The following is a 72,089-nucleotide window of genomic DNA, read 5'->3' as shown; positions in this document are numbered from 1 at the left end:
AGAGGGAGCTTTACTCTGTATCTGAACGATGCTGTACTGCCCCAGGAGTGTTTGATGGGACAGTATAGAGGGAGCTTTAATCTGTATATAACCCATGCTGTACGTGCCCCGGGATTGTTTGCTGGGACAGTAGAGGGAACTTTACTCTGTACCTAAACCGTGCTTTACCTGCCCTAGGAATGTTTGAAGGGACAGTGCAGAGGGAGCCTTACTCTGTATCTAACGCCTGCTGTACCTGCCCTGGGAGTGTTTGATGGGACAGTGTAGAGGGAGCTTTACTCTGTATCTAACCCGTGCTGTAGATGCCCCCGGATTGCTGATGGGACAGTGTAGAGGGAACTTTACTCTGTATCTAACACGTGCTGTACCTGCGCTGAGAGTGTTTGATGGGACAGTGTAGAGGGAGCTTAACTCTGTATCTGATCCGTGCTGTACTGCCCTGGGAGTGTTTGATGGGACAGTGCAGAGGGAGCCTAACTCTGTATCTACCCCGTGCTGTACCTACCCTGCAATCATTTGATGGGACATTGTGGAGGGAGCTTGACTCTGTATCCGACCCGTGCTGTACCTACCTGCGAGTGTTTGATGGGACAGTGTGGAGGGAGCTTTACTCTGCATCTAACCTCTGCTGTAGATGCCCGGGATTGCTGATGTGACAGTGTAGAGGGAGCTTTACTCCGTATCTAACCCGTGCTGCACCTGCCCTGGGAGTGTTTGATGGGGCAGTGTAGAGGGAGCTTTACGCTCTATCTAACCCGTGCTGTACCTTCCCTGGGAGTGTGTGATGGGGCAGTGTAGAGGGAGCTTTACTCTGTATCTAACCCGTGCTGTACCGCCCTGGGAGTGTTTGATGGGACAGTGCAGATGAAGCTTTACTCTGTATCCGACCCGTGCTGTACCGCCCTGGGAGTGTTTGATGGGACAGTCTAGAGGGAGCTATACTCTGTATCTAACCTGTGCTGTACCTGCCCTGGGAGTGTTTGATGGGGCAGTGTGGAGGGAGCTTTACTCTGTATCTATCCCGTGCTGTACTTGCCCTGGGAGTGTTTGATGGAACAGCGTAGAGGGAGCTTTACCCTGTATCTAACCCCTGCTGTACCTGCCCCGGGAGTGTTTGATTGGAACCTGTAGAGGAAGCTTAACTTTTTTATCTAACCCGTGTTGTACCTGCCCTGCGAGTGTTTGATGGGACCGTGTAGAGGGAGCTTTGCTCTGTTTCTGACCCATGGTGTATCTGCTCTGGGAGTGTTTGATGGGACAGTGTGTAGGAAGCTTTACTCTGTATCTAACCCGTGATGCACCTGCCCTGGTAGTGTGTGATGGGAAAGTGTAGAGGGAGCTTTACTCTGTATCTAACCCCTGCTGTACCTGACCTGCGAGTGTATGATGGGACCGTGTAGATGGAGCTTTGCTCTGTATCTAACCCACACTGTACATGCCCTGGGAGTGTTTGTTGGGACAGTGTAGAAGGAGCTTTACTCCGTATCTAACCCGTGCTATACCTGCCCCGGGAGTGTTTGATGCGACAGTATACAGGGTGTTTTACCATGTATCTAACCCCTGCGGTAACTGCCCCGGGAGTGTTTGATGGGACAGGATAGAGGGAGCTTTACTATGTATCTATCCTGTACTGTACCTGCCCCGGGAGTGTTTAATGGGACCGTGTAGAGGGAGCTTTACTCTGTATCTGACCCATGGTGTACCTGCTCTGGGACTGTTTGATAGGAAAGTGTAGAGGCAGCTTTAATCTGTATCTAATCCGTGCTGTCCCTGCCCTGGGAGTGTTTGATGGGACAGTGCAGATGGAGCTTTACTCTGTATCTAAGCCGTGCTGTCCCTGCCCTGGGAGTGTTTGATGGGACAGTGCAGATGGCCATTTACTCTGTATCTAACCTGTGCTGTACCTGCCCTGGGAGTGTTTGTTGGGACAGTGTAGATGGAGCTTTACTCCGTATCTAACCAGTGGTGCACCTGCTCTGGGAGTGTTTGATGGGACAATGTAGAGGGAGCTTTACTCTGTATCTAACCCTGCTGTACCTGCCCCGGGAGTGCTGATGGGACAGTATAGAGGGAGCTTTGCTCAGTATCGAAGCTGTGCTGTACCTGCCCCGGGATTGTTTGATGGGACCGTATAGAGGAAGCATTACTTTTGTATCTAACCCGTGCTGTACCTGACCTGCGAGTGTTTGATGGGACAGTGTGGAGGAAGCTTTACTCTGTATCTAACCCGTGCTGCACCTGCCCTGGTAGTGTTTGATGGGACAGTATAGTGGGAGCATTACTCTGTATCTAACCCATGCTGTACCTGCCCCGGGAGTGTTTGATGCATCAGCATAGAGGGAACTTTACTCTGTATCTAACCCGTGGTGTACCTGCCCTGGAAGTGTTTGATTGGACAGTGCAGAGGGAGCTTTACTCTGTATCTAACCCATGCTGTACCTGCCCCGGGAGTGTTTGATGCTTCAGCATAGAGGGAACTTTACTCTGTATCTCACCCGTGCGGTACCTACCCCAGGAGGGTTTGATGGGACAGTGTAGATGGAGCTTTACTCTGTATCTAACCCGTACTGTACCTGCCCTGGGAGTGTTTGATGAGACAGTGTAGAGGGAGCCTTTCTCTGTATCTCACCCGTGCTGTTCCGCCCTGGGAGTGTTTTATGGGCAGTGTAGAGGGAGCTTTACTCTGCATCTAACCCGTAATGTATCAGCCCTGGGAGTGTTTTTTGGGACAGTGTAGAAGGAGCTTTACGCCGTATCTAACCCGTGCTGCACCTGCGCTGAGAGTGTTTGATGGGACCGTGTCGAGGGAGCTTTACTCTGTATCTAACCAGTGCTGTACCTGTCCCGGGAGTGTTTGATGGGACCGTGTAGAAGAAGCTTTACTTTTGTATCTAACCCGTGCTGTACCTGCCCTGCGAGTATTTGATGGGACAGTGTAGAGGGAGCTTTACTCTGTATCTAACCCGTACTGTACCTGCCCTGCAAGTGTATGATGGGACAGTGTAGAGGGAGCTTTACTCTGTACCTAACCTGTACAATACCTGACCTGGGAGTGTTTGATGGGACAGTGTAGAGGGAGCTTTACTCTGTATCTGACCCGTGCTATAACTGCCCCAGGAGTGTTTGATGCGACACTGTAGAGGGAGCTTTACTCTGTATCTAACCCGTGCTGTACCTGCCCTGGGAGTGTGTGATGGGACAGTGTAGATGGAGCTTTACTCTGTATCCAACCCGTACTGTACCTGCCATGGGAGTGTTTGATGGGACACTGTATATGGAGCTTGACTCTGTATCTAACCCGTGCTGTAGCTCCCCTGGAAGTGTTTGATGGGACAGTGTAGATGGAGCTTTACTCTGTATCTAACACGAGCTGTAGATGCCCCGGGATTGCTGATGGGACAGTGTAGAGGGAGCTTTACTCTGTATCCAACCCGTGCTGTACCTGCCCTGGGAGTGTTTGATGGGACAGTGTAGAGGGAACTTTACTCTGTATCTGACCCGTGCTGTACCGCCCTGGGAGTGCTTGATGGGACATTGTAGAGGGAGCTTAACTATGTATCCGACCCGTACTGTACCTGCCATGGGAGTGTTTGATGGGACAGTGTATATGGAGCTTGACTCTGTATTTACCCCGTGCTGTACCTACCCTGCGAGTGTTTGATGGGACAGTGTAGAGGGAAGTTTACTCTGTATCTGACCCGTGCTGTACCGCCCTGGGAGTGTTTGATGGGACAGTGTAGATGGAGCTTTACTCTGTATCTGACCCGTGCTGTACCGCCCTGGGAGTGTTTGATGCGACAGTGTAGAGGGAGCTTAACTCTGTATCTACCCCGTGCTGTACCTACCCTGCAATTGTTTGATGGGACATTGTGGAGGGAGCTTGACTCTGTATCTAACCTGTGCTGTACCTGCCCCGGGAGTGTTTGATGGGACCGTGTAGAGGAAGCTTTACTTTGGTATCTAACCTGTGCTGTACCTGCCCTGCGAGTGCTTGATGGGACAGTGTAGAGGGAGCTTTAGTCTGTATCTGACCCATGGTGTACCTGCCCTGGGAGTGTTTGATGCTTCAGTATAGAGGGAACTTTACTCTGTATCTAACCCGTGCTGTACCTGCCCTGGAAGTGTTTGATGGGACAGTGTAGATGGAGCTTTACTCTGCATCTAATGCGTGCTGTACCTGCCCTGGGAGTGTGTGATGGGACAGTGCAGAGGGAGATTTACTCTCTATCAGACCGATGCTATACCTGCCCAGGAGTGTTTGATGGGACAGTATAGTGGGAGCTTTACTCTGTATCTAACCCGTGCTGTACCTGCCCCGGGAGTGTTTGATGGGACAGTGTAGAAGGAGCTTTACTCCGTATCTAACCCGTGATGTATCAGCCCTGGGAGTGTTTTTTGGGACAGTGTAGAAGGAGCTTTACTCCGTATCTAACCCGTGCTGCACCTGCGCTGAGAGTGTTTGATGGAACAGCGTAGAGGGAGCTTTACTCTGTATCTCACCCGTGCTGTACCTACCCCAGGAGGGTTTGATGGGACAGTGTAGATGGAGCTTTACTCTGTATCTAACCCGTACTGTACCTGCCCTGGGAGTGTTTGATGGGACAGTGTAGAGGGAGCCTTTCTCTGTATCTCACCTGTGCTGTTCTGCCCTGGGAGTGTTTTATGGGCAGTGTAGAGGGAGCTTTACTCTGTTTCCAACACGTGCTGTACCGCCCTGGGAGTGTTTGATGGGACAGTGTAGAGGTAGCTTTACTCTGTATCTAACCCGTAATGTATCAGCCCTGGGAGTGTTTTTTGGGGCAGTGTAGAAGGAGCTTTACTCCGTATCTAACCCATGCTGCACCTGCGCTGAGAGTGTTTGATGGGACCGTGTAGAAGAAGCTTTACTTTTGTATCTAACCCGTGCTGTACCTGCCCTGCGAGTATTTGATGGGACAGTGTAGAGGGAGCTTTACTCTGTATCTAACCCGTACTGTACCTGCCCTGCAAGTGTTTGATGGGACAGTGTAGAGGGAGCTTTACTCTGTACCTAACCTGTACTATACCTGACCTGGGAGTGTTTGATGGGACAGTGTAGAGGGAGCTTTACTCTGTACCTAACCTGTACTATACCTGACCTGGGAGTGTTTGATGGGACAGTGTAGAGGGAGCTTTACTCTGTATCTGACCCGTGCTATAACTGGCCCAGGAGTGCTTGATGCGACAATGTAGAGGGAGCTTTACTCTGTATCTAACCCGTGCTGTACCTGCCCTGGGAGTGTGTGATGGGACAGTGTAGAGGGAGCTTTACTCTGTATCGACCGCATGCTGTACCTACCCTGCGAGTGTTTGATGGGACAGTGTAGAGGGAGCTTTACTCTGTATCCGACCCGTAATGTACCTGCCCTGGGAGTGTTTGTGTGGGACAGTGCAGATAGAGCTTTACTTTGGATCTGACCCGTAGTGTACCTGCCCTGGGACTGTTTGATGGGACAATGCAGAAGTAGCTTTACCAAGTATCTGACCTGTGCTCTACCACCCTGGGAGTATTTGATGGGACAGTGCAGAGGGAGTTTTACTCTGTATCCGACCGGTACTGTACTGCACTGTGAGTGTGTGATGGGACAGTGTAGGTGGAGCTTTACTCTGTATCTAACCCATGCTGTACCTGTCCTGGGAGTGTTTTATGGCACAGTGTAGAGGGAGCTTTACTCTGTATCTAACCTGTGCTGTACCTGCCCTGGGAGTGTGTGATGGGACAGTGTAGAGGGAGCTTTACTCTGTATCGACCGCATGCTGTACCTACCCTGCGAGTGTTTGATGGGACAGTGTAGAGGGAGCTTTACTCTGTATCCGACCCGTAATGTACCTGCCCTGGGAGTGTTTGATGGGACAGTGCAGATAGAGCTTTACTTTGTATCTAACCCGTAGTGTACCTGCCCTGGGACTGTTTGATGGGACAATGCAGAAGTAGCTTTACCAAGTATCTGACCTGTGCTCTACCACCCTGGGAGTATTTGATGTGACAGTGCAGAGGGAGTTTTACTCTGTATCCGACCGGTACTGTACTGCACTGTGAGTGTGTGATGGGACAGTGTAGGTGGAGCTTTACTCTGTATCTAACCCATGCTGTACCTGTCCTGGGAGTGTTTTATGGCGCAGTGTAGAGGGAGCTTTACTCTGTATCTAACCTGTGCTGTACCTGCCCTGAGAGTGTTTGATGGGGCATTGTAGAGGGAGCTATAATCTGTATCTAAAGCGTGCTGTAGATGCCCCGGGGCTGCTGATGGGACAGTGTAGAGGGAGCTTTACTCCGTATCTAACCCGTGCTGTACCTGCCTGGGAGTGTTTGATGGGACAGTGTAGAGGGAAATTCACTCTGTATCTAACCTGTGCTGTACCTGCCCCAGGAGTGTTTGATGGGACAGTATAGAGGGAGCTTTACTCTGTATATAACACAAGCTGTACCTGCCCCGGGAGTGTTGGATGGGACAGTGAAGAGGGAACTTTACTCTGTATCTAACCTGTGCTGTACCTGCCCTGCGAGTGTTTGATGGGACAGGGTAGAGGGAGCTTTACTCTGTACCTAACCTGTACTATACCTGACCAGGGAGTGTTTGATGGGACAGTGTAGAGGGAGCTTTACTCTGTATCTGACCCGTGCTGTAACTGCCCCGGGATTGTTAGCTGGGACAGTATAGAGGGAACTTTACTCTGTATCTAAACCGTGCTTTACCTGCCCTAGGAACGTTTGAAGGGACAGTGTAGAGGGAGCCTTACTCTGTATCTAATGCGTGCTGTACCTGCCCTGGGAGTGTATGATGCGACAGTGTAGAGGGAGCTTTACTCTGCATCTAACCTGTGCTGCACCAGCAATGGGTGTATTCGATGGGACAGTGTAGAGGGAGCTTTACTCTGTATCTAACCCGTGCTGTAGATGCCCCGGGATTGCTGATGGGACAGTGTAGAGGGAGCTTTACTCCGTATCTAACCCATGCTGTACCTGCCCTGGGAGTGTTTGATGGGACAGTGTAGAGGGAACTTTACTCTGTATCCAACCCGTACTGTACCTGCCATGGGAGTGTTTATGGGACAGTGTATATGTAGCTTGACTCTGTATCTAACGCGTGCTGTAACTGCCCTGGAAGTTTTTTATGGGACAGTGTAGATGGAACTATACTCTGTATCTAACACGTGCTGTACCGCCCTGGGAGTGTTTGATGGGACAGTGTTGATGGAGCTACACTCTGTATCCGACCCGTACTGTACCTGCCATGGGAGTGTTTGATGGGACAGTGTATATGGAGCTTGACTCTGTATCTAACCCGTGCTGTAACTGCCCTGGAAGTGTTTGATGGGACAGTGTGGAGGGAGCTTTACTCTGCATCTAACCTGTGCTGTACCAGCAATGGGTGTGTTCGATGGGACAGTGTAGAGGGAGCTTTACTCTGTATCGACCGCATGCTGCACCTACCCTGCGAGTGTTTGATGGGACAGTGTGGAGGGAGCTTTACTCTGTATCTAACCCGTAATGTACCTGCCCTGGGAGTGTTTGATGGGACAGTGTAGAGGGAGCTTTACTCTGTATCTGACCAGTGCTGTACGGCCCTGGGAGTGTTTGATGGGAGAGTGTAGAGGGAGTTTTACTCTGTATCCGACCCGTAATGTACTTGCCCTGGGAGTGTTTGATGGGACAGTGTGGATGGAGCTTTACTCTGTATCTAACCGGTGCTGGACTTGCCCTGGGAGTTTTTGATGGGACAGTGCAGATAGAGCTTTACTTTATATCTAACCCGTACTGTATCTGCCCTGGGACTGTTTGATGGGACAGTGCAGAAGTAGCTTTACCAAGTATCTGACCTGTGCTCGACCACCCTGGGAGTATTTGATGGGACAGTGCAGAGGGAGTTTTACTCTGTATCCGACCGGTACTGTACTGCACTGTGAGTGTGTGATGGGACAGTGTAGGTGGAGCTTTACTCTGTATCTAACCCATGCTGTACCTGCCCCGGGAGTGTTTTATGGGGCAGTGTAGAGGGAGCTTTACTCTGTATCTAACCTGTGCTGTACGTGCCCTGGGAGTGTTTGATGGGGCATTGTAGAGGGAGCATTACTCTGTATCTAAGCTGTGCTGTACCTGCCCTGGGAGTGTTTGACGGGACAGTGTAGAAGGAGCTTTACTCTGTATCTAACCCGTGCTGTACTTGCCCTGGGAGTGTGTGATGGGACAGTGTAGAGGGAGCTTTACTCTGTGTCTAACCCGTGCTATACCTGCCCCGGGAGTGTGTGATGGGACAGTGTAGAGGGAGCTTTACTCTGTATCTAACCCGTGCTGTACTTGCCCTGGGAGTGTGTGATGGGACAGTGTATATGGAGCTTGACTCTGCATCTAACCCGTGCTGTACCTACCCTGCAAGTGTTTGATGGGACAGTGTGGAGGGAGCTTTACTCTGCATCTAACCTGTGCTGCACCAGCAATGGGTGTGTTCGATGGGGCATTGTAGAGGGAGCATTACTCTGTATCTAACCTGTGCTGTACCTGCCCTGGGAGTTTTTGATGGGACAGTGTAGAGAGAGCTTTACTCTGTATCTAACCTGTGCTGTAGATGTCCCGGGATTGCTGATGGGACAGTGTAGAGGGAACTTTACTCTGTATCTGACCCGTGCTGTACCGCCCTAGGAGTGTTTGATGGGACAGTGTAGAGGGAGCTTAACTCTGTATCCGACCCGTACTGTACCTGCCATGGGAGTGTTTGATGGGACAGTGTAGAGGGAGTTTTACTCTGTATCCGACCCGTAATGTACCTGCTCTGGGAGTGTTTGATGGGACAGTGTAGAGGGAGCTTTACTCTGTATCTGACCTGTGCTATACCACCCTGGGAGTATTTGATGGGGCAGTGCAGAGGGAGTTTTACTCTGTATCCGACCGGTACTGTACCTGCCCTGTGAGTGTGTGATGGGACAGTGTAGATGAAGCTTTACTCTGTATCTGACCCGTGCTGTACCGCCCTGGGAGTGTTTGATGGGACAGCGTAGAGGGAGCTTTACTCTCTATCTAACCTGTGCCGTACGTGCCCTGGCAGTGTTTGATGGGGCAGTGTAGAGGGAGCTTTACTCTGTATCTAACCCGTGCTGTACCTGCCCTGGGAGTGTTTGATGGGACAGCGTAGAGGGAGCTTTACTTTGCATCTTACCCGTGCTGTACATGCCCTGGGAGTGATTGATGGGACAGTGTAAAGGGAGCTTTACTCTGTATCTAACCCATGCTGTACCTGCCCTGGGAGTGTTTGATTGGACCATGTAGAGGAAGCTTTACTTTTTTATCTAACCCGTGCTGTACCTGCCCTGTGAGTGTTTGATGGGACCGTGTAGAGGGAGCTTTACAGTGTATCTGACCCATGGAGTACCTGCTCTGGGAGTGTTTGATGGGACAGTGTGTAGGAAGCTTTACTCTGTATCTAACCCGTGCTGCACCTGCCCTGGTAGTGTTTGATAGGACAGTGTAGAGGGAGCTTTACTCGGTATCTAACCCATGCTGTACCTGCTCTGCGAGTGTTTGATGAGACTGTGTAGATGGAGCTTTACTCTGTATCTAACCCGTACTGTAGCTGCCCTGTGAGTGTTTGATGGGACATTGTAGATGGAGCTTTACTCTGTATCTAACCCGTGCTGTACCTGCCCTGGGAGTGTTTGTTGGAACAGCGTAGAGGGAGCTTTACTCTGTATCTAACTCATAGCGTACCTGCCCCGGGAGTGTTTGATGGGACAGTATAGAGGGAGCTTTAATCTGTATCCGACATGTACTGTACCTGCCCTGGGAGCGTTTGATGGGACAGTGCAGAGGGAGCTTTAATCTGTATCCGACATGTACTGTACCTGCCCTGGGAGCGTTTGATGGGACAGTGTAGATGGAGCTTTACTCTGTATCTAACCCGGACTGTCCCTGCCCTGGGAGTGTTTGATGGGACAGTGTAGATGGAGCTTTACTCTGTATCTAAGCCGTACTGTACTTGCCCTGGGAGTGTTTGATGGGACAGTGTAGAGGGAGCTTTACTCTGTATATAACCCGTGCTATACCTGCCCCGGGAGTGTTTGATGGGACAGTGTAGAGGGAGCTTTACTCTGTATCTGAACCGTGCTGTACTGCCTTGGGAGTGTTCGATGGGACACTGTAGAGGGAGCTTTACTCTGTATCCGACCTGTACTGTACCTGCCCTGGGAGTGTTTGATGGGACAGTGTGGAGGAAGCTTTACTCTGTATCTAACCCATGCTGCACCTGCCCTGGTATTGTTTGATGGGACAGTGTAGAGGGAGCTTTACTCTGTATCTAACCTGTGCTGTACCTGCCCCGGGAGTGTTTGATGGGACAGTGTAGAGGGGCCTTTACTCTGTAACTAACCCGTGCTGTACCGGCCCTGTGAGTGTTTGATGAGACAGTGAAGAGGGAGCTTTACTCTGTTTCTAACCCGTGCTGTACCTGCCCTGGGAGTGTATGATGGGACAGTGTAGAGGGAGCTTTACTCTGCATCTAACCTGTGCTGTACCGCCCTGAGAGTATTTGATGGAACAGTGCAGAGGGAGCTTTATGCTGTATCTAACCCGTGCTGTACCTGCCATGGGAGTGTTTGATGGGACAGTGTATATGGAGCTTGACTCTGTATCTATCCCGTGCTGTATCTACCCTGCGAGTGTTTGATGGGACAGCGTGGAGGGAGCTTTACTCTGTATCTGACCCATGCTGTACCTGCCTGGGAGTGTTTGATGGGACAGCGTACAGGGAGCTTTACTCTGTATATAACCCGTGCTGTACTTGCCCTGGGAGTGTTTGATGGGACAGCGTAGAGGGAGCTTTACCCTGTATCTAACCCGTGCTGTACCTGCCCCGGGAATGTCATATGGGACAGTATAGTGGGAGCTTTACTCTGTATGTAACCCATGCTGTACTGCCCCAGGAGTGTTTGATGGGACAGTATAGAGGGAGCTTTAATCTGTATACAACCCATGCTGTACCTGCCCCGGGATTGTTTGCTGGGACAGTAGAGGGAACTTTATTCTGTATCTAAACCGTGCTATACCTGCCCTGGGAGTGTTTGATGCGACAGTGTAGAGGGAGCTTTACTCTGTATCTGACCCGTGCTGCACCTGCCCTGGGAGTGTTTGATGGGACAGTGTAGAGGCAGCTTTACTCTGTATCTAACCCGTGCTGTAGATGCCCCCGGATTGCTGATGGGACAGTGTAGAGGGAACTTTACTCTGTATCTAACACGTGCTGTAACTGCGCTGAGAGTGTTTGATGGGACAGTGTAGAGGGAGCTTTACTCTGTATCCGACCCGTGCTGTGCCGCCCTGGGAGTGTTTGATGGGGCAGTGTAGAGGGAGCTTTAATCTGTATCTATCCCGTGCTGTACTTGCCCTGAGAGTGTTTGATGGAACAGCGTAGAGGGAGCTTTACCCTGTATCTAACCCCTGCTGTACCTGCCCTGGGAGTGTTTGATTGGAACCTGTGGAGGAAGCTTTACTTTTTTATCTAACCCGTGTTGTACCTGCCCTGCGAGTGTTTGATGGGACCGTGTAGAGGGAGCTTTACTCTGTATCTGACCCATGGTGTACCTGCTCTGGGAGTGTTTGATGGGACAGTGTGTAGGAAGCTTTACTCTGTATCTAACCCGTGATGCACCTGCCCTGGTAGTGTGTGATGGGAGAGTGCAGAGGGAGCTTTACTCTGTATCTAACCCCTGCTGTACCTGACGTGCGAGTGTTTGATGGGACCGTGTAGATGGAGCTTTACTCTGTATCTAACCCATACTGTACCTGCCCTGTGAGTGTTTGATGGGACATTGTAGATGGAGCTTTACTCTGTAACTAACCCTTGCTATACCTGCCCCGGGAGTGTTTGATGGGAGTGTATAGAGGGAGCTTTACTCTGTATCTAACCCGTGCTGTACCTGCCCTGTGAGTGTATGATGGGACAGTGTAGAGGGAGCTTTACTCTGCATCTAACCTGTGCTGTACCGCCGTGAGAGTATTTGATGGGACAGTGCAGAGGGAGCTTTATTCTGTATCTAACCCGTACTGTACCTGCCCTGGGAGTGTTTGATGGGACAGTGTAGCTAGAGCTTTGCTCTGTATCTAACCCACACTGTACATGCCCTGGGAGTGTTTGTTGGGACAGTGTAGAAGGAGCTTTACTCCGTATCTAACCCGTGCTATACCTGCCCCGGGAGTGTTTGATGCGACAGTATACAGGGAGTTTTACCATGTATCTAACCCCTGCAGTAACTGCCCCGGGAGTGTTTGATGGGACAGGATAGAGGGAGCTTTACTATGTATCTATCCTGTACTGTACCTGCCCCGGGAGTGTTTGATGGGAACGTGTAGAGGGAGCTTTACTCTGTATCTGACCCATGGTGTACCTGCTCTGGGAGTGTTTGATAGGAAAGTGTGGAGGAAGCTTTATTCTGTATCTAACCCGTACTGCACCTGCCCAGGGAGTGTTTCATGGGACAGTGTAGATGGAGCTTTACTCTGTATCTAACCCGTACTGTACCTGCCCAGGGAGTGTTTGATGTGACAGTGTAGATGGAGCTTTACTCTGTATCTAACCCGTACTGTACCTGCCCTGGGAGTGTTTGATGGGACAGTGTAGAGGGAGCTTTACGCTGTATCTAACCCGTGCTGTACCTTGCCTGGGAGTGTGTGATGGGACAGGGTAGAGGGAGCTTTACTCTGTATCTAACCCGTGCTGTACCTGCCCTGGGGCTGATTGATGGGACAGTGTAGAGGGAGCTTTACCCTGTATCTAACCCGTGCTGTAGCTGCCCCGGGAGTGTTATATGGGACAGTATAGAGGGAGCTTTACTCTGTATCTAACCCATGCTGTACCTGCCCTGGGAGTGTTTGATGGGACAGTGTAGAGGGAGCTTTACTCTGTATCTAACCCATGCTGTACTTGCCCTGGGAGTGTTTGATGAGATAGTGAAGAGGGAGCTTTACTGTGTATCTAACCCGTGCTGTACCTGCCCTAGGACTGTTTGATGGGACAGTATAGTGGGAGCTTTACTCTGTATCTAACCCATGCTGTACCTGCCCCGGGAGTGTTTGATGTTTCAGTATAGAGGGAACTTTACTCTGTATCTAACCCGTGCTTTACCTGCCCCGGGCGTGTTTGATGCGACAGTGTAGAGGGAGCTTTACTCTGTATCTGAACCATGCTGTACTGCCCTGGGAGTGTTTGATGGGACAGTGTAGATGGAGCTTTACGCTGTACCTAACCCGTGCTGTCCCTGCCCTGGGAGTGTTTGATGGGACAGTGTAGATGGAGCTTTACTCTGTAACTGACTCGTACTGTACCTGCTCTGGGAGTGTTTGATGGGACAATGTAGCTGGAGATATACTCTGTATCCAACCCGTACTGTACCTGCCCTGGGAGTGTTTGTTGGGACAGTGTAGATGGAGCTTTACTCCGTATCTAACCAGTGGTGCACCTGCCCTGGGAGTGTTTGATGGGACAGTGTAGAGGGAACTTTACTCTGTATCTGACCCGTGCTGTACCGCCATGGGAGTGTTTGATGGGACAGTGTAGAGGGAGCTTAACTCTGTATCTACCCCGTGCTGTACCTACCCTGCAATTGTTTGATGGGACATTGTGGAGGGAGCTTGACTCTGTATCTAACCCGTGCTGCACCTGCCCTGGTAGTGTTTGATGGGACCGTGTAGAGGAAGCTTTACGCTATATCTAACCTGTGCTGTACCTGCCCCGGGAGTGTTTGATGGGACCGTGTAGAGGAAGCTTTACTTTGGTATTTAACCCGTGCTGTACCTGCCCTGCGAGTGTTTGATGGGACCGTGTAGAGGGAGCTTTAATCTGTATCCGACCTGTACTGTACCTGCCCTGGGAGTGTTTGATGGGACAGTGTAGAGGGAGCTTTACGCTCTATCTATCCCGTGCTGTACCTTGCCTGGGAGTGTGTGATGGGACAGGGTAGAGGGAGCTTTACTCTGTATCTAACCCGTGCTGTACCTGCCCTGGGATTGATTGATGGGACAGTGTAGAGGGAGCTTTACCCTGTATCTAACCCGTCTGTACCTGCCCCGGGAGTGTTTGATGGGACAGTATAGAGGGAGCTTTGCTCAGTATCTAAGCTGTGCTGTACCTGCCCCGGGATTGTTTGATGGGACCGTATAGAGGAAGCATTACTTTTGTATCTAACCCGTGCTGTACCTGACCTGCGAGTGTTTGATGGGACCGTGTAGAGGGAGTTTTACTCTGTATCTGACCCATGGTGTACCTGCTCTGGGAGTGTTTGATGGGACAGTGTGGAGGAAGCTTTACCCTGTATCTAACCCGTGCTGCACCTGCCCTGGTAGTGTTTGATGGGACAGTGTAGAGGGAGCTTTACTCTGTATCTAACCCATGCTGTACCTGCCCCGGGAGTGTTTGATGCTTCAGTATAGAGGGAACTTTACTCTGTATCTCACCCGTGCTGTACCTGCCTGGGAGTGTTTGATGGGACAGTGTAGAGGGAGCTTTTCTCTGTATCTCACCCGTGCTGTTCCGCCCTGGGAGTGTTTTATGGGCAGTGTAGAGGGAGCTTTACTCTGTATCTAACCCGTAATGTATCAGCCCTGGGAGTGTCTTTTGGGACAGTGTAGAAGGAGCTTTACTCCGTATCTAACCCGTGCTGCACCTGCGCTGAGAGTGTTTGATGGGACCGTGTCGAGGGAGCTTTACTCTGTATCTAACCTGTGCTGTACCTACCCCGGGAGTGTTTGATGGGACCGTGTAGAAGAAGCTTTACTTTTGTATCTAACCCGTGCTGTACCTGTCCTGCGAGTATTTGATGGGACCATGTCGAGGAAGCTTTACACTGTATCCAGCCCGTGCTGTACCTGCCCCGGGAGTGTTTGATGGGACAGTATAGAGGGAGTTTTACTCTGTATCTAACCCGTGCTGTACCTGCCCTGGGAGTGTGTGATGGGACAGTGTAGAGGGAGCTTTACTCTGTATCTAACCCGTGCTGTCCTGCCCTGGGAGTGTTTGATGGGACAGTGTAGAGGGAGCTTTAGCCTGCACCTAACCTGTACTATACCTGACCTGGGAGAGTTTGATGGGACAGTGTAGAGGGAGCTTTACTCTGTATCTGACCCGTGCTATAACTGCCCCAGGAGTGTTTGATGGGACAGTATAGAGGGAGCTTTAATCTGTTTTAACCCATGCTGTAACTGCCCCGGGATTGTTTGCTGGGACAGTATAGAGGGAACTTTACTCTGTATCTAACACGTGCTGTACCTGCCCTAGGAATGTTTGAAGGGACAGTGTAGAGGGAACCTTACTCTGTATCTAACCCATACTGTACCTGCCCTGGGAGTGTTTGATGGGACAGTGTAGAGGGAGCTTTACTCTGTATCTAACACGTGCTGTACCTGCCCTGAGAGTGTTTGATGGGACAGTGTAGAGGGAGCTTTACTCTGTATCTAACCCGTGCTGTAGATGCCCCGGGATTGCTGATGGGACAGTGTCGAGGGAGCTTTACTCCGTATCTGACCCGTGCTGTACCTGCCCTGGGAGTGTTTGATGGGACATTGTAGAGTGAGCTTAATTCTGTATCCAACCCGTACTGTACCTGCCATGGGAGTGTTTGATGGGACAGTGTATATGGAGCTTGACTCTGTATCTAACCCGTGCTGTAACTGCCCTGGAAGTGTTTGATGGGACAGTGTAGAGGGAGCTTTACTCTGTATCTAACCCGTGCTATACCTACCCTGCAAGTGTTTGATGTGACAGTGTGGAGGGAGCTTTACTCTGCATCTAACCTGTGCTGCACCAGCAATGGGTGTGTTCGATGGGACAGTGTAGAGGGAGCTTTACTCTGTATCTAACACGTGCTGTACCTGCCCTGAGAGTGTTTGATGGGACAGTGTAGAGGGAGCTTTACTCTGTATCTGACCAGTGCTGTACGGCCCTGGGAGTGTTTAATGGGACAGTGTAGAGGGAGTTTTACTCTGTATCCGACCCGTAATGTACCTGCCCTGGGAGTGTTTGATGGGACAGTGTGGATGGAGCTTTACTCTGTATCTAACCGGTGCTGGACTTGCCCTGGGAGTTTTTGATGGGACAGTGCAGATAGAGCTTTACTTTGTATCTAACCCGTACTGTACCTGCCCTGGGACTGTTTGATGGGACAGTGCAGAAGTAGCTTTACCAAGTATCTGACCTGTGCTCTACCACCCTGGGAGTATTTGATGGGACAGTGCAGAGGCAGTTTTACTCTGTATCCGACCGGTACTGTACTGCACTGTGAGTGTGTGATGGGACAGTGTAGGTGGAGCTTTACTCTGTATCTAACCCATGTTGTACCTGCCCTGGGAGTGTTTTATGGGGCAGTGTAGAGGGAGCTTTACTCTGTATCTAACCCGTGCTGTACTTGCCCTGGGAGTGTGTGATGGGACAGTGTAGAGGGAGCTTTACTCTGTATCTAACCTGTGCTATACCTGCCCCGGGAGTGTATGATGGGACAGTGTCGAGGGAGCTTTACTCTGTATCTAAAGCGTGCTGTAGATGCCCCGGGATTGCTGATGGGACAGTGTAGAGGGAGCTTTACTCCGTATCTAACCTGTGCTGTACCTGCCCTGGGAGTGTTTGATGGGACAGTGTAGAGGGAACTTTACTCTGTATCTGACCTGTGCTGTACCACCCTGGGAGTGTTTGATGGGACAGTGTTGATGGAGCTTTACTCTGTATCTAACCCGTGCCGTACCGCCCTGGGAGTGTTTGATGGGACAGTGTAGAGGGAGCTTATCTCTGTATCCGACCCGTACTGTACCAGCCATGGGAGTGTTTGATGGGACAGTGTATATGGAGCTTGACTCTATATCTAACCCGTGCTATACCTGCCCTGGGAGTGTGTGATGGGACAGTGTAGAGGGAGCTTTACTCTGCATCTAACCTGTGCTGCACCAGCAATGGGTGTGTTCGATGGGGCACTGTAGAGGGAGCATTACTCTGTATCTAACCTGTGCTGTACCTGCCCTGGGAGTTTTTGATGGGACAGTGTAGAGGGAGCTTTACTCTGTATCTAACCCGTGCTGTACCTGCCCTGGGAGTGATTGATGGGACAGTGTAGAGGGAGCTTTACTCTGTATCTAACCCGTGCTGTACCTGCCTTGGGAGTGTTTGATGGGACAGTGTAGGGGGAGCTTAACTCTGTATCCGACCCGTACTGTAAATGCCATGGGAGTGTTTGATGGGACAGTGTAGATGGAGCTTGACTCTGTATCTAACCCGTGCTGTACCTGCCCTGGAAGTGTTTGATGGGACAGTGTAGATGGAGCTTTACTCTGTATCTAACATGTACTGTACCTGCCCTGGAAGTGTTTGATGGGACAGTGTAGACGGAGCTTTACCCTGTATCGAACCCGTGCTGTACCTGCCCTGGGAGTGTTTGATGGGACAGTGTAGAGGGAGCTTTACTCTGTATCCGACCCGTAATGTACCTGCTCTGGGAGTGTTTGATGGGACAGTGTGGATGGAGCTTTTCTCTGTATCTAACCAGTGCTGCACTTGCTCTTGGAGTTTTTGATGGGACAGTGCAGACAGAGCTTTACTTTGTATCTAACCCGTACTGTACCTGCCCTGGGACTGTTTGATGGGACAGTGCAGAAGTAGCTTTACCATGTATCTGACCTGTGCTATACCACCCTGGGAGTATTTGATGGGACAGTGCAGAGGGAGCTTTACTCTGTAACTGACTCGTACTGTACCTGCTCTGGGAGTGTTTGATGGGACAATGTAGCTGGAGATATACTCTGTATCCAACCCGTACTGTACCTGCCCTGGGAGTGTTTGTTGGGACAGTGTAGATGGAGCTTTACTCCGTATCTAACCAGTGGTGCACCTGCCCTGGGAGTGTTTGATGGGACAGTGTAGAGGGAACTTTACTCTGTATCTGACCCGTGCTGTACCGCCATGGGAGTGTTTGATGGGACAGTGTAGAGGGAGCTTAACTCTGTATCTACCCCGTGCTGTACCTACCCTGCAATTGTTTGATGGGACATTGTGGAGGGAGCTTGACTCTGTATCTAACCCGTGCTGCACCTGCCCTGGTAGTGTTTGATGGGACCGTGTAGAGGAAGCTTTACGCTATATCTAACCTGTGCTGTACCTGCCCCGGGAGTGTTTGATGGGACCGTGTAGAGGAAGCTTTACTTTGGTATTTAACCCGTGCTGTACCTGCCCTGCGAGTGTTTGATGGGACCGTGTAGAGGGAGCTTTAATCTGTATCCGACCTGTACTGTACCTGCCCTGGGAGTGATTGATGGGACAGTGTAGAGGGAGCTTTACGCTCTATCTATCCCGTGCTGTACCTTGCCTGGGAGTGTGTGATGGGACAGGGTAGAGGGAGCTTTACTCTGTATCTAACCCGTGCTGTACCTGCCCTGGGATTGATTGATGGGACAGTGTAGAGGGAGCTTTACCCTGTATCTAACCCGTCTGTACCTGCCCCGGGAGTGTTTGATGGGACAGTATAGAGGGAGCTTTGCTCAGTATCTAAGCTGTGCTGTACCTGCCCCGGGATTGTTTGATGGGACCGTATAGAGGAAGCATTACTTTTGTATCTAACCCGTGCTGTACCTGACCTGCGAGTGTTTGATGGGACCGTGTAGAGGGAGTTTTACTCTGTATCTGACCCATGGTGTACCTGCTCTGGGAGTGTTTGATGGGACAGTGTGGAGGAAGCTTTACCCTGTATCTAACCCGTGCTGCACCTGCCCTGGTAGTGTTTGATGGGACAGTGTAGAGGGAGCTTTACTCTGTATCTAACCCATGCTGTACCTGCCCCGGGAGTGTTTGATGCTTCAGTATAGAGGGAACATTACTCTGTATCTCACCCGTGCTGTACCTGCCTGGGAGTGTTTGATGGGACAGTGTAGAGGGAGCTTTTCTCTGTATCTCACCCGTGCTGTTCTGCCCTGGGAGTGTTTTATGGGCAGTGTAGAGGGAGCTTTACTCTGTATCTAACCCGTAATGTATCAGCCCTGGGAGTGTCTTTTGGGACAGTGTAGAAGGAGCTTTACTCCGTATCTAACCCGTGCTGCACCTGCGCTGAGAGTGTTTGATGGGACCGTGTCGAGGGAGCTTTACTCTGTATCTAACCTGTGCTGTACCTACCCCGGGAGTGTTTGATGGGACCGTGTAGAAGAAGCTTTACTTTTGTATCTAACCCGTGCTGTACCTGTCCTGCGAGTATTTGATGGGACCATGTCGAGGAAGCTTTACACTGTATCCAACCCGTGCTGTACCTGCCCCGGGAGTGTTTGATGGGACAGTATAGAGGGAGTTTTACTCTGTATCTAACCCGTGCTGTACCTGCCCTGGGAGTGTGTGATGGGACAGTGTAGAGGGAGCTTTACTCTGTATCTAACCCGTGCTGTCCTGCCCTGGGAGTGTTTGATGGGACAGTGTAGAGGGAGCTTTAGCCTGCACCTAACCTGTACTATACCTGACCTGGGAGAGTTTGATGGGACAGTGTAGAGGGAGCTTTACTCTGTATCTGACCCATGCTATAACTGCCCCAGGAGTGTTTGATGGGACAGTATAGAGGGAGCTTTAATCTGTTTTAACCCATGCTGTAACTGCCCCGGGATTGTTTGCTGGGACAGTATAGAGGGAACTTTACTCTGTATCTAAACCGTGCTTTACCTGCCCTAGGAATGTTTGAAGGGACAGTGTAGAGGGAACCTTACTCTGTATCTAACCCATACTGTACCTGCCCTGGGAGTGTTTGATGGGACAGTGTAGAGGGAGCTTTACTCTGTATCTAACACGTGCTGTACCTGCCCTGAGAGTGTTTGATGGGACAGTGTAGAGGGAGCTTTACTCTGTATCTAACCCGTGCTGTAGATGCCCCGGGATTGCTGATGGGACAGTGTCGAGGGAGCTTTACTCCATATCTGACCCGTGCTGTACCTGCCCTGGGAGTGTTTGATGGGACATTGTAGAGTGAGCTTAATTCTGTATCCAACCCGTACTGTACCTGCCATGGGAGTGTTTGATGGGACAGTGTATATGGAGCTTGACTCTGTATCTAACCCGTGCTGTAACTGCCCTGGAAGTGTTTGATGGGACAGTGTAGAGGGAGCTTTACTCTGTATCTAACCCGTGCTATACCTACCCTGCAAGTGTTTGATGTGACAGTGTGGAGGGAGCTTTACTCTGCATCTAACCTGTGCTGCACCAGCAATGGGTGTGTTCGATGGGACAGTGTAGAGGGAGCTTTACTCTGTATCTAACACGTGCTGTACCTGCCCTGAGAGTGTTTGATGGGACAGTGTAGAGGGAGCTTTACTCTGTATCTGACCAGTGCTGTACGGCCCTGGGAGTGTTTAATGGGAGAGTGTAGAGGGAGTTTTACTCTGTATCCGACCCGTAATGTACCTGCCCTGGGAGTGTTTGATGGGACAGTGTGGATGGAGCTTTACTCTGTATCTAACCGGTGCTGGACTTGCCCTGGGAGTTTTTGATGGGACAGTGCAGATAGAGCTTTACTTTGTATCTAACCCGTACTGTACCTGCCCTGGGACTGTTTGATGGGACAGTGCAGAAGTAGCTTTACCAAGTATCTGACCTGTGCTCTACCACCCTGGGAGTATTTGATGGGACAGTGCAGAGGCAGTTTTACTCTGTATCCGACCGGTACTGTACTGCACTGTGAGTGTGTGATGGGACAGTGTAGGTGGAGCTTTACTCTGTATCTAACCCATGTTGTACCTGCCCTGGGAGTGTTTTATGGGGCAGTGCAGAGGGAGCTTTACTCTGTATCTAACCCGTGCTGTACTTGCCCTGGGAGTGTGTGATGGGACAGTGTAGAGGGAGCTTTACTCTGTATCTAACCTGTGCTATACCTGCCCCGGGAGTGTATGATGGGACAGTGTCGAGGGAGCTTTACTCTGTATCTAAAGCGTGCTGTAGATGCCCCGGGATTGCTGATGGGACAGTGTAGAGGGAGCTTTACTCCGTATCTAACCTGTGCTGTACCTGCCCTGGGAGTGTTTGATGGGACAGTGTAGAGGGAACTTTACTCTGTATCTGACCTGTGCTGTACCACCCTGGGAGTGTTTGATGGGACAGTGTTGATGGAGCTTTACTCTGTATCTAACCCGTGCCGTACCGCCCTGGGAGTGTTTGATGGGACAGTGTAGAGGGAGCTTATCTCTGTATCCGACCCGTACTGTACCAGCCATGGGAGTGTTTGATGGGACAGTGTATATGGAGCTTGACTCTATATCTAACCCGTGCTATACCTGCACTGGGAGTGTGTGATGGGACAGTGTAGAGGGAGCTTTACTCTGCATCTAACCTGTGCTGCACCAGCAATGGGTGTGTTCGATGGGGCACTGTAGAGGGAGCATTACTCTGTATCTAACCTGTGCTGTACCTGCCCTGGGAGTTTTTGATGGGACAGTGTAGAGGGAGCTTTACTCTGTATCTAACCCGTGCTGTACCTGCCCTGGGAGTGATTGATGGGACAGTGTAGAGGGAGCTTTACTCTGTATCTAACCCGTGCTGTACCTGCCCTGGAAGTGTTTGATGGGACAGTGTAGATGGAGCTTTACTCTGTATCTAACATGTACTGTACCTGCCCTGGAAGTGTTTGATGGGACAGTGTAGAGGGAGCTTTACCCTGTATCGAACCCGTGCTGTACCTGCCCTGGGAGTGTTTGATGGGACAGTGTAGAGGGAGCTTTACTCTGTATCCGACCCGTAATGTACCTGCTCTGGGAGTGTTTGATGGGACAGTGTGGATGGAGCTTTTCTCTGTATCTAACCAGTGCTGCACTTGCTCTTGGAGTTTTTGATGGGACAGTGCAGACAGAGCTTTACTTTGTATCTAACCCGTACTGTACCTGCCCTGGGACTGTTTGATGGGACAGTGCAGAAGTAGCTTTACCATGTATCTGACCTGTGCTATACCACCCTGGGAGTATTTGATGGGACAGTGCAGAGGGAGTTTTACTCTGTATCCGACCGGTACTGTACCTGCCCTGGGAGTGTTAGATGGGACAGTGTAGAGGGAGCTTTACTCTGTATCTAACCCGTGCTGTACTTGCCCTGGGACTGTTTGATGGGACAGTGCCGAGGGAGCTTTACTCTGTATCTAACCCGTGCTATAGCTGCCCCGGGAGTGTTCGATGGGACAGTATAGAGGGAGCTTTACTCTGTATCGAACCCGTGCTGTACCTGCCCTGGGAGTGTGTGATGGGACTGTGTAGAGGGAGCTTTATTCTGTATCGACCGCGTGCTGTACCTACCCTGCGAGTGTTTGATGGGACAGTGTGGAGGCAGCTTTACTCTGTATCTAACCCATAATGTACCTGCCCTGGGTGTGTTTGAAGCGACAGTGTAGTTGGAGCTTTACTCTGCATCTGACCCGTGCTGTACCGCCCTGGGAGTGTTTGATGGGACAGTTTGGAGGGAGCTTTACTCTGCACCAAACTGTGCTATACCTGCCCCGGGAGTGTTTGATGGGACAGTATAGAGGGAGCTTTACTCTCTATCTAACCTGTGCTGTACCTGCCCTGGGAGTGTTTAAACGACAGTGTAGATGAAGCTTTAATCTGTACCTGACCCGTGCTGTACCGCCCTGGGAGTGTTTGATGGGACAGTGTATATGGAGCTTGACTCTGTATCTAACCCGTGCTGTAACTGCCCTGGAAGTGTTTGATGGGACAGTCTAGAGTGAGCTTTACTCTGTATCTAACCTGTGCCGTACCTGCCCTGGCAGTGTTTGATGGGGCAGTGTAGAGGGAGCTTTACTCTGTATCTAACCCGTGCTGTACTTGCCCTGGGAGTGTTTGATGGGACAGCGTAGAGGGAGCTTTACTTTGCATCTTACCCGTGCTGTACCTGCCCTGGGAGTGATTGATGGAACAATGTAAAGGGAGCTTTACTCTGTATCTACCCCGTGCTGTACCTACCCTGTGAGTGTTTGATGGGACAGTGTGGAGGGAGCTTTACTCTACATCTAACCTGTGTTGCACCTGCCCCGGGAGTGTTTGATGGGACAGTATAGAGGGAGCTTTACTCTGTATCTAAACTATGCTGTACCTGCCCCGGGAGTGTTTGATTGGACCATGTAGAGGAAGCTTTACTTTTTTACCTAACCCGTGCTGTACCTGCCCTGTGAATGTTTGATGGGACCGTGTAGAGGGAGCTTTACTCTGTATCTGACCCATGGAGTACCTGCTCTGGGAGTGTTTGATGGGACAGTGTGTAGGAAGCTTTACTCTGTATCTAACCCGTGCTGCACCTGCCCTGGTAGTGTTTGATGGGAGAGTGTAGAGGGAGCTTTACTCGGTATCTAACCCGTGCTGTACCTGCTCTGCGAGTGTTTGATGGGACAGTGTAGAGGGAGCTTTACACTGTATCTAACCCGTACTGTACCTGCCCTGGGAGTGTTTGATGGGACAGTGTAGATGGAGCTTTACTCTGTATCTGACCCGTACTGTACCTGCCCTGGGAGTGTTTGATGCAACAGTGTAGATGGAGATTTAGTCTGCATCTAACCCGTGCTGTACCTGCCCTGGGAGTGTGTGATGGGACAGTATAGAGGGAGTTTTACCATGTATCTAACCCCTGCAGTAACTGCCCCGGGAGTATTTGATGGGACAGTATAGAGGGAGCTTTACTATGTATCTAACCTGTGCTGTACCTGCCCTGTGAGTGTTCGATGGGACAGTGCAGAGGGAGCTTTAATCTGTATCCGACATGTACTGTACCTGCCCTGGGAGCGTTTGATGGGACAGTGTAGATGGAGCTTTACTCTGTATCTAACCCGGACTGTCCCTGCCCTGGGAGTGTTTGATGGGACAGTGTAGATGGAGCTTTACTCTGTATCTAAGCCGTACTGTACTTGCCCTGGGAGTGTTTGATGGGACAGTGTAGATGGAGATTTACTCTGTATCTAACCCGTGCTGTACCTTGCCTGGGAGTGTGTGACGGGACAGTGCAGAGGGAGCTTTACTCTCTATCTAACCCGTGCTGTACCTGCCCTGGGAGTGTTTGATGGGACAGTGTAGAGGGAGCTTTACTCTGTATATAACCCGTGCTATACCTGCCCCGGGAGTGTTTGATGGGACAGTATAGAGGGAGTTTTACCATGTATCTAACCCCTGCTGTAACTGCCCCGGGAGTGTTTGATCGGACAGTGTAGATGGAGCTTTACCCTGTATCTAACCTGTACTGTACCTGCCCTGGGAGTGTTTGATGGGACAGTGTAAAGGGAGCTCTACGTTGTATCTAACCCGTGCTGTACCTTGCCTGGGAGTGTGTGACGGGACAGGGTAGAGGGAGCTTTACTCTGTATCTAACCCGTGCTGTACCTGCCCTGGGATTGATTGATGGGACAGTGTAGAGGGAGCTTTACTCTGTATCTAACCCGTGTTGTACCTGCCCCGGGCGTGTTTGATGGGACAGTGTAGAGGGAGCTTTACTCTGTATCTGTACCGTGCTGTACTGCCCTGGGAGTGTTCGATGGGACACTGTAGAGGGAGCTTTACTCTGTATCCGACCTGTACTGTACTTGCCCTGGGAGTGTTTGATGGGACAGTGTGGAGGAAGCTTTACTCTGTATCTAACCCGTGCTGCACCTGCCCTGGTATTGTTTGATGGGACAGTGTAGTGGGAGCTTTACTCTGTATCTAACCTGTGCTGTACCTGCCCTGGGATTGATTGATGGGACAGTGTAGAGGGAGCTTTACCCTGTATCTAACCTGTGCTGTACCTGCCCCGGGAGTGTTATATGGCAGAGTTTTGTGGGAGCTTTACCATGTTTCTAACCCCTGCTGTAACTGCCCCGGGAGTGTTTGATGGGACAGTGTAGAGGGAGCTTTACTCTGTATATAACCCGTGCTATACCTGCGCCGGGAGTGTTTGATGGGATAGTATAGAGGGAGTTTTACCATGTATCTGACCCCTGCTGTAACTGCCCCTGGAGTGTTTGACGGGACAGTGTAGATGGAGCTTTACTCTGCATCTAACCCGTGCTGTACCTGCCCTGGGAGTGTTTGATGGGACAGTGTTGATGGAGCTTTACCCTGTATCTAACCCGGGCTGCACCTGCCCCGGGAGTGTTTGAAGGGAAAATGTAGAAGGAGCTTTACTCTGTATCTAACCTATGCTGTACCTGCCCCGGGAGTGTTTGATGGTTCAGTATCGAGGGAACTTTACTCTGTATCTAACCCGTGCAGTACTGCCCTGGGAGTGTTCGATGGGACAGTGTAGGGGGAGCTTTAATCTGTATCCGACCTGTACTGTACCTGCCCTGGGAGTGTTTGATGGGACAGTGTAGATGGAGCTTTACTCTGTTTAAAAATGAGTCCGGTGGGGTGAAGTGTATTTAAAAGTTCGTGTATTGGAGTCTCTCCGGAGCTCTTGTCTGCCGCTGTGATCGACGTGGCGACGGCAGGGGTGGTGGAGCTTCCGGCGTCGCGTCCCGTGTAGGCTGGGGCACTGGAGTGTAGTCCTCGTGGGTGACGGTCCAAGGCGAGCCGGCTGCTGGGGTTGGATATCGGGTCGTGGCGGGGGGGTGGTAATGGGTAGTGGGCTACAGCGGTCCCCGAGGGTGTCGTGGGGGGGTGGGGGGTGGTAATGGGTAGTGGGTTACAGCGGTCCCAGAGGGTGCGAGGTCTCGTATGGAGACTGTGTCCTCCCGCCCGTCCGGGTACGCAATGTAAGCGTACTGGGGGTTGGCGTGGAGGAGGTCGACCCTCTCGACCAGGGGGTCCGTTTTATTGGTCCTCACGTGTCTTCTCAGTAGTACCGGCCCTGGGGACGTCAGCCATGGCGGTAACGCTGTCCCCGATGTGGGCTTCCTTGGGAAGACAAACATTTTCTCGTGAGGGGTGGCATTGGTGGCAGTGCAGAGCAGTGACCGAATCGAGTGGAGCGCATCGGGGAGCACCTCCTGCCAGCGGGAGGTCGGAAGGCCCCTAGACTTTAAGGCTAGTAGGGCGGCCTTCCAAACTGTTGCATTCTCTCTTTCCACCTGTCCGTTCCCCCAGGGGTTGTAACTGGTGGTCCTGCTTGTGGCTATACCCCTAGCGAGCAGGTACTGGCGGAGTTCGTCGCTCATAAACGATGAGCCCCGGTCGCTATGGATATAGCTGGGGAAACCGAACAGGGTGAAGAGGCTGTTCAGACATTTAATGACCGTGGCACTGGTCATGTCCGGGCAGGGGATAGCGAACGGGAAATGGGAGTACTCGTCAATGATGTTGAGGAAGTACACATTGCGGTCGGAGGAGGGGAGAGGCCCTTTAAAATCGACACTCAGGCGTTCGAAAGGGCGAGTGGTTTTTATCAGGTGGGCTCTGTCTGGTCTATAAAAGTGCGGTTTGCACTCAGCACAGACTTGGCAGTTCTTGGTCCTGACCTCCTCAATGGAGTAAGGCAGGTTGCGGGCCTTGATGAAGTGGAAGAACCTGGTGACTCCCGGGTGGCAGAGGTCATTGTGGAGGGCCCTCAGCCTACCGATCTGCGCGCTGGCGCAGGGGCCACGCGATAGGGCATCTGGGGGTTCATTGAGCTTCCCAGGCTGGTACAAGATCTCGTAATTGTAGGTGAAAAGTTCGATTCTCCACCTCAAGATCTTGTCATTTTTGATTTTGCCCCTCTGCTTGTTGTTAAACATAAAAGCAACTGAACGCTGGTCAGTGAGCAGGGTAAATCGTTTTCCGGCCAGGTAGTGCCTCCCATGACGCACAGCCTCCACAATAGCCTGGGCCTCCTTCTCAACCGCGGAGTGTCTGGTCTCCGGGCCCTGGAGGGTTCGTGAGAAGAATGCCACAGGTCTCCCCGCCTGATTAAGGGTGGCGGCCAGAGCGAAGTCGGACGCATCGCTTTCCACCTGGAAGGGGATGGATTCGTCCACTGCGTGCATGGTGGCTTTGGCAATGTCCTCCTTGATACGGTGGAAGGCCGAGCGGGCCTCTGCCATCAGGGGAAAAGAGGTGGATTTGATCAGCGGACGGGCTTTGTCTGCATAGTAGGGGACCCACTGGGCGTAGTAGGGAAAAAACCCTAGGCACCTCTTCAGAGCTTTTAGGCAGTGGGGCAGTGGGAGTTCCATAAGGGGACGCATCCGGTCCGGGTCGGGACCGATGACCCCGTGTTCCACAACACAGCCAAGGATGGCGAGGCGGTCTGTGCGGAATATGCACTTCTCCTTGTTATATGTCAGGTTCAGGAGTTGGGCGGTGCGGAGGAATTTCTCGAGGTTTGCGTCATGGTCCTGCAAGTCATGGCCGCAGATGGTCACATTGTCTAGGTAAGGGAAAGTGGCCTGCAGCGTGTTTTGATCGACCATCCGGTCCATCTCCCTTTGGAAGACGGAGACCCCGTTGGTAACGCCAAAGGGAACCCTAAGGAAGTGATAGAGGCGGCCGTTTGCCTCAAAAGCAGTATACTGGCGGTCTTTGGGGCGGATGGGGAGCTGGTGGTACGCTGATTTCAGGTCAATGGTCGAAAAGACGCGGTACTGCGCGATCTGGTTGACCATGTCAGCTATGCGGGGGAGTGGGTAGGCGTCCAGCAGGGTGTAGCGGTTTATTGTTTGGCTGCAGTCGATGACCAGGCGTTGTTTCTCGCCGGTCTTAACGACCACAACTTGGGCTCGCCAGGGGCTGGAGCTGCCCTCAATAACCCCCTCCTTCAGGAGCCGCTCCACTTCGGTTTTGATGAAAACCCTGTCCCCGGCACTGTATCGCCTGCTCTTTGTGGCGATGGGCTTACAGTCGGGGGTGAGGTTAGCAAACAGTGGGGGGGGGTGGGACTCTGAGTGTGGAGAGGTTGCATCTGGTGCGCGGCGGGCAATTTGGAGGCTGCTGGCTGCGGACTGTGAGTGGGGGGGAGGGGGCCACCGTACGCCATCGTAACGCTTTTGAGGTGGCACTGGAAATCCAACCCCAGTAGAACGGCAGCGCAAAGTTGGGGCAGGACCAGGAGTTTAAAATTATTGAACACAGTCCCGTCTACTACTAGTGTCACCACGCAGTAGCCGCCAATGTCCGCTGACTGGGACTCGGCGGCCATAGAAATCCGCTGGTGCGCAGGCAGGACTGGGAGAGAGCAACGCCGCACCGTGTCGGGGTGGATGAAGCTCTCTGTGCTCCCGGACTCAAAAAGGCAGTTTATTGCATGGCTGTTTACCTTAACGTCCATTTTGGACCGAGCTAGTTGGTGCGGTCTCGTTTGGTCCAGCGTAACAGAGGCCAGCGTAGGGGTCGGTGTGTCGCTGCGGGTATCAGATGGGGGGGGGGGGTTGGCGGCCTGCTGCGTCCCGGCTGGTGTCCAAGATGGCGGCGTCCATGATTCCCATGTGGCTGGAGTCGTCCAAGATGGCTGCTGCTGCGGTGGTTCGCACATGGCTGGGGAGGCCCAAGATGGCGGCCCGCACGGCCCACACGCGGCGCTGTTGGGGGCCCAAGATGGCGGCTCGCACGGCCCACACGCGGCGCTGCTGACGTTCGGGGTGGCTTTGGCCTTGCAGACGCTAGCGTAGTGTCCCTTTTTCCCGCAGCCCGAGCAGGTCACATTCTTCGCCGGGCAGCGCGCTCTGGGGTGTTTGGCCTGGCCACAGAAGTAGCATTTCTGGCCTTGGGATACTGCTGTCTGGCTTTGGGACACTGCTGCGGTGGTTGGGCCGTTGTTGGGCTGTGGCTGGGGTGGCACGGTGCTATGGGGCTGTCCTACCGTGTCCCAGGTTGTCGTTCCCCGCGGCGTCCACGGTGCAGAGGAGTAGGCATCCATGCCCCGGTAGGCTGCGTCCAGCGTTAGTGCGAATTCGGAGGCTTTGTCGAGGGTGAGGTCACTCTGCTCCAGCAGTCGCTGTCGGGTGTAGTTGGACCTGTGTCCCGCTACGAAGGCATCCCGGATCAGTTCCTCCGTGTACTTAGTGGACATTACCGCCTTACACCCACAGGCCCGGCCAAGCACGGACAGTGCTTGGAGGTATTCCTCAGTCGATTCCCCAGGTTGTTGCTTGCGACTCCCCAGGAGGTGCCTGGCGTAAACTTCGTTCACAGGGCGCGTGTACTGGGTCTTGAGGAGCTGGAGGGCGGCTGTGTACGAGGTCGCGTCCCAGATGACTGAGTACACTCGGTGGTTCACCTTGGAGATCAGGACAGACAGTTTGTTCGCATCCGTTACGACCGCAGTGGAGGCAGTCAGGAATGCCTCGAAGCACATGAGCCAGTGAGCAAACTTGGTGGAAGCGTCCGCTTCCCGACTGTCCAGGTCCAGGCATGCTGGTGTGAGGATCTTCTCCATTATAAAAATTTTAGTTAAGTGGTAAACCACTGTTATACCTGTCTGTATGTGTATGTGTATTCCACTAGGTACAGGTCTGGACATGCCTCGGCTGACTCCTCCCACTATTCCAGGTATATAAGTGACTACCTCCCAGTCCCTTAGTTTTCTGGACGGGTCGACCACTCGAGACTAGACCTTCATTCTTTAGTTAATAAAAGCCTGGTTGTTACTCGCTTAACCTCAGTCTTTTGAGTAATTGATGGCGCATCAGAGCTTTAATCTGTATCTAACCCATGCTGTACCTGCCCCGGGAGTGTTTGATGGTTCAGTATCGAGGGAACTTTACTCTGTATCTAACCCGTGCAGTACTGCCCTGGGAGTGTTCGATGGGACAGTGTAGGGGGAGCTTTAATCTGTATCCGACCTGTACTGTACCTGCCCTGGGAGTGTGTGATGGGACAGTGTAGAGGGAGCTTTACTCTGTATCTAACCCGTGCTGTACCTGCCCCGGCAGTGTTTGATGGGACAGTGTAGAGGGAGCTTTACTCTGTATCTGAACCGTGCTGTACTGCCCTGGGAGTGTTCGATGGGACAGTGTAGAGGGAGCTTTACTCTGTATCCGACCTGTACTGTACCTGCCCTGGGAGTGTTTGATGGGACAGCGTAGACGGAGCTTTACTCTGTATCTAACCCGTGCTATACCTGCCCCGGGAGTGTTTGATGGGACAGTACAGAGGGAGTTTTACCATGTATCTAACCCCTGCTGTAACTGCCCCGCGAGTGTTTGATGGGACGGTGTAGATGGAGCTTTACTCTGTATCTAACCCATGCTGTACCTGCCCTGGGATTGATTAATGGGACAGTGTAGAGGGAGCTTCACCCTGTATCTAACCCGTGCTATACCTGCCCCGGGAGTGTTTGATGGGACAGTATAGACGGAGTTATACCATGTATCTACCCCCTGCTGTAACTGCCCCGGGAGTGTTTGATGGGACAGTGTGGAGGAAGCTTTACTCTGTATCTAACCTGTGCTGCACCTGCCCTGGTAGTGTTTGATGGGACAGTGTAGAGGGAGCTTTACTCTGTATCTAACCCATGCTGTACCTGCCCCGGGAGTGTTCGTTGTGATAGTGTAGAGGGAGCTTTACTCTGTATCGACCTGTACTGTACCTGTCCTGGGAGTGTTTGATGGGACAGTGTAGGTGGAGATTTACACTGTATCTAACCCGTAATGTACCTGCCCTGGGAGTGTGTGATGAGACAGTGTAGAGGGAGCTGTACTCTGTATCTAACCCATGCTGTACCTACCCCGAGAGTGTTTGATGGGACAGTGTAGATGGAACTTTACTCTGTATCTAACCCGTACTGTACCTACCCTGGGAGCGTTTGATGGGAGATTTACTGTGTATCTAACCCGTGCTGTCCCTGCCCTGGGAGTGTGTGATGGGACAGTGTAGAGGGAGATTTACTCTGTATCTAACCTGTACTGTACCTGCCCTGGGAGTGTTTGATGAGACAGTGTAGAGGGAGCTTTACGCTGTATCTAACCCAGACTGTACCTGCCCTGGGAGTGCTTGATGGGACATTGTAGCTGGAGCTTTACTCTGTATCTAACCCGTAATGTATCAGCTCTGGGAGTGTTTTTTGGGACAGTGTAGAAGGAGCTTTACTCCGTATCTAACCCATGCTGCACCTGCCCTGGTAGTGTTTGATGGGACAGTGTAGAGGGAGCTTTACTCTGTACCTAACTCGTGCTGTACCTGCCCTGGGAGTGTTTGATGGGACAGTGTAGATGGAGCTAACCTGTACTGTACCTGCCCTGGGAGTGCTTGATGGGACAGTGTAGAGGGAGCTTTACTCTGTATCTAAACCGTGCTGTCCCTGCCCTGGGATTGTGTGATGGGACAGTGTAGAGGGAGCTTTACTCTGTATCCGACCCGTGCTGTACCGCCCTGGGAGTATTTGTTGGGACAGTTTAGAGCGAGATTTAATCTGTATCTAACCTGTGCTGTACCTGCCCTGGGAGTGTTTGATGGGACAGTGTAGAGGGAGCTTTACGCTGTATCTAACCCGTACTGTACCTGCCATGGGACTGTTTGATGGGGCAGTATAGAGGGAGCTTTACTTTTGTATCTAACCCATGCTGTACCTGCCCTGCAAGTGTTTGATGGGACCGTGTAGAGGGAGCTTTACTCTGTATCTGAGCTATGGTGTACCTGCTCTGGGAGTGTTTGATGGGACAGTGTGGAGGAAGCTTTACTCAGTATCTAACCCGTGCTGCACCTGCCCTGGTAGTGTTTGATGGGACAGTGTAGATGGAGCTTTACTCTGTACCTAACCTGTACTATACCTGACCTGGGAGTGTTTGATGGGGCAGTGTCGAGGGAGCTTTACTCTGTATCTAACCCGTGCTATACCTGTCCCGGGAGTGTTTGATGGGGCAGTGTCGAGGGAGCTTTACTCTGTATCTAACCCGTGCTGTACCTGCCCTGGGAGTGTTTGATGCGACAGTGTAGAGGGAGCTTTACTCTGTATCTGACCCGTGCTGTACCGCCCTGGGAGTGTTTGATGGGACAGTGTCGAGGGAGCTTTATTCTGTATCTAACCCGTGCTATACCTGCCCCGGGAGTGTTTGATGTGACAGTGTGGAGGAAGCTTTACTCTGTATCTAACCCGTGCTGCACCTGCCCTGGTAGTGTTCGATGGGACAGTGTAGAGGGAGCTTTACGCTGTATCGAACCCGTACTGTACCTGCCCAGGGAGTGTTTGATGGGAAAGTGTAGAGGGAGCTTTACAATGTATCTAACCCGTGCTGTACCTGCCCTGGGAGTGTGTAATGGGACAGTGCAGAGGGAGCTTTACTTTGTATCTGACCCGTGCTGTACCGCCCTGGGAGTATTTGATGGGACAGTGTGGGGGGAGCTTTAATCTTGTCTGACCTGTGCTGTACCTGCTCTGGGAGTGTTATATGGGACAGTTTGGAAAAAGCTTTACTCTGTATCTAACCCGTGCTGCACCTGCCCTGGGAGTGTTTGATGGGACAGTGTAGATGGAGATTTACTCTGTATCTAACCTGCAATGTACCTTCACTGGGAGTGTTTGATGAGACAGTGAAGAGGGAGCTTTACTGTGTATCTAACCTGTGCTGTACCTGCCCTAGGACTGTTTGATGGGACAGTATAGTGAGAGCTTAACTCTGTATCTAACCCGTGCTGCACCTGCCCTGGCTGTGTTCGATGGGACAGTGTAGAGGGAGCTTTACGCTGTATCGAACCCGTACTGTACCTGCCCAGGGAGTGTTTGATGGGAAAGTGTAGAGGGAGCTTTACTCTGTATTTAACCCTTGCTGTACCTGCCCTGGGAGTGTGTGATGGGACAGTGTAGAGGGAGCTTTATTTTGTATCTAACCCGTGCTATACCTGCCCCGGGAGTGTTTAAGGGGACAGTGTCGAGGGAGCTTTACTCTGTATCTAACCTGTGCTGTACCTGCCCTGGGAGTGTTTCATGGGACAGTGTAGAGGAAGGTTTACTCTGTATCTAACCCGTGCTGCACCTGCCCTGGGAGTGATTGATGAGTCAGTGAAGAGGGAGCTTTTCTCTGTATCTAACGTGCTGTACCTGCCCTGGGAGTGTTTGATGGAACAGCATAGAGGGAGCTTTACACTGTATCTAACCCGTGCTATACCCGCCCCGGGAGTGTTCGATGGGACAGTTTAGAGGGAACTTTACTCTGTATCTAACCCGTGCTGTACTGCCCTGGGAGTGTTTGATGGGACAGTGTAGTTTGGAGCTTTACTCTGTATCTAACCCGTACTGTACCTGCTCTGGGAGTGTTTGATGGGACAGTGTTAATGGAGCTTTATTCTGTATCTAACCCGTGCTGTACCTGCCCTGGGAGTGTGTAATGGGACAGTGTAGAGGGAGCTTTACTTTCTATCTGACCCGTGCTGCACTACCCTGGGAGTGTTTGATGGGACAGTGTAGAGGGAGCTTTACTCTCTATCCGACCCGTGCTGTACCGCCCTGGGAGTATTTGATGGGACAGTGTAGAGGGAGATTTACTCTGTATCTAACCTATGCTGTACCAGCCCTGGGAGTGTTTGATGGGACAGTGTAGAGGGAGCCTTACGTTGTGTCTAACCCGTACTGTACCTGCCCTGGGAGTGTTTGATGGGACAATGTAGACGGAGCTTTACTCTGTATCTAACCCGTACTGTACCTGCCCTGGGAGTGTTTGATGGGACAGTGTAGAGGGAGCTTTACTCTGTATCTAACCGGTGCTATAACTGCCCTGGTGGTGTTTGATGGGACAGTGTCTGTATTGTATATACCTTTAAGGGGGGAACTATCTTTTACAGCTCATGTATACTGCAGTACCGGCAGTGACCACACCTGTATATAGCACTGACTGGTAATCTGTACAGATCAGTTCCCGTGTGAGCCACGTTTAGTAAACACCTGTTGTACCGTTCTCCTGCAGTCTGTGTCTTATTATACACAGACACAACATTGGCGACAAGGCATGTTCGAACCTACCTGCAACTCTGCATCACCTCCCAGGGATTCGTTCCTGGAGATCAGTGGATTGGAGGTCAAGGCCAGAGACTCAGGCGTCGACCATGGGCAACCGCCCAGTCATCCAGTAGAGACTCGAGAATTGCGGGGGGAGGCTGTCGAGAGCCAGGCTTGGCTTTCCAGTCGAGGTGGTCCAGCGAAACGGGCTGGCAACAGGTAGTGCGCAGACCCTTCCCGGACAGCGGCGGGCTAGTGCCCGACCGAGCAGCACAGCAAAGGGCCGAGCAGCGTCGATGGGGGAGAGAGAGAGAGGGCAGAGCGCACAGGGCGCAGCCGGTGTTCAGGGGCCGAGCAGCGTCGAAGAGAGGGAGAGAGAGATGCGCAGAAACCCGCGAGGCGCCGCCATTGCCACGAGGACCGCCGAGAGCGGCGTTGGCAGCAGCACAGGAGAAGCGCGCGAAACCTACAGGGCGCCGCCATTGCCACGAGAACCGCCGGGAGCGGCGTTGGCAGCAGCGGGGAAGGAAGGAAAGCGCGGGAGACGCCATTTTAAGCCATTGGGAGACGCCATTTTAAACCACACCCAAAATGCCGAAGAGTGGCAGTATCACCGCATTTGACAATGAAGTCGAAAATTGGACGACATATGTCGAACGAATAGAGGTATACTGCAAGGCAAATGGGGTGTCAGATGACAATAAAGCATCGGTATTGTTAAATTTAATGGGTGCAAAGACGTATGGTTTATTACGAAATCTAGTAACCCCAACGAAGCCAATGGAAAAGAGTTTTGAAGACATAGTAACGATACTACAGGAACATTTAAACCCCACACCGCTGCTGATAGCAGAAAGATTCAAGTTTCACAAACGGAACCAGCATAAGGATGAAAGCAATGCTGATTATTTAACAGAACTGCGCAAAATATCGAAACACTGCCAGTTTGGAGCGGGACTGGCAGATACCTTAAGGGACAAGTTTGTGTGTGGGCTTCAAAGTGAAGGAACCCAGACACAGCTTTTATCTGAAAAGGACCTTACGCTGGAAAAGGCTTTCAGCATTGCGGTAACATATGAAGCAGCAGCACGGGGCGCTGCAGAGATACAACAGAAACCGCAAGAATATGGCACAAACAAAATGTCATATAGAACAGAGAAGTGCTATCGTTGCGGCAGAACAACACACGACCAGAATAATTGCTGGTTCAAAGACAAAGTGTGCAGACAATGTGGAAAAGTAGGACACATAGCACGAGTCTGCAGGTCGGGAAAGAAAACCAGCAATAAGAAACCTACCAAAGAAAAGTACAAGAAGGTACATAAGATGACGGAGAATAGTTCCGACGAACAAAAGAGTGATAACGACTCCGAAAGCAGGGAACTGAGTTGTCTGAAACTGCATAATGTGATCACAACGGAGGATCACCGAACCATTTGGGTCACTCTCAAGATAGCAGGAGTCCAGGTAAAGATGGAATTGGACACAGGATCAGCCCTAACAGTCATAAACCGACGGGACTACGAGCGGCTATTCTCACACATACCCTTGAGAGACACAAAAATTATTTTGAAGACATACACGGGGCAAAAAGTCTACCCCAAAGGAAAAATAAGGGTGACCGTTATATATAACGGTAAGGAAACACCAAAACTAGACCTGTATGTATTGCAAGATGGAGGACCACCATTACTGGGACGTGAATGGATCCGGAAAATATAACTGGATTGGCATTCCATACAGGCACTGACTGTGGCTGACAAAAAGGATGACGGTGTCACACCTGGGCGACCGTCAAAGATCCTAACTGACACGAAATAAGTGTTCCAGAAAGGACTTGGAACACTAAAAGGCATGACAGCGATGATTAAAATTGAAGAAAACGCAAGCCCAAAATTTTTTAAGGCCAGACCGGTACCTTATGCGATCCGCCCAGCCGTCGAAGCAGAGCTGGAGAGTCTGGAACGTTCAGGTGTACTGTCCAAGGTAGACTGGAGCGAGTGGGCTACACCCATCGTCCCTGTGATGAAAAAGTCGTTGAGCAGCACGCCTGGGGAACCAAGGAAGGTTCGCATCTGTGGGGACTTTAAGGTAACAGTGAACCCGGTCCTTCACACCGTACAATATCCACTTCCGCGGATTGAAGATATTTTCGCCTCGCTATCTGGAGGGAAACACTTCACTAAGATTGATCTGGCCCAGGCGTATCTGCAAATGCAGGTAGAAGAAGCATCAAAAAAATACCTCACAATCAACATCCATAAAAGGTCTCTACCAATACAACCGGCTGGTATTCGGGGTAGCATCAGCTCTGGTTATTTGGCAGAGGGCAATGGAACAAGTCCTGCAAGGGATCCCAGGGACCCAGTGTTATTTGGACGACATCCTGGTCACGGGCGAAAATGACAGTGATCACCTTGCCAACCTGGAGCAGGTGCTCACTAGATTGCAGGAATATGGGCTCCGAGCTAACCGCCCCAAATGCGAGTTTTTTAGAAAACAGATCTCGTATTGTGGCCACGTTATCGATAAAGAGGGGTTACATAAGTCCCCAGAGAAGATTGAGGCAGTAGTCAAGGCTCCAGCACCGGAAAATGTGTCACAACGGAGGTCGTTCCTCGGGCTGGTAAACTACTACCATAAGTTCTTGCCAAATTTGTCTACAATACTACACCCACTGAACACCCTACTGCAAACTGGGGTGCCATGGAAGTGGAGTGACGAATGTAGACGAGCTTTCCAGAAGAGCAAAACACTAATCACATCGAAAGAGGTATTGGCCCATTACAACCCGGCATTACCAATTCGGTTGGCATGTGATGCGTCACCCTACGGCATTGGAGCGGTGCTGTCGCACAAATTCTCGGACGGCTCAGAGAGGCCAATAGCCTTTGCGTCACGATCATTAACCACAGCAGAGCATAACTACGCCCAGATTGACAGGGAGGCCCTCAGCCTAGTGTGGGGAGTGAAAAAGTTCAATCACTATCTGCACGGGCAGAAATTCACCTTGATAACTGATCAACAGCCTCTTGTCTCCATTTTTAATCTGAAGAAGGGTGTTCCGGTGATTACTGCGCAACGACTACAAAGATGGTCACTTTTTCTAGGGGCGCACCACTATGAGATTGAATATAAGGGCACAAAACAGCATGGAAATGCTGATGGGCTATCACGCCTGCCACTGCCTACTGCGGAGGAAGCACCAGCAGTGGATCCTGTTGAAATATTCCATTCGACTATAGTTGAATACCTACCGGTAACTAACACTTGTATCGAAAAGGAAACCCAAAATGACCCGACACTGTCTCGGGTATATGATTTGACGGTGAAGGGATGGCCAGCACATGGCAACTCACTGTTGCCAGCATTCTCGACAAGGAGAGAACAGCTGTCAGTGTGCCGGGGGACCTTGATGTGTGGATCCCGAGTGGTAATTCCACCCAAGTTAAGGGATAGAGTGCTCAATGAGCTTCATGAGGGTCATCTGGGAGGGGTAAAAATGAAAAGCCTAGCCAGGGCTTATGTGTGGTGGCCGGAAATCGATAAACAAATCGAGGACCTGACCAAGAGCTGCTCAGGATGCCAGAAAGTCCAAAATGCACCACCACAGGCCCCTCTACACCTATGGGAGTGGCCCTCATCTCCATGGCAATGGGTGCATATTGATTTTGCTGGTCCATTCATGGACTCAATGTTTTTAATAGCCGTGGATGCGCACTCAAAATGGCCTGAGGTAATCAAAATGTCCTCCACCACCACGGAGAAAACTATTGCAGTCCTACGGACCATTTTTGCCAGGAATGGTTTGCCAGAACAGATTTGCTCCAACAACGGACCACAGTTTGTGTCCGAAGAGTTCCGGAGGTTCTTGAAAAAGAATGGGGTAAGGCATTACACATCCGCCCCGTATCATCCAGCCACAAATGGATTGGCTGAGAGGTTCGTACAAACCTTTAAGAAGGCAGTAAAGGCTATGTACAATGACAACATTCCGCTGCAGCACAAGGTGGACAATTTCCTGTTCGCCTACCGGAATGCAACACATGCAGTCACCAACCAGGCCCCAGCCATGATGTTCTTTAACCGAAAGTTAAGATCTCGCCTGGATTTGCTCAGACCAAACGTACGAAGAGATGTTGAGAGTAAGCAATTCCAGCACATCCATGAGAAGCCAACAAGGAGCTTCAATGTAGGGCAACCAGTTTTGGCCCGCGACTACCGAACAGAAAAATGGCAGCCAGGAATGATATGCACACAGCAGCGCCCACTAATGTACACAGTGGACGTTGGGGAGAGCATCGTGAGACGCCATGCTGACCAGATCCTAGAGTCACAGGAATAAGTCAACCCCATGCCTCGCCCATACATACCTGGTGATGAACCCAACGTTCAGGTCACATCTACCCCAGAAACAGTAGCATCGGAAGCTGATGAACCAACCGACGACAGGGGGCCAGAATCGCCTCCGCACCAAGAGCAAGACACTCGGGAAAGGCACTATCCAGAAAGGATCAGGAAGCCTCCCCAAAGACTGAATATATAAATAGACTATTTTCAGCTAATGTTGCATGTTAAGTGTTAATTGTAATTAGTTTGATATTTAACTGTTAAATGAGTGTTATGGTACTGTTAATGTAAAAGGGGAGGAATTGTAATGTATATACCTTTAAGGGGGGGAACTATCTTTTACAGCTCATGTATACTGCAGTACCGGCAGTGACCACACCTGTATATAACACTGAGTAGTAATCTGTACAGATCAGTTCTAGTGTGAGCCACGTTGAGTAAACACCTGTTGTACCGTTCTCCTGCAGTCTGTGTCTTATTATACACAGACACAACACCCTCCATCATAAGGTCAGAAGTGGGGATGTTCGCTGATGATTGCACACTGTTCAGCACCATTCGAGACTCGTCAGATACTGACGCAGTCCGTGTCCATATGCAGCAAGACCTGGACAACATTCAGACTTGGGCTGACAAGTGGCAAGTAACATTCGCACCACACAAGTGCCAGGCAATGACCATCTCCAACAAGCGAGACTCTAACCATCTCCCCTTGACATTCAATGGCATTACCATCGCTGAATCCCCCACTATCAGCATCCTGGGGGTTACCATTGATCAGAAACTGAACTGGACTAGCCATATAAATACTGTGGCTACAGCAGCAGGCCAGAGGCTGGGAATTCTGCGGCGAGTGTCTCACCTCCTGACTCCCCAAAGCCTTTCCACCATCTACAAGGCACAAGTCAGGAGTGTGATGGAATACTCTCCAGTTGCCTGGATGAGTGCAGCTCCAACAACACTCAAGAAGCTCGACACCATTCAGGATAAAGCAGCCCGCTTGATTGGCACTCCATCCACCACCTTCAACATTCACTCCCTCCACCACCGGCGCACTGTGGCTGCAGTGTGTACCATCTACAAGATGCACTGGAGCAACTCGCCAAAGCTCCTTCAACAGCACCTTCCAAACCCGCAAACTCTACCAGTTAGAAGGACAAGGGCAGCAGACGCATGGGAACATCACCACCTACAAGTTCCCCTCCAAGCCACACACCACCCTGACTTGGACCTGTATCGCCGTTCCTTCACTGTCGCTGGGCCAAAATCCTGGAACTCCCTTCCTAACAGCATTGTGGGTGTACCTGCACCATATGGACTGCAGCGGTTCAAGAAGGCGGCTCACCACCATCTTCTCAAGGGCAATTGGGGACGGGCACTAAATGCAGGCCTAGCCAGCGACGCCCACATCCCATCAATGAATAATAAAAAAAAAATAATGCAATATAAAACCTTGCAGCACAGGAGGGAGGTCATTCTGCCCATCGTGCCTGCACCAGCTCCTTACCAATTTGTCCCACTGCTCTATCCCTATAGCCCTGCAAGATGGTTCTTTTTCAGTATTAAAACATAGAAACATATAAGATAGGAGCAGGAGTAGGCCATTCGGCTCCTCGAGCCTGCTCCGCCATTCAATGCAATCATGGCTGATCATTCAAATTCAGTACCCTGTCACTGCTTTCTCCCCATATCCCTTGATCCCTTTAGCCTTAAGAAATATATCTAACTCCTTGAATATATTTAATGAATTGGCCTCAACTGCCTCCTGTGGTAGAGAATTCCACAGGTTCACCACTCTCTGGGTGAAGAAATTCCTCCTCCTCTCAGTCCTAAATGGCTTACCCCTTATCCTTAGACTGTGACCCGTGGTTCTGGACTCCCCGGCCATCGAGAACATCCTTCCTGCATCTAGTCTGTCTAGTCCTGTTAGAATTTTATGGCCTAGAAATTGGGTTGGGGCGCCAAAGAGGCGCAAAAGTCGCCCGAGCGCAGGATTTAGCGCAGCGATCGGAGTAATACCGATCGCCAGAAATTCAGTTTCAGTGCCCCTCGAGGGAGACGGGGCGAGGCTTGAGGCGCTCCGCGTCCCTCTTAGGGCGCTGAAACTGATTATCGCAGCCAAATGTGCCACAGCGCCACATGCTGCGGCACAGCACGCTGCGGTACTGCAGGCCTTCCTCCCACTGTTAAGGCGAGTGCCGGCAAATGAGCCCGGCACCAAGGAGAAGTGCCGGGCTCTCGGGAAACAGCCGGCAATGCCGCGGGGCGGGGGGGTTAGGAGGCCGGGGACGGAGGTGCTGGCAGGCGGCCGCCCCGCACCTCCACCTTAACTTGCGCCGCTGCCGGCACAGTAAGGCCCCATGAACTGGGCGCGGGTAGCGAGCGGCGCAACTGCGGCGTTCGCTACCAAATATCGCGAACGGGGCGCTGCGCACACCGATGATGTCACCGGTGGCAGCGCAGCGCAAATGCCTAACGCCACCATTAGCGCCCCTACTGAATATCGCCGGAGACGCAGCCAGTGGCGCTACAGCCACTGACTGCCTCTTTAGGCGCTAACAGGTGGCGCTACTCACCCAATTTCTCCCCCTATAAGTTTCAATGAGATCCCCTCTCATTTTTCTAAACTCCAGCGAATAGAAGCCCAATCGACCCAATCTCTCCTCATACGTCATTCCTGCCATCCCAGGTATCAGTCTGGTGAATCTTCGCTGCACTCCCTCCATGGCATGAACATCCTTCCTCAGATAAGGCGACCAAAACTGCACACAATACTCAAGATGTGGTCTCACCAAGGCCCTGTAAAACTGCAGCAAGACATCCTTGTTCCTGTACTCGAATCCTCTCGCTACGAAGGCCAACATACCATTTGCCTTCTTAACCGCCTGCTGCACCTGCATGCTTACCTTCAGCGACTGGTGCACAAGGTCACCCAGGCCTCGTTGCACTTCCCCTTCCCCCAATCTATTGTTCAGATAATAATCTGCCTTCCTGTTTTTGCCACCAAAGTGGCATGTATCCACATTATACTGCATCTGCCATGCTTCTGCCCAATCACCCAACCTGTCCAAATCATACTGGAGTCATCTGTCGAAAGCGTTTTTTTTTCTCATTTGCAAGATAAGTCTGGCCGGCTGTTTTGTGCGAGGGAGAAACACAAAAAAAAGGCAAGCGGGCGGGCGGTTCTACCGCGTGCGCTTTGCGCTGATATAAAGCGGCCGCCGCCGCTCCCGCATCTTTGTTGCGTCGTGGCGGCACCGATGGCTGACATTGTGGGATCTGCCAAGGCGGACCCGCCCGCCGCCGCCTTCGCACCTTCCCTTCCCGCGGCCTCCGGCCCGGCGGCGGCCCTCCTCCCCGTGGTCAAGAAGAAGAGCGGCGTCGCAGTGGCCGAGCAGATCCTGGAGGCGGTGGCCGCCACCAAGGAGCTCCAGGCGGCGGTTCCCGCCACACTGGCCGCCCTGAAGAAAACCATCTCGGCCTCGGCTACAAGCCGCAGAAGGGACCCGCCGCCGCCTTTTCCAGCAACCAGTCCCTGCTCAGCAAGGGGCCGGGCGGGGGCGGGACCCACCTCCACCCCGGCGGCTGCCCTCCTTCAGCTCAACAGCAAGGCGGAGGTCGAAGGCGCGGGGGGAGGAGGTGGAGGAAGAAGCCAAGAAGAGGCCGCGGGCCAAGAAGCCGCCTCCCAAGAGGGCGGCGGCCAAAAAGTCCCACAAGAGCGCCAAGGGGCCGAAAACCGCGAAGAAGTCGGCGGCCAAGCCGAGAAAAGCCACCAAGCGGCCGGCAGCCTCCCGGACCGCGGGGCATAAGCGAACCGGCTCAACACAAAAGGCTCTTTTCAGAGCCACTCACAGATTTCCACAGAAAAAGAAGCTAAAAGATTTTTCTTCCTCCTCCTCTCGATTCTCAACCTGAACCGGATCGCATTGTACCGGCTGCCTCCAGTTATTTATGAACTTGTCGCTCTCTCATCTGACGGAATGTATTCAGCATTTACTTAGGAACATGTTTGTAATATTGAAGGTTTACTTTAAAATCAATCACTAAAATAAATGTAAGACCTTACTCTGCTGCAGATTTTGTGCTCATTCTTCGGGGGTGGGGGGAGAATCTGGCGCCTCATTACACCCAAAGCGTGTCGGCTACAAGGGGGCAGTAGAAATAATGTGAGGTTAGAAACACGAGTTAGTCGAAAATTGGCAGCATTTTTTTCTTACACTGAAACCTTGATTAAAAAGTGCATCGAGTTAGAATAGGAAAGTAATAGTTGCGTTTAAAATATATGTAAAATTAATGGACCAGGTAGTATCAGTAAGAGAGAAACAGAGTTAACATTTCAACGTTAACTCTGTTTCTCCATAGAAACATAGAAGATAGGAGCAGGAGTAGGCCATTCGGCCCCTCGAGCCTGCTCCGCCATTCAATGAGATCATGGCTGATTATCCAAGCTCAGTACCCTGTCCCGGCGTTCTCTCCATATCCCTTGATCCCCTTAGCCTTACGAAATATATCCAACTCCTTCCTGAATATATTTAATGAATTGGCCTCTACTGCCTTCTGTGGTAGAGAATTCCACAGGTTCACCACTCTCTGGGTGAACAAAATCCTCATCTCTGTCCTAAATGGCTTACCCCTTATCCTTAGACTGTGACCCCTGGTTCTGGACTCCCCGGCCATTGGGAACATCCTTCCTGCATCTAGTCTGTCTAGTCCTGTTAGAATTTTATAAGTTTCAATGAGATCCCCTCTCATTCTTCTAAACTCCAGCGAGTATAAGCCCAATCGACCCAATCTCTCCTCATACGTCATTCCTGCCATCCCAGGTATCAATCTGGTGAATCTTTGCTGAACTCCCTCCATGGCAAGAACATCGTTCCTCAGATAAGGCGACCAAAACTGCACACAAAACTCAAGGTGTGGTCTCACCAAGGCCCTGTATAACTGCAGCAAGACATCCTTGTTCCTGTACTCGAATCCTCTCGCTACGAAGGCCAGCATACCATTTGCCTTCTTAACCGCCTGCTGCACCTGCATGCTTACCTTCAGCAACTGGTGCACAAGGACACCCAGGTCTCGTTGCACTTCCCCTTCTCCCAATCTATTGCCGTTCAGATCCACGGATGCTGCCTGGTCTGTTGAATGTTTCCAGCATTTTCTGTTGTTGATCAGATTTCCAGCATCCACAGTATTTTGCGAGTTTAAGAAGCATTCACTATCACAGATAAAATTAAAACATAACGCTAGAAAATCACAGCTGGTAAGAGAACTGACCCGGTTAACCTATCCTGATCCGCCATCTGGGTCTAACGCCTCCCTGAAGAGATTGCCGGGGTCTCGGTGAATGTTTGAGGAGATCCTCTACCGGCATTGCTTATAAAGATGAAAAGCCCAAGCGCTTGGCTGCATTGGGTGCGGTCTTTGGTGTCAAAGGTCACCTCGCGCTGCTGCCAGTGGTTCCCGCTCGGGATCGCCGACACAAACCAAACCGTCTGCCATGAGACGGGAACTGAGTAGGTCTGATTGGACAACGTTCCTGAGAGGACTGGAGGTAGATAAACAATGGCAAACATTTAAAGATAGAATGACAAAATTGCAAAAATTGTTTATACCAATCTGGCATAAAAGGAAATCTAAAAAGGTGACTCAACCGTGGATAACAGGGGAAATTAGAGACAGCATAAAATCCAAAGATAGGGCGTATAAAATAGCCAAAAAAAGCGCCAGAGCGGAAGATTGGGAACAGTTTAAGATAGAGCAAAGGAGGGCAAAGGGCATGATCAAGAGGGGCAAAATAGCTTACGAAAACAAGCTGGCGGAAAATATAAAAACTAACTCCAAAAGCTTTTATAAATATATCAAAAGGAAAAGACTGGTGAAAACCAAAGTTGGTCCATTGCAGTCAGATACGGGGGAATATATAATGGGAAATAAGGAAATGGCAGATCAACTAAATGCATACTTTGGGTCAGTCTTTACGAAGGAAGACACAAAAAACCTCCCTGGGATATCGGGAAAAATAGGGACATTGGCAAAGGAGGAACTGACGCAAATCAATATCTCTAAGGATATGGTGTTAAGGAAGCTAAAGGGATTGAAGGTGGACAAATCCCCAGGGCCTGATAACATGCATCCTAGGGTACTGAAGGAGGTGGCCCTAGAGATAGCGGATGCACTAAGGATGATTTTTCAGAATTCATTAGACTCGGGAACAGTGCCGATGGATTGGAGGGTAGCTAACGTTACCCCACTATTCAAAAAGGGGGGTAGGGAAAAAACAGGTAATTACAGACCTGTAAGCCTTACATCAGTTGTGGGCAAAATGCTGGAGTCCATCATTAAGGATGAAATAGCGGAGCACTTAGCAAATGGGGACAGGATAGGACAGAGTCAACATGGATTTACAAAGGGTAAATCGTGCTTGACTAATCTATTGGAATTTTTTGAGGGAGTAACTGGTAGAATAGATGGGGGAGAGCCAGTAGATGTGGTGTACCTGGACTTCCAAAAGGCCTTCGATAAGGTCCCACATAAAAGATTAGCATGGAAAATTGAGGCTCATGGGATAAAGGGGAAAGTTTTGGCGTGGATAGGGAACTGGCTGTCAGATAGAAAACAGAGAGTTGGAATAAACGGCTCATTTTCTGAATGGCAGGCAGTAACAAGTGGGGTACCACAGGGATCTGTCCTGGGCCCCCAGCTGTTCACAATTTACATTAATGACCTGGATCAGGGAGTCGGATGCAGCATTTCCAAATTTGCAGACGACACTAAACTAGGAGGTGGGGTGGGCTCAGAGGAAGAGACCAGGAAGCTCCAGAGCGATTTGGACAGACTGGGCGATTGGGCGGATAAATGGCAGATGCACTATAATGTGGACAAGTGCGAAGTTATCCACCTTGGGTGCAGGAACGGGAGGGCAAATTATTATTTAAATGGCAATAGATTGGGAGAGGGGGAAGTACAGAGAGACCTGGGTGTTCTTGTACACCAGTCACTGAAGGCGAGCATGCAGGTGCAACAGGCGGTCAAGAAGGCAAACGGTATGCTGGCCTTCATAGCAAAAGGGTTAGAATACAGGAACAGGGATACCTTGCTGCAGCTGTACAGGGCACTGGTGAGACCACACCTCGAGTACTGTGTACAGTTTTGGTCGCCTCATCTGAGGAAGGATGTTCTTGCCATGGAGGGGGTGCAGCGGCGATTCACCAGGCTGATACCAGGAATGGCGGGAATGACCTATGAGGAGAGACTATGTAGTTTAGGGATGTACACACTGGAGTTTAGAAGATTGAGAGGGGACCTCATAGAAGTGTATAAAATTCTGACAGGTCTAGACAGACTGGATGCAGAAGGAATGTTTCCCTTGGCGGGTGAGAACAGAACTAGAGGACATAATTTAAGGATAAGGGCTAAACCATTTAGGACAGAGATGAGGGGGAATTTCTTCACTCAGAGAGTGGTGAACCTGTGGAACTCATTGCCACAGAGGGCAGTGTACGCCAGCTCATTAAATATATTTAAGAGGGAATTAGATATATTTCTACGGGCAAAAGGGGTTAAGGGTTACGGAGAGAAGGCGGGGACGGGATACTGAATTAAAGGATCAGCCATGATCTCATTAAATGGCGGAGCAGGCACGAAGGGCCGAATGGCCTACTCCTGCTCCTATCTTCTATGTATCTATGTATCTATGTCTGGCGCTTCTGATTGGCCCGCTCCTTCGAGTGAAGTAACGCAATCTGAAAAGTAATTGGTTTAAAGCTGGAGTTTGTCCAATAGGAAATCTTTCTCTCTAATTCCTCATTAGCATAACGGGATCTATATATTCGAGAGGCGGAGCGACTTCATTTGATTGAGTAGCAGGTTGTTTGAACTGATGGTAATTCTGGAGGCGGCGGGTATGGGCGGTGTGTCTCGCAAGGCGTTGAAGCAGTCGATTACTAAAATGATGAAAAAGAAAGTGCCCAAGAAGCGTAGAAAAATCCGCAAGCAGAGCTATTCCACGTACGTGTACGGGTGTTGACCCAGGTTCACCCCGCCACCCGGATCTCATCCAAGGCCATGAGTGTCATGAACTCCTTCGTTGTCGATATCTTTGAGTGCATCGCCTCCGAGGCCAAGCACCTCATTCACTACAACAAGCGGCAGACCATCTCGGCCAGGGAGATCCAGAGCTCCGTCCGCCTCATGCTGCCGGGGGAACTGGCCAAACACGCCGTCTCTGAAGGAATGAAAGCTGTTACCAAATATACCAACTCCATTTAGGCCGATCATGTAAAGTAATTAAAAAAAAACAACGGCCCTTTTAAGAGCCACACACAAGCAAAGAAGGGCTCTAAATTCAAGCAAAGGTGTTATATGGTGGACTGGGGGGGCAAGTAATGTTATCAATTAAAGTCTTAAAAATGGACACTAAAGATATTCCAATCGTACTGATGGGAGATGTTAACACAGCTGCATAAATTTATTTGGCGGACAAGACAATTCTGCCATTAATTTGCTGTGTCTGGCATTGCACATTCAGCACATTGGTCATGTCAGCCACGGGCTAAATATAGTTACAGATTCTACAGCACAGGAACAAACCATTTGCCCCAACTGGTCTATGCCGCTGTTTATGCTGCAATCGAGTCTCCTCCCACCCCTCTTCATCTCACCCCATCAGTATATCTTTCTATTCCCTTCTCCCTCATGTACTTATCTAGCTTTCCCTTAAATGCACCTATGCTACTCGTTTCAACTACTCCTAAATCGTACTTACTTCAAGATTAAAACGAATAATCGTTTCCCCGAGGGTGATGTCACAAATTATGATATTTCTGCTGTTTATAATAAGGCGCTTAAAATATTAGCCATGTTTTTTTTCAATTTTTTCTAGCTATTTCCTTACATGTAAAATCATACACCACAGGAGGAGGCTATTCGACCCATCGTGCCTGTGCCGGCTCTTTGAAAGCTATCTAATTAGTCCCACTCCTCTGCTCTTTTCCCCATAGCCCTGCAATTTTTTGTTTTCCTTTTCAAGTATTTATCCAATTCCCCATTGAATCTGCTTCCACCCTGCTTTCAAGAAGTGCGTTCCAGATCACAACAACTCGTTGCCTGAAGTAAAAATCTCATCTCTGGTTCTTTTGCCAAGATTCATCTCGTGAAGGCTACTTGGTTTCATTCCTCATGTGAAATTAAATCAAAAAGCTAATTTTTAAAACGTTGAACAGCATGCCCATTTGTGCAACTGTGCGTTCAATTCAGCTGTCTGGCAACAGCGTGCACTTTGAAATTGTGGTTCTCGTAGTTCGGAGCCAACACATGTGCCCGGGAAGTTGTTTGTAGGCAGGTTGTTATGGGTCGATATCAACAGAAACGTGTGTCAAATGATGAAATGTCTAGCTGCTGTGCATGGAGTCGCATCTGGTGGATTCTAACTCCACTTAAAACACTTCCCCGTCATTATAGGATGTCGAGTAGGCCGCTTCTGTGGGCATCCTTTGTGACCAAACGTTTGCCGGGAGCGTTCGCATCAGTTAACCTGCGGATAGTTTGTTAATTTCTCGACACTGCCGTTGAAGTCGGTGCGTGTTAGCAGCTAGCTGCTGTGGAATATTGAATGTGATTGGTGTGTGCTTAGCTCAACTCAAGACTCCAGCAGAAAAAAAGAGCAGGAAAAGTTGTGTTATACCCTGAATTTTGCAATTGTTATCTGTAAACGCCCAAGCTTCTCATGTCCTTCCACAACGCTTTATTAAGGCTCTATTAATTACATAAGAAAATCTGCAATCAGATAAAAGCCGTTTTTGGCAAGCTAACAATTTTAATTGACGATACTACATAGCAACAAAACTACTCTAATGGTATGTTAGTGTGACACCGACAAACGCACCGACCCTATTACCTGCTCTTCGGCCTTTTGGAAATCTGTAAGCAAAAAGTCGAATTATCATAGAGAGCCCGTGTGAGTGCATTGATCGTCACTGATTCAGTGACACATAGTTGTAGAACGATTTAGTTGCATGTTTTGGTGATTGGGCTAATGCAATATTAGGCACAACAAACACAGTAGTTGGTCCGTATCATTCAGGTGACTATCCGGATTTAATAATATGGCACTGTCTCAATCGCAGGACTAAATGGTAAATTAGAGGTTATATTGATGAAGTAAATGGTTTCGCGTACTTTTATAGGCGAGCCCTGTAGCTGCTGTTCGCCGCTCAAAGAAAGGGGAATTGCGAGAATTTGCTGAAGGCCTGGATTTGCATCAAAATAAAATCGGGTGAATATTAAGAATCCAAGTGGATTGCGAGTTCAGACAGGAGCGTTCTGTGTGGGATATCGGTGAGGCACTTCATGCTATTTTCTTTGCTGCTTTAGACAACGTGGAGAGACAGAGCTACACACAATGGCTCACAAGACTGCAATCTGCTGAATTCACCCAGGATTTAGGGGCAATGTGTGACGGCCTTTATATTGCCTTTCCTTTGAGAGTTATGGCAGAAACAAAATTAATGCAGACAACCACATGAGACGTGCAAAACGAATTTTAGAGGCTACGAAGAAAGGTGGAAGCGACAAGAAAGTCATCTGAAACGTGCCTCCCGTCTCGAATAGAAAGCGTGTTAATTTCAGCCAATAGCATTTCTTTCCAGTTGGATAAACCACACGAGATCTTCATGACTTGCCTTGGCTGCAGTAGAAAACGGCAGGGGACAGTGTGCAATATTCGATCCCAATTGCCCAATCGTCTTCCTTCTATTTGTAATAATATTGAGCGTTAAAATGATTAATAGCCTTACAATAGATAAAATAAAAACTGGAACAAGACGAAAAGTTAAGCGGCGTTTTTCTGCACCACCTCCAGGAACTGAATATTTCCTTTGTGTATGTTCTTACAGCTATTGAAAATCTATGTAGGGGAATGCTGCATTTATTACGCTTTTCTTGAAATGCTTTTATTTTTGTTTCACAATCCCTCAGACAAAAGCCTACAGTAAACGCAATCTGCTTACAGAAACAAAGTACTGCGGATGCTGGAAATCTGAAATGAAAACAGAAAATGCTGTAAACACTCAGCAGGTCAGGCAGCATCTGTGGAGAGAGAGAAAAACAGAGTTAACGTTTCAGATCATCGACCTGAAACGTTAATTTTGTTTCTCTCTCCACAAATGCTGTCTGACCTGCTGAGTTTTTCCAGTATTTTCTGTTTTTAATAACGCAAACTGCTTGTCAGTTTGGTGTATTTTCATTTTACAAGCTGGCATGCAGAAACTGGATTGGCAGCATGATTTTTGTTTCTGATATTTAGGGAACCAATTTCGGCCGCCCTGTGCCCCAAAAGTTTGCCCTTGGTCCATGAGACAAACCTAATTTGGGATGGGTAAAGACGCCGCTTCCTATTCGCTAAATATTTATAATGTGGCTATTTCTGCTGAGTTATAGACCAATCAGAAACAAATGAAAGTTATTCAACCAATGAGAAACAACCGCATCTCGATCTGGCTGAAAGGTATAAAATGAGAATTGCTCGGCAAATCGAGCGGCTCATTAGAGTCGCTGAGAGTTTGTTTAACAATGTCAGGTCGTGATAAAACTGGAGACAAAGAACGAGCCAAGTCCAAGACCCGCTCTTCTCGAGCCGGTCTGTAGTTCGCGGTCGGCCGCATCCACCGCCTGTTGCGCAGGGGCCACTACTCAGAGCGGGTGGGGGCCGGAGCCCCGTCTACCTGGCCGCCGTCCTCGAGTACCTGACCGCCGAGATCCTGGAGCTGGCCGGCAACGCGGCCCGCGACAACAAGACGACCCGCATCATCCCCCGCCACCTGCAGCTCGCCATCCGCAACGACGAGGAGCTCAACAAGCTGCTGGGCGGGGTCCTGCCCAACATCCAGGCCGTGCTGCTGCCCAAGAAAACCGGCCACCCCAGCAAGGCTTACATCTAAAGGACAAACATCAATAAATTGATCCAACGGACCACAAAGGCTCTTTTCAGAGCCACCCACCTCCTCTTTCTAAAGAACTTCAGCCAGATTCTCCACTTTAATTTGAATAACTTCAGAGATCAACCAGCGGACTTCCAGACGAAATGTTTCATCCCAGACTTTTTAGTTCTCATACTTCGTTAAAATGCTGTAAAAATTAATTACTGGCTGTAGGCACCCCTGGTCCTTAACATCAAGAAAACCAAAGAAATCATTGTGGACTTCAGGAAGTCTAAAGGCGGAAGTCACACCCCCATCCACATCAATGGGGCTGTGGTGGAAAGGGTGGACAGCTTTGAGTTCCTCGGAGTCCACATCATGGAAGACCTCTCCTGGTCCCTCAATACCTCCTCTCTGGTGAAGAAGGCCCAGCAGCACCCGTATTTCCTAAGGAGGCTGAAGGGATGTAACCTGTCACCCCGATCCTCTCTAACTTTTACCGCTGCACAATAGAGAGCATCCTGACAAACTGTATCACAGTATGGTATGGCAGCTGTAGCTACTATGACCGGAAAGCCCTGCAGCGGGTAGTCAAAACTGCCCAACGCATTACCGGCACCCGGCTACCGACCATAGAGCACATATACCATAAACGCTGTTTACGGAGGTCACGGTCCATCATCAAGGACCCTACCCACCCCAGCCACAGCCTGTTCGCCCTCCTGCCATCTGGGAGACGCTACAGATGCATTCGCACCCGTACGGCCAGGTTTAGGAACAGCTTCTTTCCCAGGGCTGTCATCCTACTGAACTCCACAAATAAACTCTAAAGCCTGCACATTTGCCAATGCACTTTATTATGGTTATGTTTATGTTAATGTATTACAAGCCAAATGTATGTTGAATGTTTAAATGTCTTAATCTAAATGTACACTCTCGGGAGCCGCAAGCCTACATTTCGTTGTATTGCACTTGTGCACTAACAATGACAATAAAAGTTGATTTGATTTGATTTGTTTTCAATGTAAAATCTGTTCTAAATTGAAATTCGTGGCCAACATTAAAAAGAAAAACAATCGAACGATTGCTACAATATTCAAAATTATTAAAGATTATTTGTTCCTTCAAGGAGTACCTGTCTCAATTCTTTGGAAGCAACGGGGGCTTTACATCCTTCCGAAAGTGGGATGCCCAGAATTGAAGAATACGCCAGCTGTGGCCTAATCAGTGATTTGTAATTGGTTAGTATAACTTTCATTCAGCCCGATTCAATCCCTTTTCTCCGCACCATCTCGGTTTTGCTCTTTCCGCAGATGCTGCCTGACCTGCTGAGTGTTTTCCAGCACTTGCTGGTTTTTTTTTAATTTGCCTGCGACACTTTACAGGCAAATGATGGTTTACATGTACCACAATGCTTCAAACTTAATATGCCAGGCGGAAAACAATTGGAATAAATGCAGGATATAAAAGAACACCAAACTAAATGCAAAGGATGTCTGCAAACTTGGGATACTTGACTGGAAACAATTGGGATAAATGCAGGATATAAATAAAATTGGGATAAATGCAGGATATAAATATTGAAATGTAAATATTGGGTTATTCAGGTTTCTCTGCATTATAGCTTTTCCCCAAAGGATTGAAGTGGCTCTTAAAAGAGCCGATTAGTTTCAAGTTTCCGTTCCTCAAATGAGCCAAGGCTGCCGGCGGCGGGAGGATTAGGCGCGCTCGCCACGGATGCGCCGGGCCAGGTGGATGTCCTTGGGCATGATGGTGACCCGCTTGGCGTGAATGGCGCACAGATTGGTGTCCTCGAAGAGCCCCACCAGGTAGGCTTCGCTGGCCTCCTGCAGGGCCATGACGGCCGAGGTCTGGAAACGCAGGTCGGTCTTGAAATCTTGCGCAATCTCGCGGACCAGGCGCTGGAAGGGCAGTTTGCGGATCAGCAGCTCGGTGGACTTCTGGTAGCGGCGGATCTCCCGCAGGGCCACGGTGCCGGGCCGGTAGCGGTGGGGCTTCTTCACCCCGCCCGTGGCGAGCCGCCTTGGTGGCCAGCTGCTTGCGGGGAGCTTTGCCCCCGGTGGATTTGCGCGCTATCTGCTTCGTCCTTACCATTCTCCTCAAACTACTGCTGTTTCTCCAAGCTCCGGGCTGCGATTTTTATAGCATCCGCCGGCGAGCCGCGCCTTCTGATTGGCTGAAAAGCCAGCTAATCTCTGCCTCTGATTGGCGCGTTTTTCAATCCGCTCCAACTTCGGACACCAAAGAAAAAGGGAGGGGAAATTAACACCAACGAAAAAGGCGGCTTATAGAATAAAAGCACGTCTGTGAATCATACTCGTTATTGTAATTTGTAAAATTGTAAATTGTAAAATTGTAAATTGTATTGTTAAAATGATGGCCCTCTGTGGGACTGAATAACCACTGTTATTAAAATCATGGCATCTGTGGGATTGAATAATAATCATTATTGTTAAAATTATTGCATCTTTAGGATTGAATAATAATCGTTACAAATTATGGTATCTGGGACTGAATAATAATTAAAACTATGGCATCTGTGAGACTAAATAATAATGATTGTTGTTAATTGTGGTAAACCACTGTATTGTATATTGCCACCTCTGGGTGGCGCTGTGTATGGAGGCATGCCTCAGCTGACTCCACCCACCACTGTGTGGGTTTCGTTCAGACTTGTTCAGTCACTCACGAAGAAGCATGGTCTCTTCTTAGCTAATAAAAGCCTTATTCATCTCTTCTTTCGACTCATCATCTCTTCTTCGACTCATCACCTTTTATGAAGTAATTGATAAGCGTATCAATTTTATTAGCTAAAAGTTAAATGGCGACACCTGAGGAGCAACAACAGCAACGGATACAGCAGACATTGCTGAGAGCCCTCAGACCACCACGCCTGGACCTCGACCCTCAAGATGTGGGTGCATCAGCCAAGTTTGAACACTGGCTGAGCTGCTTTGAATCCTTCCTCGCAATCTCACAGGTTACAGAGGAGGATCACAAACTGAAAATTTTGACCGCCCAGGTGAGCCATCAAGTATATATGCTAATCCGGGACTCTAATACGTACGTGGCGGCCCTCGAGCTACTAAAAGGGCAATATACGCGCCCAGTGAACACAATTTACGCCCGACACCTCTTGGGATCCCGCAGGCAGCAACCGGGAGAATCGGTAGGGGCATTTGCACGGGCGCTACTGGCACTCTGCAGAGACTGCGATTGTAAAGCGGTAACGGCTGTGGAGCACGCGCAGGGACTCGCCTGTGATGCCTTCGTCAGGGGCCTCCAGTCAGACCACACCCGGCAGAGACTGCTAGAAAGCAAGGAACCCGACCTGAAGACGGCCATTGCCCTTGCGCTCTCGTTAGAGGAGGCCCACCAAAACCTCGAGGCATACCCCCGTAACGGCGCCGAGACATGGCAATCGAAACCGTGGGACACGGGACCGCCGCCCCCGGCACCAACCGCTGCAGTGACCCAACCGAGACAGCAGCCTCCGGTAAGAACTGCTTCGATGCCCAGTAACCAGGCCCAAAAATGCTATTTCTGTGGCCAGTTAAAACATCCCAGAGCGCACTGCCCAGCTAAGACAGCTACCTGCTCGGGCTGCGGGAAGAAAGGCCATTACGCTAACGCCTGCAAGGGGAAGCCAGCCAGCAGCGCAGCGTGCGGGCCGTGGGAGCAGCCATCTTATCCGCCATTTTGTGTACCCCCGGCCGCATGGCATCCGCCGCCATCGTATCCAACGCACTCAACCGCCATTTCGTCACCGGAACCGACCACCGTCTCGGCGGATGACTATAGTGACTCACTAAGCCACATAATGGCCTCCGTGACGCTGGATCAAGGCCACCCTCACCATCTATCCAGCTCCATGATGGATATCGCGGTAAACGGCCGCGCCACCAGTTGCCTGATCGACAGCGGGAGCACAGAGAGTTTCGTCCACCCCGACACGGTACGTAGCCACTCCCTCACGATTCTGCCAACGCACCATCGCATTTCTATGGCGTCCAAGTCCCAGTCAATGGACATCAGCGGCTACTGTGTGGTGACCCTGTCAGTAGGGGGCACTGAATATCAAAAATTTAAACTGCTAGTCCTGCCCCGTCTTTGCGCTGCCGTCCTGCTAGGGTTGGATTTTCAGTGCCACCTTAAGAGTGTCACACTAGCATACGGTGGACCCCTCCCCCCACTCACAGTCTGCAACCAACAACTTTTAAATCGCCCGCTGCAAACCACCTGCAGCCTTTCCACATTAAAAGTCCCCCCCCCTCCCCTGTTCGCTAACCTCACCCGCGACTGTAAACCCATCGCTACCAAAAGCAGGCGGTACAGTGCCGGGGACAGAGCTTTTATCAGCTCTGAGGTGGAGCGGCTCTTGAAGGAGGGCATTATCGAAGGTAGCACTAGCCCCTGGCGAGCCCAGGTTGTAGTCGTTAAAACCACTGCAAAACGCCGCATGGTAATCGACTACAGCCAAACCATAAACCGGTACACCCAGCTGGACGCGTACCCCCTCCCTCGCATATCTGATATGGTCAATCAGATTGCGCAATACAAAGTATTCTCCACCATCGACCTTAAGTCAGCGTACCACCAGCTGCCCATCCGCCATGAGGACCGCCAGTATACTGCCTTCGAGGCAAACGGCCGCCTCTACCACTTCCTTAGGGTCCCCTTCGGCGTCACCAACGGGGTTTCGGTCTTCCAAAGGGAGATGGACCGAATGGTTGACCAGAACGCGCTGCGGGCAACCTTCCCCTATTTGGATAACGTCACCATCTGCGGCCACGACCAGCAGGACCACGACGTTAATCTAGCAAATTTCCTCCGTACGGCCCAACGGCTGAACCTAACGTACAATAAGGAAAAATGTATGTTTCACACCAAGCGCCTGGCCATCCTCGGCTGCGTGGTGGAGAACGGAGTCATCGGGCCCGACCCCGACAGAATGCGCCCCCTAATGGAGCTACCCCTTCCCCACTGCCAAAAAGCACTGAAGAGATGCCTGGGGTTTTTCTCCTACTACGCCCAGTGGGTGCCCCTCTATGCAGACAAAGCCAGGCCCCTCATCAAAGCCACCTCCTTCCCCCTGACACCAGAGGCGTGTGCAGCCTTCACTCTTATCAAGAACGATATCGCGAAGGCCGCAATGCACGCGGTGGATGAGTCCATCCCCTTCCAAGTGGAGAGCGATGCCTCCGACTTCGCCCTAGCCGCGGCCCTTAACCAGGCGGGCAGACCCGTGGCCTTTTTCTCAAGGACCCTCCAGGGCCCCGAGATGAGACACTCCTCCGTCGAAAAGGAGGCCCAGGCTATTGTAGAAGCGGTGCGTCACTGGAGGCATTACCTGGCCGGGAAACGATTTACCCTGCTCACTGACCAGCGTTCAGTAGCTTTTATGTTTAATAATAAGCAGAGGGGTAAAATCAAGAACGACAAGATCTTGAGGTGGAGAATCGAACTCTCCACCTACAATTATGATATCTTGTATCGGCCAGGGAAACTCAATGAGCCCCCAGATGCCCTATCACGTGGTACATGCGCCAACGCGCAGAGTGATAGGCTGCAGTCCCTCCACAATGACCTCTGCCACCCGGGGGTCACCAGGTTTTTCCATTTTATCAAATCCCGTAACCTGCCCTACTCCATCGAGGAGGTCAGGACCATGACCAAGAGCTGCCAAATCTGCGCCGAGTGCAAACCGCACTTCTATAGGCCGGACAGAGCAAGCCTGATCAAGGCCACCCGCCCCTTCGAACGCCTGAGCGTCGATTTTAAAGGGCCCCTCCCCTCCGCTGACCGCAATGTGTACTTCCTCAACATAGTTGATGAGTACTCCCGTTTCCCCTTTGCCATCCCTTGCCCAGACATGACCAGTACCACGGTCATCAAGTGTCTGAATGACATCTTCGCTCTGTTCGGGTTCCCCAGCTATATACATAGCGACAGGGGCTCATCGTTCATGAGCGACGAACTTCGGCAGTACCTGCTAACAAGAGGTATCGCCACGAGCAGGACCACCAGTTACAACCCCCGGGGGAACGGCCAGGTGGAAAGGGAGAACGCGACGGTTTGGAAGGCAGTCCTCTTAGCACTAAAATCTAAGGGCCTTCCGACCTCCCGCTGGCAGGAGGTCCTCCCTGCAGCGCTTCACTCCATTCGGTCACTGCTTTGTACTGCCACTAATGCGACCCCTCATGAGAAAATGTTCGTTTTCCCCCGGAAGTCTACATCGGGAACCTCGCTACCGGCATGGTTGACTTCTCCTGGGCCCGTCCTACTGCGGAGGCACGTGAGGACGCGTAAAACGGACCCCCTGGTCGAGCGGGTGCACCTCCTACACGCCAACCCCCAGTATGCCTGGGTGACATACCCAGACGGGCGGGAGGACACGGTCTCCATACGAGATCTCGCACCCTCGGGTACCCCTGAATTACCACCGTTATCCCCCTTACCACCGTTATCCCCCTTACCACTGTTATCCCCCACCACCCCTCCCAACCCAACCCCTGCAGACGGCATGCCAAAGCCCCAGGAATCTTCGCCAACCACCCAGACACCAGACCCGACGTCGGATGCTGCAACACCACCGCCGCCACCACGACGATCAGGACGTCAGACAAGGCCTCCTGATAGACTTAACTTGTAGTACCCTTCACCCCGCCGGACTTCACATTAAACAAGGGGTGAATGTGGTAAACCACTGTATTGTATATTGCCACCTCTGGGTGGCGCTGTGTATGGAGGCATGCCTCAGCTGACTCCACCCACCACTGTGTGGGTTTCGTTCAGACTTGTTCAGTCACTCACGAAGAAGCATGGTCTCTTCTTAGCTAATAAAAGCCTTATTCATCTCTTCTTTCGACTCATCATCTCTTCTTCGACTCATCACCTTTTATGAAGTAATTGATAAGCGTATCATTAATATTGCATCTGTGGGATTGAATAATGATAATTATTGTTAAAATTATTGCCTCTGTGGGATTGAATAATAATCATTAATGTTAAAATTATTGCATCTGTGGGATTGAATAATCATTATTGTTAAAATTATTGCATCTGTGGGATTGAATAATCATCATTATTGTTAAAATTATTGCATCTATGGGATTGAATAATAATCGTTACAAATTATGGTATCTGGGACTGAATAACAATTAAAACTATGGCATCTGTGAGACTAACTAATAATCATTGCTAAAAATTGTCATCTGTGGGACTGAATAATCATTTTAATTACAATTATAGCGTCTGTGGGACTGAATAATCATTAAAATGGCATGTGAGACTGAATAATTCATTATTAAATTTGAATTATGGCAAATTGATCCTTTAAAATTACTGGTTCCAGATTTAATATCATTTTAGCTTGTCAGCGACCCGCTTCTAAATGAGTGTTGTACAAAACAGAGCAGTGACAATGCATCATTTTGTTATTGTTAAATTTCAATCTATTTTAAATTAACGATGTATTACAAAAACACACCACCAAAATCTGAACATACGACAAAAAAATGAAACGGTGAGGGTTAATTAAATAAAGGAAGATAAAACGTTTTTAAAGAGTTTCATTTTTTATGTTGTCCATATTTCAAATGTCAACAGTCAAATGAAAATAAATAGTCCCTTCTGGATCTCGTGAGTGGCTCTGAAAAGAGCCTTTGGGTTGAGTTTTTGAGGTGGGAGGACCGAGAGGCTTTATTTGGAGCTGGTGTATTTGGTGACCGCTTTCGTCCCCTCCGAGACGGCGTGCTTGGCCAGTTCCCCGGGCAGCAGGAGGCGGACGGTGGTCTGGATCTCCCGGGAGGAGATGGTCTGGCGTTTGGTGTAATGGATCAGGCGGGAGGCCTCGCAGGCGATGCGCTCGAAGGTGTCGGTGACGAACGAGTTGATGACACTCATAGCCGAGGCGGAAATGCCGGTATCGGGATGGACCTGCTTCAGCACCTTGTAGATGTAGATGCTGTAACTCTGCTTCCTGGTCTTCCTGCGCTTCTTGTCGCCTTTGGTCCGCTTCTTGGTGGCCGCTTTCTTCGGCCCCTTTTTCGGGGCGAGGCCCTTGGACGCCGCTTCAGGCATGGTGAATGGACGCGAGAGTTCGTAATGGAGAGTCTCCCGGACGCGCTATTTAATAGCTAGGCGTATGCAAATGAGGAATCAGAATGTGAAGGACTCCTACTGGTGAACCAGCGCATAAATATCTATTGTGAGTTAGGAATAAGGGGTGCCAACTGGCCAATCAGAGACGCTCATGGTGTTGCAGCTTGTTTCAGGCACGTGGGGGAGAGTCTCCACATGGCTGCAGCTTGAACAATATATTACAATAGCAAAATACTGCAGATGCTGGAAATCTGAAATAACAACAGAAAATGCTGGAAATACTTGATGAAGGGTCCCAGACCTGAAACGTTAACTCTGTTTCTCTCTCCACGGATGCTGCCTGGCCTGCTGAGTATTTCCAGCATTTTCTGTTGAAAGATATATTTTTGGTACCATAAGTTGCCCTGTTAAATTGCAGACTGCTTGCCCGACATTGATCCAGCTGAATGTTGGGAAGACTGAAGCCATCGTCTTCGGTCCCCGCACTAACTGCGTCCCCACGCCACCGACTCCCTCCCTCTCCCTGGGCAGCTGGCTGAGCCAGACTGTTCGCAAACGTGGTGTCATATTTGAACCCCCACCCCCCTCAGATGAGCTTCCGACCACATATCCACACCATCACTAAGGCCGCCTATTTCTGCCGCCGGTCCATCGCCCGACCCCGCCTCTGCCTCAGCTCATCTGCTGCTGAAACCCTCATCCATGCCTTTGTTACCTCTAGACTTGACTATTCCAAAGCACTCCTGGCCGGCCTCCCACATACTACCCAATGTAAACTTGAGGTCATCCAAAACTCTGCTGCCTGTGTCCGCACTTGCACCAAGTCCCGTTCGTCTATCACCCTTGTGCTCATTGACCTACATAGGCTCCCAGTTAAGCAACGCCTCGATTTTAAAAATCTCATCCTTGTTTTCAAATTCCTCCATGGCCTCACACCGCCCCACCCCCCCGCCCCAACCTCCCCCCCGCCATCTCTGTAACCTCCTCCAGTCCCACAACCCTCTGCGATATCTTTGTTCCTCTAATTCTGGCCTCTTGAGCATCCCCGATTTTAATTGCTCCACCATTGGTGGCTGTGCCTTCAGCTGCCAAGGCCCTACGCTCTGGAATTCCCTGCCTAAACCTCTCCACCTCTCTACCCCTATTTCCTCCTTTCAGACGCTCCTTAAAACTTACCTCTCTGACCAAGCTGCCCTAAAATCTCCTTTTGTGGGTCGGTGTCAAATTTTGTCTTACAATGATCCTGTGAAACGCCTTGCGACATTTCACCACATTAAAGGCACGATATAAATACAAGTTGTTGTTGTTTTTATTAAGCCCCATTATGCCAAACTCAATTCATTATTAGTGTGGTGATCCTTGGGGACTTCAAAGTGATCAATAAGGCTGAACCAGTTAGAATTGAGAAACTAGGTAGGATAACCCCGGTGTAATTAGTGTGAAGGTGCAATTTAGGTTATACAATCAGAGAATGATGCAGCACAGAAGGAGGCCATTTGACCCATCGGCCTGTCATAGAGCCATAGAGTCATAGAGTTATACAGCACAGAAAGAGGCCCTTCGGCCCATCGTGTCCACGCTGGCCATCAAACCCTGTGTGTTCTAATCCCATTTTCCAGCACTTGATCCGTAGCCTTGTATGCTATGGCGTTTCAAGTGCTCATCTAAATGCTTCTTGAATATTGTGCCGGCTCTTTGAAAGAACTATCCAATTAGTCCCACTCCCCTGCTCTTTCCCTATAGCCCTGCAACTTTCCCCCCTTCAAGTATATATCTAATTACCATTTGGAATTTATTATTGTATCTGCCTCCATCAGGCAGTGCATTCCAGATTACAACAACTCGCTGCGTAATAAAACATCCCCTCATCTCGCCCACTGGTTCTTTTGCCAATTACCTTAATCAAGAAAGTGACTGACTTTGTTCTAACTATACATTCCTAGACGGCTGACATTCATATTGGACAGCTGCGCAAAACTGACAATAGCAAATCAGCAGCCTGTCTCACACTCAGCGCTATGGGCATTTCCCCATTTTTTTAACTACTTCATGGGGTGTAATTGTACTTGGGCGGGGTACAAAACAGGTGATATTGCATTGGTCACTTGTTATATGCCCAGTTCCATTGACTTCAGTAGAATTAAGTATCAGGCGTGTTGTATAATGGTTGGCAAATGCGATTTTGCCCAGTTTGCATTCCTGGCCAAGTCCAGTTTCACCCTTATTGGCTTATTTAGCTGAAGGGAATTGCAGCTCATCCAAGACTGGTGTTGGACAAGCAGTATGACCACATAGGCAGTGAAGAGGTAGTGCGAGGTGGTGGAGTGGTTGTGCTGGGTGGTGGAGAGGTTGTGCTGGGTGGTGGAGAGGTTGTGTGAGGTGGTGGAGAGGTTGTGCTGGGTGGTGGAGAGGTTGTGCTGGGTGGTGGAGAGGTTGTGCTGGGTGGTGGAGAAGTTGTGCTGGGTGGTGGAGAGGTTGTGCTGGGTGGTGGAGAGGTTGTGCTTGGTGGTGGAGAGATTGTGCTGGGTGGAGAGGTTGTGCTGGGTGGTGGAGAGGTTGTGCTGGGTGGTGGAGAGGTTGTGCTGGGTGGAGAGGTTGTGCTGGGTGGTGGAGATGTTGTGCTGGGTGGTGGAGAGGTTGTGCTGGGTGGAGAGGTTGTGCTGGGTGGTGGAGATGTTGTGCTGGGTGGTAGAGAGGCTGTGCTGGGTGGTGGAGAGGTTGTGCTGGGTGGTGGAGAGGTTGTGGGAGGTGGTGGAGAGATTGTGCTGGGTGGGGAGAGGTTGTGCAAGGTGGTGGAGAGGTTGTGCGAGGTGGTGGAGAGATTGTGCTGGGTGCCATCAGCGCAAATGCGGCAGCTGACCCCCATATCTTTGGATGATGTCACCAAGCGGCAGCCTGCAGGTGAAGAAGAGGAGAGGGTCAAGATGGATGCTCGGGGGCCTCCTCAGGTGATGGTGCGAGGATGGGAAGAGAAGCCATTGATAGAGATGCTGTGGCTGCATTCACAAAGGTCGGAGTAGAAACAATTGAGAGCTGTCCCCCTGAGCTGGACAATGGGGGCAAGCTGTTTTAGGACAATGATGGAACCTCAAAGGTTACAGAGAGATTGAGGAAGGTCAGGAGGGATAGAACGCCACAGTCACAATTACAGAGAATGGTGTTCATGACGTTTGTTAGGGCTGTTTGGGTGCTGTGAATTGTATTTCTGGACCAACCAACTTTACAATCCTTAAATTCAATGAAGTCTGTCCAGAAACCTCACTTCCAAAGACATTGAGGGTGAAATTGGACTTGGACATGCCACAAGCTCTATACCCTTAATATCAACTCCATCCCCTGCCCAGTCATTAGCTCAGGTGAATCAGACTTTTTGCAACCACAGCATCCTAGTCAACCCTTAGCTGAGCTTCCAACTGCATAATCTCTCCATCACAAAGACCATCTACTTCTACCTACATAACGCTGCCCACCTCTGACCCTGTCTCAGCCCATCTTCCACTGAAACTCCAATCTATTTCATTTGTCACCCCCATACATGACTATTCGAATGATCCCTTGGCTAGCCTCCAATCCCCCACCCTCCATAAACTTCAGCTCATCCAAAGTATGTCTGCCCATATCTTATTCCGCACTAAACCCCATTCACCCAGTCCTCACTGACCTACATTGACAACTGATCCCTCAACATCTCATATTTAAAATTCTCAGCCTGGTACTGCATCATCTAATGTGTGAAGATCCCAGGTGTCATCCCCTGTTCAGGTTCTGTTAGTTGCACTTGATGTGGAGTATTTTAAACCAACACTCGACACAAGGTTTTCAGATCGATATTCAAGTCGTCTTTATTACACCGGTGGGGAGACAATCTGCTCTGTCTTAGCCAGACTTCTCCAAATTGTTACAGCAAGCATTACATTTTTATACATCCAAATAAGCATGGTAGCCTCATGCACAATTCATTCCCGCAACCTGATTGGATCTTGGCCCACATGCACCTTCACGGATTGGGTTACATATCCTAAGGTAAACATGTGCAAGCTGCATACTCAATCAATCACTCAAACTGCTGAACGCTGATTAAAAAATAACTTGGAAGCATTGTGACCCAGATAACAAAACCATAAGGGCAGCTGAATTGCTAGACACCATGTCTCAACTGAATTTTTTTTAGTCTCAAAGGTCGGCTATCTTGACCACACCTTATGGATGTGGTCTTTCATGTCAGCAACTGCCTCTCTTACACCATTCTGTGAGCTGCCAGCGATGTTATTTTAACTCTTTCCCCACTTCACACTCAATCAGGACAACAGCCGTGGTGCTACAATTTGCCTGAGAGCGTCGCAAGGGTTCTACTTGAAATGTATTTTGGGGAGAATCAATCCAATTCCTAATGCCTATAAATTGACACAAAAGCACAAAAGTTTACATTTTCCTAGTTGCTGGTGGTGACGAAGCTCAACCATTAGATGTACATATTGGAAAATTGCAAGCGATATGCATTGGCGATGGGTGAGTATTCCGCGCTACTAGAATATACTCGGAAGATTACCCTAAATTGGCAGTCTCACTATCTCCGACTCCACTAGCTCAGCAGGTTTATCTAGTGAGTAGTGGAATCATATGGGCAAGAAGAGTCCAAAGGTTTAATCCCAGGTCTATGCTGACTTAATGGATCTCAACTGGTATTGTGGCTACAATTGACCTCACTACTACGGGGTTTGGGGGGCTGGAAATTGCTTCTGATCACTATCCAGCATATCCTACTGGAAAGTGCGTGTGTGTAGATGATGAGTAAACAGGATCAAGCTCAGTCGTGAGATACTCATGAGATGCCTCCACCCTCATCAGACAGCCAACCAACATTCATTATCAGGACGTGGATGATAAGCTGGATGACAACAAGTTTAACAAAAATTGTCACCCTCAAGTCATGAGGTTGGCAGTAGGGGTGGGGGGGGGGGCGGTTCTCTTGTGATTCTGGGGTGCCCAGTGTAAAATGGGATGCAAGGCAAACGCCAGCTAAATCCATTGAATCAAATGGATTTTCATGAATATTTGACAAGGTAAGAAAGAGCATTAGTGCTGGGAAAATCCAACATTTTCCACTTGTGGTACTCAGCATTGGCATCAAGCATTGGATGTATAGTATGATTAGATACAGAATAAAGCTCTGCTCCAAGAAGGTGCCTCAGCCTCGGTGCCAGAGGAAGACCCCCTACAGAACCAATGTGCTATTTTCTATTTCCCACATCAACCTCCAGTGGTCTCTCTGAGTGAGATAGCCAATTCAGCACCGAATTATGAGGTCGTTTTTGTTGTGTATGTAATAGGTATGTTACTTTAAACCTATGGCCAGGGCAGCACTACTATGTAGGGCGTAGTGATACCGTAGTACCACTCCTGGCCATAGGGGTATAAATAGTACTGTGGGTACTGATCTCCCCTCAGTTTCCCGCCTGTTGGTATTAAGTAAAGACCTACGTTGAATCTTCCAAGCTGTCCCGTCATTATTGCATTAAGTATAGACACATACTTTATACTGGCGACGAGTAAGGTTCGAACTCACCAGTACACGGTGCAACAAAGAAACAGTAGCAGTACGGAGAGAGAAGGAGAGAGGCTTCTTACCAGCCAGCCTGCAGAGTCCAGCGTCAACCGAAGGAGGCCGCCCAGCACTCCGGGTTCGGGAGGAGCGGCAGCAACGGAGCGAGAGAGAGAGGTTTCCAGCAGAGGCTGCGGCAGCTGAGAGAAGAGGCTGAACGGGCGCTCCAGCCACGGGGCAAAAGTCCACCCAGGGCCAGGTAAACTGAAATCCTTCCCGGGGAACGGGAGCTGCAAGGGCCAAAAATAACGACGCTGGAGAGAGGTCGTTGACAGCACAGGGAGAAAAGGTGGGAAAAACGCCATCTAGTGGCGAAAGCGGAAAAAGTTTTTTTTTTCTCTTCAAAAGTTTCAAATGGCTAAAGAAGGTTGTTTGTCAGCATTTGTTGAGGACACAGAAGAGTGGGATGCCTGTATCGAAAGGCATGAACTTTATTGCATAGTAAACAAGGTGGAAGATGACCAAAAGGTAGCAACCTTATTAAATTTTATGGGGGCAAAAACATACGGTCTGCTGAGGAATCTTCTTACTCCAGAAAAGCCAGCAGACAAAATGTACGCCCAAATTGTTGATACGTTAAGGGAACATTTAAACCCTAAGCCACCATTTATAGCGGAAAGGTACCGCTTCTACAGACGCGACCAAAGGAATGATGAGTCGCAGGCAGCCTATTTAGCTGAGCTCAGAAGGTTGTCCAAACATTGCCAGTTTGGAGCCATATTGGTGGACGCGATCAGAGACATATTTGTCTGTGCCATGTTAAATGAGAATACATGTAAACGGTTGCTAGCCAAGAAACAGCTCAGCCTAGATCAGGCGATTGAAATAGCATCGAACCACGAAGCAGCAGCACAGGGTGCTACTCAAATATGACAAAACACAACTGGCTATGACACCCATGAGGTGACATTTCACAAAGGTAAATGCTACCGTTGTGGCAAAACCACCCACGACCAAAGTAATTGTTGGTTTCGTGATTAAATATGCCGGCAGTGTGGGAAAAAGGGGCATATAGTGAAAGTTTGTCGGTCTGGTACAAAACCCAATCGTGGGGGCAATCCGAGCAGTACCAAGGCAAGGACAAAAATACATAAGATGTCTGACAGTAGCTCAGACGAGTCACAGGAAGGCACAAAAGCAGAGCCTAAAGGTCTGGGATGTCTCAAGTTATATTGTGTAGACAAAACGGAGGACCACAGCACAATGTGGGTTAAAATGAAGGTAGCAGGCGTCGAAGTTAATATGGAGCTGGACGCGGGTTCAGCCCTATCAGTAATTAATGAACAAGATTATAACAGGCTGTTCAAACGCATTCCCTTAAAGGATACGGAAATTAAATTAAAAACATATACGGGACAAAAGGTTTACCCGAAGGGAAAAATGCAAGTAACAGTTAAATACAATGGCAGAAAAGTGCCAGGACTTTATTTATACGTCCTACCAAACGGTGGACCACCACTTTTGGGTAGGGAATGGATAAGAAAAATCCATTTCGACTGGAAGTCGATACACGAGTTAAAAGTAGAGACCACCGCGGATGATACAACCATTACAAGCAGGCTGTCGAAACTATTGGCAAAAACACCAGAGGTGTTCCAACAAGGGCTGCGGACCTTAAAGGACATTAGAGCAAAAATAACTATTGCTCAAGACGCAAACCCCAAGCTTTGTAAGGCCAGGCCGGTGCCTTATGCCATTCGGCCAGCGGTGGAAGCAGAACTGGATGCCTTAGAGAGTGCAAGTGTCCTTACAAAGATTGAGTGGAGCGAGTGGGCCACGCCCATTGTCCCAGTTATAAAGAAATCTGCAAATAACACACCGGGGGAACCAAAGAAGGTTCGCATTTGCGGGGATTTTAAGATAACTATTAACCCAGTCCTGCACACGGTACAGTATCCGCTGCCGCAGATAGAGGACATATTCGCATTGTTAGCTGGGGGTAGACACTTTACGAAGATTGACCTTTGTCAAGCTTATTTACAGATGGAGGTGGAGCAGGACTCGAAAAAGCTCCTAACGATTATCACACACAAGGGATTGTACCAGTACAATCGCCTGGTATTTGGTGTGGCGTCCGCCCCGGCAATATGGCAGAGGACCATGGAACAGGTCCTACAGGGCATTCCAGGAATGCAATGCTACCTGGGTGACATCCTGGTGACAGGACAAATGGATAACGACCACCTCGCTAACCTGGAGTGAGTACTTCTGCGGTTACAACAATACGGACTCAGGGCGAACAAGCAGAAATGTGAGTTTTTCCAGGAGCGTATCTCATACTGTGGTCACATTATAGATAAGGAAGGCCTGCATAAGTCCCCGGCAAAGATCGAGGCAGTAGTGAAGGCCCCGCCCCCTGAGAATGTATCTCAGTTACGATCATTCTTAGGCCTTATAAACTATTACCATACGTTCCTCCCGAACTTATCGTCCATTTTACATCCACTAAATTCATTGCTGCAAAAGGGAGTCTCCTGGAATTGGGACGAAGCGTGTGAGGCTGCTTTTAAAAAGGGTAAACAACTCATTACATCAAAGGAAGCGCTCGCACACTTTGACCCAAAAATGCCAATGAGGTTGGCATGTGACGCCTCCCCGTACGGTATAGGGGCAGTGTTGTCACACAAATTTCCCAACGGGACGGAGAGGCCAATAGCATTTGCCTCAAGGTCATTAACTACAGCCAAAAGAAACTATGCGCAAATCGACAGGGAGGCCCTCAGTCTGGTGTGGGGTGTAAAAAAATTCCACCACTACCTGCATGGGCAACGTTTCACACTACTGACGGATCATCAACCGTTGGTGTCGATATTTAATCCAACAAAAGGGGTGCCCCTGATGACGGCCCAAAGGCTACAGAGATGGTTACTGTTCTTAGGAGCACACCAGTACCTTATCGAATATAAGGGTACCAAACAGCAGGCAATGCAGATGGCCTGTCGTGGCTACCCTTGCCTGCCAAGATCGAAGAGATAGTACAGGACCCCGTAGAAATATATCATACAGCTGTTATGGAACACTTGCCCATCACCAGCCAATGTATCGAGCGGGAAACACGGAACGACCCGACATTGGCAAGGGTTTACGAATTAACCGTGAAAGGCTGGCCGGCGCAGGGTGACGCATCATTGCCGGCGTTTTCAGCAAGGAAGGACCAGTTGTCCGTCTGCCGGGGCACATTGATGTGCAGAGCCAGGGTGGTGGTCCCTCAAAAATTACAACATAAAGTGTTGCAGGACTTACACGAAGGTCATCTGGGGGGTGTCAAAATGAAAAGCCTCGCCAGAGCCTACGTCTGGTGGCCCAGCATTGACAGGGACATTGAGGAAGTAGCAAAAGCGTGCCAAGGGTGCCAGATGGTACAGAGCGTACCACCACAAGCCCCACTACATCCGTGGGAGTGGCCCTCAACGCCGTGGCAAAGGATCCACGTGGACTTTGCCGACCCCTTCCTGGATGCGATGTTCCTTATTGTAGTGGACGCCCATTCAAAATGGCCGGAGGTCATAAAGATGTCATCAACGACAGCCGAAAAGACGGTCGCAGTCTTAAGGACCATTTTTGCCCGAAACGGGCTGCCCAAGCAAGTCTGTTCGGACAATGGGCCACCATTTGTGGCAGAAGAATTTCAAGCATTCCTAAAAAGGAATGGAGTGCGACATTATACGTCCGCACCATATCATCCGGCTACAAATGGGCTGGCAGAGCGATTTATACAGACTTTTAAAAAGGCCATCAAGGCGATGGGGGAGGAAAGGTTGCCACTACAACACAAGGTGGACAACTTCCTATTCGCATACCGTAATGCTGCACATACGGTGACCAACCAGGCCCCCGCTGTCATGTTCTTTAATAGAAGGTTAAGGTCTCGCCTTGAATTGCTCAGACCAAACATTTGGAGAGATGTGGAAAACCAAGTATTTCGTAGGGCTCCTGACAGACAGACACGGAGCTTCGAGGCGGGGCAGCAAGTGTTGGCCCGTGATTATAGGAATGAAAAGTGGCGGTCTGGTACGATAAAGGCCTGGCAGGGACCCTTGATGTACACAGTTGAGACAGGGGAAGGCATAATCAGACGACATGCTGATCAACTTGTGGAGTCCAGAAACCCAACTGATTCACTACCTCAAACATCTCAGCACATTGTTACAGCGGAATCACGGCCCAGCTCGTCGTTACAGAGGTCTCAGGATTGCGAGGAGTTCAGCACTCCAGTGAGCTCCACGGCACAGGATGTGCCATCAGACACGACGAGTCCAGCGATGAAAGGGTGACGGAAGTACCGCCGCCTACACCGAGACCGACTAGAGAAAGACGTTATCCTAGTCGAGACAGGAGGCCTCCTCAGAGACTGAATCTATAACATGTTTCTGTTTATATATATATAAGTAGACAACTCTTGATGTAAATATGTTATGTATATTGTGTTACCAAATGTTATTAGCCCTAGTTATGGGGCATCTATTGATTAATTGCACGGGTACGTTTTAATTAAAAGGGGAGGAATGTTGTGTATGTAATAGGTATGTTACTTTAAACCTATGGCCAGGGCAGCACTACTTTGTAGGGTGTAGTGATACCGTAGTACCACTCCTGGCCATAGGGGTATAAATAGTACTGTGGGTACTGATCTCCCCTCAGTTTCCCGCCTGTTGGTATTAAGTAAAGACCTACGTTGAATCTTCCAAGCTGTCTCGTCATTATTGCATTAAGTATAGACACATACTTTATAGTTTTGTGCTGGGGTTGGCAGTGGAAGAGGGTCGCGGGGGGGGGTGTCAGGGAGTGGGGGGGGGGGGGAAACATGACCACGTAGAATTGGGCCCAAACTCATTTCACAAGCAACAGAGGTGACGTCTTGGTTTTGAACTCCAGTCCCAGAGCTGAAAGGCCAATGTCTTCTGGGTGAGGTCCACTGTACCACCTAGTTCTGTTAGTCATTGAAACACTTTACAATACTAATACCACTCACAGAGAATCCTTCAAGCCCTCTCCCCTGCCCAAGCTGTCCTGGATAATAAGTTCCTCAAGGAACCTTCTTTCTAACTTGCCTCCTATTATCTCAAATGGACATTATTTATATATATATAAATATATATATAGCTATAGATATAAATATATAGATATAAAATATATATATTATATATATATATATATATATTTCTAGGTATGTATTTTACCAAAACAGAATAAACAGCTACCTTGTTTGCTTACTAGAAATAGGCACAAAGTAAATGTAAATGTAAAATTTACTTTACCAGCCTAATTTACTGAGCACCAGTTACACCAAAAGTTCACATTTATCTGAAGTAATTCATTTTTCTTAAAAAACATTTAATTTCCTCCTTTTTCATTGAAATCTAGATGATTTCGTAAGAGGAGGCACATGGGAATTGTGTGGAATGACAGCGTTGTCACTATGGTTAGCATGATCAGTCCATTGTGATCTTATTAATGGTAAAGTACAATATTCGCTCAGTGATCCTTCTCCCACTAATAGCCTTTAATCTCTCTCTCTCTCTCTCTCTTTGTTGTAACCTCTCTGCTCGCTCTTTACTTTATCGATACTATTGAATATGCGAAAATTGATGGGCAGGAAAAGACCAGCTGGTCCATTTTAGCCTGCCCCACAGACCATGGTGGAGCATCATGACTAATCTCCTCCCCTCGCCCTACCCTGTTCAGGACCGCAAAACCTGAAAACAAGAGTGCCTGTCTTCATTTTATATGATTTTAATTCGGGTGCAAAAAGGAGACTGCTCTCTCTTAATTAGGTTTCAAAGTGGAAGACTGGAGGCAGTCACTCATGGATCAGGTCAAAATGGCTTTTGTTCAGAAATCGATTAAGATAAAGATACATTGATGCCTTACGCACGAGGATTTAAAGTCTTAATGTATGCAACTTTAACAGAGAAGGTGTAGGGCGGATCGTTTACCTCCTGCAGGTGAGGTACTCAATTGCCTGGGCCCAACGAATACAGAAAAATCGGGTGGGGGACGAGCGTACTGTCATAACGGAACCTGCCCTATTTTCTATTCATCTGTTTCTAAGGAGTTGCCTAGGTGAAGATTGTTAAATAGTCAATCCAGTTTGTATATACGGCAAGATTGGTTATTGTATTGTTGGTATTTGCTTATCTCTCTGCTTCTGCGTATTATTATATCTGTAAATAAATCTGATCAAGTAGTTTAGACTGTATACCCACGGTCTAGTGGTGTGAAATTTTCTGCCTTCTGATGTGATAGATGGTGGGCATCCACAGATCCTCCGGTACCCGAGTTACTGAAGTCTGGGTTAATTATTCGACATGGGCTATGGGTAACTTAACACAGGGGAAAATCTAGATGCAAGTTTTAGTTAATAAGATGCTTCATCTGCTTATGAAAACTGTCTTCCAGCTCTTTTCATGAGTAGAGGTGTTGGGAAAAAATCCAATCTACGACACTCCTTGCCACCTGTTACAAATTTTTGGGATATTCTCTTGTGCTCAGTAACAGCGGTCTCTCCCATAAGCAGACCCTGCATCACGCATGATTATGAGTTTAACTTAACTGCCCAATATCTAGCCATACAATTGATGGGCCTTCAATAACCACAAAACTAGAAGTTATAGACTTAAACAAGTTGGCTTTTAATCACTAAGGTCAGAGCTAACATCTCAACATGCCAACTGGTTCACAGGAATGAGTCATACAGATCCTGGGATCTTTATGTAAGAGAAGTCAGGGGCGGAGCCAAGAGCCAAGACCTGGAACCTCCCAGGTTAGTCGGGAAAGAGGATGTGAAACTATACACAGTGGGGGAGGGTAATATACATGAGTGCAAAACGAATACAGGATCAAGACAAACAGATTTCATTACATTCACCCCTTCTATAGATTTAGTCCATCGGGGTGATGTTTCTTAAAAGTTGGTATAAGTGAGTCTGTCAGGAGGTTTTGCAGTTCTCAGTGATCGGCGCAAAGCCGGTTGGGGTGCCTCTACGGGAGTGGATTCTGGTTCCCCCGCTGTCCGGGCCTCCGCAGTGTCTTCCAGGTTATCTGCAGTGTCCTCCAGGTTAAAGTTGGGTATTGATACCTCTGGGCGTCCTGTCTCTTTGTAGTGTAGGTCTTCATCGGGTAGTCTCCCATCGTTCTCTCCGCTCCCCGAGGGAGCGAGGTCTTTTATGGAAACAGTGTCCTCTCGCCCGTCAGAGTATTTGATATAGGCGTACTGAGGGTTTGCATGGAGGAGCCGTACCTTTTCCACAAGGGGGTCCGTTTTATGGCCTCTCACATGCTTCCGCAATAGTACTGTCCCCGGAGACGTCAGCCACGCGGGTAGAGATATGCCCGAGGTGGATTTCCGGGGGAAAACGAACATCTTTTCGTGAGGGGTAGCGTTAGTGGCAGTACATAACAGAGACCTTATGGAGTGGAGCACGTCTGGGAGGACTTCCTGCCAGTGGGAGGTCGGAAGGCCTTTTGACTTTAAGGCTAACGTGACAGCCTTCCAAACAGTAGCATTCTCCCTTTCCACTTGCCCATTACCCCGGGGGTTGTAGCTAGTGGTTCTGCTAGTGGCTATCCCCTTCGAGAGCAAGAACTGGCGCAGCTCATCACTCATGAATGACGTCCCCCTATCGCTGTGTATGTAGTTCGGCATGCCAAACATGCAGAATAGATTACAGAGACACTTGATGACCGTGGCACTGGACATGTCTGGGCAGGGAATGGTGAAGGGGAAGCGGGAATATTCATCAATGATATTGAGGAAGTATACGTTATGGTTGGCAGAGGGAAGGGGTCCCTTGAAGTCCAGCCTTAGGCGCTCGAATGGCCGTGTGGCTTTGATAAGGTGTGCACGATCAGGTCTGTAGAAACGAGGCTTGCATTCCGCACAGATGCGGCAGGCTCTGGTCATTGCCCTGACCTCCTCGATGGAGTGGGGCAGATTGCGGGACTTTATAAAATGGTATAGTCGGCTGACCCCTGGGTGACAGAGGTCGTTGTGGAGACCCTGTAATTTGTCCGCATGAATGCTGGCACACATTCCCCGCGATAGGACATCTGGGGGTTCATTAAGGGCTCCCGGCCTGTACATAATATCATAGTCAAACGTGGATAGTTCGATCCTCCACCTGAGTATTTTGTCATTCTTGATTTTCCCCCTTTGTTTGTTATTAAACATGAAAGCCACCGACCGCTGGTCGGTGAGCAGGGTGAAACGTTTGCCGGCTAGGTAGTGTCTCCAGTGCCGCACTGCCTCCACTATAGCCTGTGCCTCCTTCTCGACAGAAGAGTGCCTGATTTCAGGTCCCAGAA

General features: G+C 49.8%; 1 protein-coding gene and 2 pseudogenes across 1 annotated transcript; 1 reads left to right on the top strand and 2 right to left on the bottom strand.

Moving 5' to 3' along the window:
- The first annotated feature begins 46,012 nt into the window (after positions 1–46,012).
- LOC147096610 (histone H2B type 1-A-like) lies at positions 46,013–48,645 on the top strand (annotated as a pseudogene).
- A 2,473-nt stretch (positions 48,646–51,118) lies between these two features.
- On the bottom strand, positions 51,119–52,174 carry LOC147096609 (histone H3-like; annotated as a pseudogene).
- A 5,607-nt stretch (positions 52,175–57,781) lies between these two features.
- LOC147096608 (histone H2B 8-like) lies at positions 57,782–58,170 on the bottom strand. The gene has a single exon (XM_085974145.1). The coding sequence runs from the start codon at positions 58,160–58,162 to the stop codon at positions 57,782–57,784; it is 381 nt and encodes a 126-aa protein (XP_085830271.1). The 5' UTR covers positions 58,163–58,170.
- Positions 58,171–72,089: the final 13,919 nt, after the last annotated feature.

Source organism: Somniosus microcephalus, unplaced genomic scaffold (genome assembly GCF_052327205.1).
Source record: "Somniosus microcephalus isolate GS21.2 unplaced genomic scaffold, FLI_Smic_1.0 unresolved_chr1, whole genome shotgun sequence".
Lineage (NCBI taxonomy): Eukaryota > Metazoa > Chordata > Chondrichthyes > Squaliformes > Somniosidae > Somniosus > Somniosus microcephalus.
Note: the sequence above shows the minus strand (reverse complement) of the source record. Positions and strands in the feature narration are given on the sequence as shown.

Excerpts from the sequence above, each read along its gene's own strand:
- LOC147096608 (XM_085974145.1), bottom strand. The coding sequence starts at position 58,162 with ATGCCTGAAGCGGCGTCCAAGGGCCTCGCCCCGAAAAAGGGGCCGAAG.